Genomic DNA, 72089 nt, shown 5'->3' with positions numbered 1-72089 from the left:
TTGATGGGACCCGGGGGAGGAGGGGGGGGCGGTTGATGGGAGGAGGGGGGCTGTTGATGGGACCCGGGGGAGGAGGGGGGGGCGGTTGATGGGAGGAGGGGGGCTGTTGATGGGACCCGGGGGAGGAGGGGGGGGCGGTTGATGGGAGGAGGGGGGCGGTTGATGGGACCCCGGGGAGGAGGGGGGGGGGCGGTTGATGGGAGGAGGGGGGCGGTTGATGGGACCCGGGGGAGGAGGGGGGGCGGTTGATGGGAGGAGGGGGGCGGTTGATGGGACCCGGGGGAGGAGGGGAGGGGCGGTTGATGGGAGGAGGGGGCGGTTGATGGGACCCGGGGGAGGAGGGGGGGGCGGTTGATGGGAGTAGAGGGGCTGTTGATGGGACCCGGGGGAGGAGGGGGGGGCGGTTGATGGGACCCGGGGGAGGAGGGGGGGCGGTTGATGGGAGGAGGGGGGGCTGTTGATGGGACCCGGGGGGAGGAGGGGGGGGCGGTTGATGGGAGGAGGGGGGGCTGTTGATGGGACCCGGGGGGAGGAGGGGGGGGCGGTTGATGGGAGGAGGGGGGGCTGTTGATGGGACCCGGGGGGAGGAGGGGGGGGCGGTTGATGGGAGGAGGGGGGCTGTTGATGGGACCCGGGGGAGGAGGGGGGGGGCGGTTGATGGGAGGAGGGGGGCTGTTGATGGGACCCGGGGGAGGAGGGGGGGGCGGTTGATGGGAGGAGGGGGGCTGTTGATGGGACCCGGGGGAGGAGGGGGGGCGGTTGATGGGAGGAGGGGGGCTGTTGATGGGACCCGGGGGAGGAGGGGGGGGCGGTTGATGGGAGGAGGGGGGCTGTTGATGGGACCCGGGGGAGGAGGGGGGGGGCGGTTGATGGTAGGAGGGGGGGGGGCGGTTGATGGGAGGAGGGGGGCTGTTGATGGGACCCGGGGGAGGAGGGGGGGGGCGGTTGATGGGACCCGGGGGAGGAGGGGGGGGCGGTTGATGGGAGGAGGGGGGCTGTTGATGGGACCCGGGGGAGGAGGGGGGCTGTTGATGGGACCCGGGGGAGGAGGGGGGGGGCGGTTGATGGGACCCGGGGGAGGAGGGGGGTGGTTGATGGGAGGAGGGGGGCTGTTGATGGGACCCGGGGGAGGAGGGGGCTGGTTGATGGGAGGAGGGGGGCTGTTGATGGGACCCGGGGGAGGAGGGGGGGGGCGGTTGATGGGAGGAGGGGGGCTGTTGATGTGACCCGGGGGAGGAGGGGGGAGCGGTTGATGGGAGGAGGGGGGCTGTTGATGGGACCCGGGGGAGGAGGGGGGGGGCTGTTGATGGGAGGAGGGGCGGTTGATGAGTAGATGATGAGAATTCTCCTGTTTCCCGGCAGAGACATCACTCCGGTGATGAAGAATCCCTCCGCTCTGCGAGCCGCCACCGATCTGTTTGAGAGATTCATCCGGGAGAACTTCTCTGATGTGGATGTGATTGCCGGTAAGAGAACCTTGTGGGAGGAGCTCAGATCCCACCCACTCTATCCTTCCTATTGGTTAGATTCCTTGGTGGCCCTCGGGCCCCTAAAGATATCGATCTGTGTTTCCCTAATGCCCTGTTATAGCAGAGATTTCTAACAGTCACCGTTACTACTTCTGCAGTCTCTGATCACCTCCTGTGTCATGTCTGCAGTCTCATCATCGTGAGGACCGCTCATCGTTTTTCTATTCCAGGATTGGACGCTCGCGGTTTCCTGTTTGGTCCGGTTTTGGCGCAGAGATTGGAGATCGGCTTCGTATTGATTCGGAAAAAAGGAAAACTCCCGGGACCCACCGAGTGCATGTCCTATGCCCTGGAGTATGGAAAGGTGAGCTTGGAATGGAGCGCCCCCTAGAGGACAGGACAGCCATGTCTGATTACACAGAGTGACCATTTATCACTTCCCCCTCCCCCAATGAGTAAGGGATTGAAGTCAATAATCTATTCCAATTAAAGGCCAGATAAAAAGTTTTCACCGACCAACGCATTTCAGGGGCCAGGAATTGTTAGATCAGAACTCTAGAGATGCAAGAAACCTGAATATAATAGATGAGAATTGAATGAAATAATCCATTTTCTGGAGGTGTGGAAAACCTGTAACCCCCTCCCCCCACAGCTCAGCATGGTGGGGACAGAGCCCTGAGTGATCGAAGGCGTTTGATCGCTCAATTTTGATTGTTCGAGCCGGCAGGGGACAGATGCACCCACCCAGGTAAATATTCTAAAAAATTGAATAAATCTTACACTTGTCCTATAAAGGATAAGTTCACCTTCCAGCCCCTCCCCCATGTGACAGAGGGTGGGGGAATCCTCTACCTGCACCCGCTATCACAATTCAAAAATAATATGGTTGTGCGGGACTCCGCCCACATGGCTGCGCCATTCATTCAGTTTCCATAAACTACTGACAGCTTGTAATTGTGGATGAAATGCAGGGGGCGTGGCTGAGCACTCTGGTGGACCAATCACAAGCCTTGCAGCTTTCAACTGTCAGCCTGTATGGAGGTACGGACAGTAATGGTGCAGGGCTTGTCTGCAGGAGCCTAAGGTTGGCCATGCTTTTTGGGTTCCTGCAGGGGACAATAATACATTTTTCTCTTTTGTTATTTCTTCCCCTTTCATTGGAATAAGTTTTTATATGTGAAAGATTAACTCTTTTAGTGATACTTCAATTCCCGATTCATTCAATTACAAAGGAAAGTTGGGAGGCGGCTGCCCAGAATCCCGCCACATCCCCTCTATCAGGAGGAGATGCTCGCCCCCCCCCCCATATACAGTCCATGTTTATAGCACTGAGCTGGAGGTAAATATGAAATTTCCTTTGATTTCTCCCTCCGACTTGTATAGCTTGGTGTGTATTCTGAGCTCTTGCTTTTTAGTTCCTGTTCTATGTATAGCTATTCTGTCCACATCATAAATGTGCCTTTTATTTGGCGCTCCCCGTCCCCCGAGTAGGAGTGATCGGAAATATTGTTTTCTTCTATTTAATACCTACCCGGCAACATTCTCTCCTCCCTCCGCCTCCCACAATCAATCCTTCAATCTTTCTTTAGGCGGAGATAGAGATCCAGTCTGATGCTGTGGATCCAGGACAGAAAGTTGTGATCATCGATGATCTGCTGGCTACAGGAGGTACAGAACGTCCTACGAGATCCACTGATGAGGCGGGCGAAGGTGGTGAATGAGGGGTGTGCAGGGGGAGCGGGGGCGAAGGTGGTGAATGAGGGGTGTGCAGGGGGAGCGGGGGCGAAGGTGGTGAATGAGGGGTGTGCAGGGGGAGCAGGCGAAGGTGGTGAATGAGGGGTGTGCAGGGGGAGCGGGCGAAGGTGGTGAATGAGCGGTAGAGAATGAGGGGCTCACTTAGTGGAGGGTGACATGGAATGGGGGGGGCATGGCAGGCAGTGAGTGAAGGGCGCACTCAGGGGAGGGGGGTGGGGAATGAGGGGCTCACTCAGGATAGCGGCGGGGGGCACGGCAGGCAGGGAGTGTCAGAATGAGGGGCTCACTCGGGAGGGTGGCATGGAATGAGGTGGGGGTGCTCACTCAAGGGAGGGGGGGAATGAGGGGTGCCTGGTGGAAGGATGAATGTGCGGCAGATGGTGGAGGATAGGAGGCTCAGGACTAAATTTAATAAAAAGCCCCCTCCCCCTCAGGCTGCTTCGTTCTCCCATCATGCACTTGGATAACAACGAATGATGGCAATGGTTTCCTTCTTTGCAGGGACCATGAAGGCTGCATGCGATCTCCTGCAGAAGAAGGGCGCAGAGATCCTGAGCTGTCTGGTTCTGATTGAGCTGAAATCATTAAAAGGGGCAGAGAAGCTCCGCCCCCACCGTGTCCACTCCCTGCTTCAGTATGACTGAGAGGGGCTGCACCGGGGTCCCGGAACTACAAGGCCCCGATGACGGCTTCATCCACATCTCGGAAACTTCTATTTTATGCATGAAAATCATCTAAAGGGCGAATCTCATTGGACTCGCTCTGCATGTACACCAATGTCCATGCAGACCAATCAAAGCGGTCCTTTGGTTGAGGATGATCTATTACAGCTGAAGCAATCGGGTGCTATGTGAGCGCGTCCGTTATTGCTCTCCAATGGCGGAGAGTGTAAGTGGAGCGCCTCCTGGAGGCCGTTCTGGTCTCAGCCTTACAAATTACACTGTGCCTGCACACATTTCAGCTTTCTTCAATATTCTTTTTTTAAATTGTATCCGATGATTACATATATTCTAAAACAAAATACATTTTTCTATAATCCTTCGTCTTCATGTTTCTTAAAGTGGATCTGTCATTCATGCACCCCACCATCCATCCCCCCCGATGGAACAAATCGAGAGAGATGTTTCAGCTGCCAAAATTTCGGTGCCTCTCTATAATATTGTGACTGTTCTATTTCCAGTACATCCATATACAGCAGTACCTTGAATTATGAGCATAATCCGTTCCAGAAGACAGTTTGTAATCCAAAGCGAGTTTCCCCATAAGAAATAAAGGAACCTCAGATAATTTGTTCCACAGTGACGATTGGTGTATGCAGTACTGCATGTGGCCAGAGGTGCTGGGGGGCGCTGGACGCACTCAGAGAGACTTGGGAGCAGATTGTTTCTGAGCAGCTCTGGCGCCCCCGCACCTCTGGCCAAATGCAGTATTGCACACCCCAGCAGCTTGAATCCTGCGACACAAGGCTCGCAAATCGAGTCTGCATTTTTTTTTTTTTTTTTATTGCTTTTCTTTAAAAACATTTGTGAACTGAGGTTTTTCTGTACTGACTATTGTGTGTATATTCCACCTGACCCCCCCTGAAGAAGAGTGTCTACAATTGAAATGTCTCAGGAAGAATCAGTGGCAACCTACAATATTATTACATGTATGGTGTATATTGTCGTCACTCCCAGTTGGGAGACCAATCTGTATGTTTTCAAGACCAGAAGTTTTTTTTGTATGTAATTGGCAAAGGACTTTAAACCTTTTGTAGAAATATTTATTTTTTATTTATTTTTTTAGTCTATGTAATCAAATCAATATCTTTGGCTGCTATAAAGTCCCACAGGAGATGCACCTGAGCGGCTTCAACTCCCGATCAACTCCCCTCATCCTACCTAATAATAGAGATTCCTCTACCAGTCATTCAGACCTTTCCACTACATTACTAATTCACATTTCTGCCCAAATCACCCAACACTGCGTTTGTTTTCACTGACTTCTTATGTCCATTCCTGGTTTCCCTGAAGGCACCCAAGGCGACGGAGCACCCCCGCCCCTGGCTGCACTCAGGGCGACGGAGCCAGATATTCTACAGGAATCTTTGCAGAACAGAAGTCAGTAGACTTCAATCTACTACATTAGAATCAGAAGAGACAGTTCTGCAAACGCAGTAAATGTGAATGGTGATATACTGCAAACTTTGGGGAACAGAAATGTGATGTGTGCAAGACAAAGCTGCCAGCAGTTCTGAAGGTAAACAGTAAAAGGTGGTGCTGTAAAGCCAATGACAGGCAAACCATAAAGTCCAACACAAATCTATACATTTCGGAGGGTGTAGGTGTATTTTAGGTGTTCAGAAACTGGCCATGGAACACAAACTTGGGTAAAGTCATTACAAAAACACACCTTGGGCTTAATTTGGTTTTCATCGGTTTGTACAACAGTCGTAATAGCACAGGGTGGAAATAACCACTATGATGTCATATTTATTAGTATGCAGGCTCAAAAAAGTGCTTATAGTTTTATACGAACAAGGAGAAAAACACTATGCAGATAAAATCCCCGGCCGCACCCAAGGCGATGGAGCCCCCTCCCCCGACCGCACCAAAGATGATGGAGCCTCGACAGCACCGATGCCCTCTGGGAAGTCATGGCCATCAGGGAGATCTCCTAATGAATGTACTTAATCTGGCAGTAGTGTAATATTGCTACGCATGTGTGAGATTCACCACGCATGTCATGGCACATTAATAATGCCGCTTTGTAAAAGTGACGATATGAAGAACTACCTGAATCTGCCGAGCGTGTTGGAAAAGCAACTGACGTGGGCAGCAGAGATTTTTGCCCCAATAGAGTTAACCATTTATATATAATATTTGCCATGTGCAGTCAACAGCAGGCACACTTGTGGCCACTGACCCTAAGAGTCCAACTAGTGTATGTCACTTAATCTCCTATGAAGGTTACAGACTGCTGAATAAATCGCCCTTCTCGCTGTCTGCTGATATTCAAATAAACCGAAGGAATGGAGAGGACGGTGCTGGGCTTCCCTATAGAATTATTCTCTGATATAAAAGATCAGTAAATATAAGAAAACCATCGTATTTTCCCTTCAACAATAAATCAGAACCAACAGAGCCGCTCGGGGAAGCCAGGCGTAGCCGCCACCTCATTGGTGGAGATTCACTAAAACTGAACAGCTGTGCACAGTAACCAATCAGATTCTGTGGTTTGTACAGCTCCCCCAATGGCTTCTTACATGGAGGCTGAATGTTGCCGGTGTCTTGTAAAATAGTGTCCTCCATCAGATGGTGTCCCCTGCGTACTGCGCATGCGCAGTACACAGGAACACAGATTCCGAAAATTGCCGAGGACTCACGGCGCAGGCGCCGTGAGTCCAGGTTCTATCCCCACTATCCAAGTGGACATAGAGTTAGAATAAAAAAGAGCCGAGCCCGAAGCGTGGCGAGCGAAGCTCGCCCGCGAGGGGCCCTCTAAAATTTTCAACCCTATGTCCGCTTGGATAGTGGGGCTACCTCCTCCACTCACGGCGCAGGCGCCGTTCAGCTTCGGAGTTTTTCCGAAGCTTCCTCTGCTCCGTACTGCGCATGCGCAGTACGGAGCGGACAGCATTTGATAGGCGGACTCTATTAGGCAGAACACCGGCTGCTGCGGACCCCACAGACCCCTTTACATGGCGTCTTGTCTATTCCTAATTCGGAGATAAATGGAAACCAGAAAACTGCTTTGTGTGAAAGAATCTGACATTTAATTGGTGCCGGTTCAAAGAAAATGTTCCATAGATCAGCCGCAGCTCCCTGTAGGTGCAGTACTTCTCCTCACCACTAGGAGACGCCCTGAGTTTGCCATGCTGGGATTGCACGGTCGTCATTGTGGAGGCCACTCCCATCAGTCATTGACCTCCATCCAGCACATATTCACAAAGGTTCGGGGGTCCATTTTATCGATGTAGAGGACGCCATCTAAATGGTCCATCTCATGCTGAACAATGCGGGCCGTCCAGCCCCGGGTCCTCCAACTCGTCTCCTCCCCTTTCTCATTCAGCCCTGGAAAGACATCAGAATAGGACATCATATAGGAAATATCTGACATGGTAAAGGGCGATCAGCCCCCCAGATCCTCTCTGCACCCCCCTATTAAAGTAGAAAAAAGGTCAAACTCAACACTGGGTGTGAAAGACAGAATTCAGAGAGTCGTGGTTAATGGTTCTTACTCTGAATGGTGTAAGGTTATGAGTGGTGTACCCCGAGGTTCAGTGCTGGGACCCTTACTTTTTAATATCTTTATAAATGATATTGGGTCTGGGATCAAAAGTAACATTTCCGTGTTTGCAGATGACACCAAGATATGCAGTGCAATAACGTCCTTACAGGATGTCTCCAATTTACAAGCCAACCTCAATGCTCTGTCTAATTGGGCGACTATGTGGCAGATGAGGTTTAATGTTGAGAAATGTAAAGTTATGCACTTGGGGGCTAAGAATATGCATCATACATACTAGGGAGAGTACAACTGGGGGAATCCACGGTGGAGAAGGATCTGGGGGGATCCATAGTGGAGAAGGATCTGGGGGGATCCATAGTGGAGAAGGATCTGGGGGATCCATAGTGGATAAGGATCTGGGGAGATCCATAGTGGAGAAGGATCTGGGGTGATCCATAGTGGAGAAGGATCTGGGGGGATCCATAGTGGAGAAGGATCTGGGGGGATCCATAGTGGAGAAGGATCTGGGGGGATCCATAGTGGAGAAGGATCTGGGGTGATCCATAGTGGAGAAGGATCTGGGGGGATCCATAGTGGAGAAGGATCTGGGGGGATCCATAGTGGAGAAGGATCTGGGGGGATCCATAGTGGAGAAGGATCTGGGGGGATCCATAGTGGAGAAGGATCTGGGGGGATCCATAGTGGAGAAGGATCTGGGGGGATCCATAGTGGAGAAGGATCTGGGGGATCCATAGTGGAGAAGGATCTGGGGGATCCATAGTGGAGAAGGATGTGGGGGAGTCCATAGTAGAGAAGGATGTGGGGGGATCCATAGTAGAGAAGGATCTGGGGGGATCCATAGTGGAGAAGGATCTGGGGGGATCCATAGTGGAGAAGGATCTGGGGGATCCATAGTGGAGAAGGATCTGGGGGATCCATAGTGGAGAAGGATCTGGGGGAGTCCATAGTAGAGAAGGATGTGGGGGGATCCATAGTAGAGAAGGATCTGGGGGGATCCATAGTGGAGAAGGATCTGGGGGGATCCATAGTGGAGAAGGATCTGGGGGGATCCATAATGGAGAAGGATCGGGGGGATCCGTAGTGGAGAAGGATCTGGGGGAGTCCATAGTAGAGAAGGATGTGGGGGGATCCATAGTAGAGAAGGATGTGGGGGGATCCATAGTGGAGAAGGATCTGGGGGGATCCATAGTGGAGAAGGATCTGGGGGGATCCGTAGTGGAGAAGGATCTGGGGGATCCATAGTGGAGAAGGATCTGGGGGATCCATAGTGGAGAAGGATCTGGGGGATCCATAGTGGAGAAGGATCTGGGGGATCCATAGTGGAGAAGGATCTGGGGGGATCCATAGTGGAGAAGGATCTGGGGGATCCATAGTGGAGAAGGATCTGGGGGGATCCATAGTGGAGAAGGATCTGGGGGGATCCATAGTGGAGAAGGATCTGGGGGGATCCGTAGTGGAGAAGGATCTGGGGGGATCCGTAGTGGAGAAGGATCTGGGGGATCCATAGTGGAGAAGGATCTGGGGGATCCATAGTGGAGAAGGATCTGGGGGTTTTGGTAGATCATAAGCTCAATAATAACATACAATGCCAAGCTGCGGTTTGCAAAGCGAGGAAAGTCCTTTCCTGTATAGGAGAGGTATGGACTCCAGAGAGGGAGATATCATCTGTACAAATCATTAGTAAGTCCTCATCTGGAATATGCCGTTCAGTTTTGGGCTCCAGTTCTCAGAAAGGATATCGGGGAACTGGAGAAAGTGCAGAGAAGAGCAACCAAACTGATAAGAAGCATGGAGGAGCTCAGCTATGAGGAAAGATTAGAGGAACTGAATTTATTCTCTCTTGAGAAGAGGAGATTAAGGGGGGATATTATCACCATGTATAATATATAAGGGGTCCATATAGGGAACTTGGTGTCGAGTTCTTCACTTTACAGTCAACAAAGAGGACAAGGGGGACTCTTTACTTCTAGAGGAAAAGAGATTTAATCTCCAAATACGGAAAGGTTTCTTCACAGTAAGAGCTGTGAAAATGTGGAATAGACTCCCTGCAGAGGTGGATCTGGTCGGCTCAGTGGATTGCTATAAGAAAGGTCGGGATTATTTCCTAAGTGTACAGAATATAACGGCGTGACATTTATAGGTAAAGTTGATCCGGGGAAAATCCGATCGCCTCTCGGGGGATCAGGAAGGAATTTTTTCCCCTGCTTTAGCAAATTGGATCATGGCTCTGCTGTTTTTTTTTTTGCCTTCCTCTGGATCAACTGTGGGTATAGAATTGGGTATATGGGCTGGTATGATATTTATTATATATATATATATATATATATATATATTTTTTTTTTTTGTGGTTAAACTGGATGGACTTGTGTCTTTTTTCAACCTGACTAACTAAGTAACTATGAAAGGACTGCACTGGGTGGCTATTCTACAATCCCACCAAGAGCCAGACCTCTGTGTATAGTATGTCTTCTATGAATGGAGGAGGGGCCGAGGAATGGATATCTGCCTCCTCTGTGTATAGTACATCTTCTATGAACGGAGGAGGGGCAGAGGAATGGACGTCTGCCTCCTCTGTGTAAAGTACGTCTTCTATGAACGGAGGAGGGGCAGAGGAATGGACGTCTGCCTCCTCTGTGTATAGTACATTTTCTATGAACGGAGGAGGGGCAGAGGAATGGACGTCTGCCTCCTCCGTGTATAGTACGTCTTCTATGAACGGAGGAGGGGCAGAGGAATGGACGTCTGCCTCCTCTGTGTATAGTACGTCTTCTATGAACGGAGGAGGGGCAGAGGAATGGACGTCTGCCTCCTCCGTGTATAGTACGTCTTCTATGAACGGAGGAGGGGCCGAGGAATGGACGTCTGCCTTCTCTGTGTATAGTATGGCTTCTATGAACGGAGGAGGGGCCGAGGAATGGATATCTGCCTCCTCCGTGTATAGTACGTTTTCTATGAATGGACGAGGGGCAGAGGAATGGACATCTGCCTCCTCTGTGTATAGTACGTTTTCTATGAATGGAGGAGGGGCCGAGGAATGGAGATCTGCCTCCTCCGTGTATAGTATGTCTTCTATGAAAGGAGGAGGGGCAGAGGAATGGACATCTGCCTCCTCTGTGTATAGTAAGTTTTCTATGAATGGAGGAGTGGCCGAGGAATGGACGTCTGCCTCCTCCGTGTATAGTACGTTTTCTATGAACGGAGGAGGGGCAGAGGAATGGACGTCTGCCTCCTCTGTATATAGTACGTCTTCTATGAACGGAGGAGGGGCAGAGGAATGGACGTCTGCCTCCTCCGTGTATAGCAGGTTTTCTATGAACGGAGGAGGGGCAGAGGAATGGACGTCTGCCTCATCTGTGTATAGTACGTTTTCTATGAACAGAGGAAGGGCAGAGGAATGGACATCTGCCTCCTCCGTGTATAGTAGGTTTTCTATGAACGGAGGAGGGGCAGAGGAATGGATGTCTGCCTCCTCTGTGTATAGTACGTCTTCTATGAACGGAGGAGGGGCCGAGGAATGGACGTCTGCCTCCTCTGTGTATAGTACGTCTTCTATGAACGGAGGAGGGGCCGAGGAATGGACGTCTGCCTCCTCCGTGTATAGTACGTCTTCTATGAACGGAGGAGGGGCAGAGGAATGGACGTCTGCCTCCTCCGTGTATAGTACGTCTTCTATGAACGGAGGAGGGGCCGAGGAATGGACGTCTGCCTCCTCTGTGTATAGTACGTCTTCTATGAACGGAGGAGGGGCCGAGGAATGGACGTCTGCCTCCTCTGTGTATAGTACGTTTTCTATGAACGGAGGAGGGGCAGAGGAATGGACGTCTGCCTCCTCCGTGTATAGTACGTCTTCTATGAACGGAGGAGGGGCAGAGGAATGGACGTCTGCCTCCTCCGTGTATAGTACGTCTTCTATGAACGGAGGAGGGGCAGAGGAATGGACGTCTGCCTCCTCCGTGTATAGTACGTCTTCTATGAACGGAGGAGGGGCAGAGGAATGGACGTCTGCCTCCTCCGTGTATAGTACGTCTTCTATGAATGGAGGAGACTGAACGGTCCCAAAATAGCGACAAAAGTGTCCGATGTGTCTGCCATAATGTCGCAGTCAAAATAAAAATCGCAGATCACCGCCATTACTAATAAATAAATATGAATAGTAAAAATGCCATAAAACTATCCCCCATTTTGTAGACGATATAACTTTTGCGCAAACCAAGCGCTTATTGTGATTTTTTTTTTACCAATAATATGTAGAAGAATGCGTATCGGCCTAAACTGAGGGGAAAAAATGTGTTTTTATATATTTTTTGGGGACATTTACTATAACAAAATGTAAAAAATAATGCGTTTTTTTCAAAATTGTCGCTCTATTTTTTGTTTATAGCGCAAAAAATAAAAACCAGAGAGGTGATCAAATACCACCGAATGAAAGCTCTATTTGTGGGGAAAAAAAAGGACATCAATGATATTTGGGAGCCACGTCGCACGACTGCGCAATTGTCAGTTAAATCGACGCAGTGCAGAATTGCAAAAAAGTGCTCTGGTCTTTGGCCAGCCAAATGCTCTGGGGCTGAAATGGTTAAACATCTGATGGCGATTCAATCGATTTATGTCAGGTTTGGGCGGAGTGGAGCTTTAGTCCGGTGCTCTCAGTCAGTTTTGGGCGGAGTTGGGCTATATCCCGGTGTTTTAGGTCAGTTTTGAGCAGAGTTGGGCTTTAGTCCGGTGTTTTAGGCAAAGTTGGGCAGAGTTGGGCTTTAGTCCGGTGCCCTCAGTCAGTATTGGGCAGAGTTGGGCTTTAGTCCGGTGTTTTAGGCAAAGTTGGGCTTTAGTCCGGTGTTTTAGACAGAGTTGGGCTTTAGTCCGGTGTTTTAGGCAGAGTTGGGCTTTAGTCCGGTGTTTTAGGCAGAGTTGGGCTTTAGTCCGGTGTTTTAGGCAGAGTTGGGCTTTAGTCCGGTGTTTTAGGCAGAGTTGGGCTTTAGTCCGGTGTTTTGGGCAGGGTTGGGCTTTAGTCCGGTGTTTTAGGCAGAGTTGGGCTTTAGTCCGGTGCACTTGCTCAGTTTTGGGCAGAGTTGGGCTTTAGTCCGGTGTTTTAGGTCAGTTTTGGGCAGAATTGGGCTTTAGTCCGATGCCCTCGGTCAGTTTTGGGCAGAGTTGGGCTTTATTCCGGTGTTTTAGGTCAGTTTTGGTCGGAGTTGGGCTTTAGTCCGGTGTTTTAGGTCAGTTTTGGGCGGAGTTGGGCTTTAGTCCGGTGTTTTAGGTCAGTTTTGGGCAGAATTGGGCTTTAGTCCGATGCCCTCGGTCAGTTTTGGGCAGAGTTGGGCTTTATTCCGGTGTTTTAGGTCAGTTTTGGTCGGAGTTGGGCTTTAGTCCGGTGTTTTAGGTCAGTTTTGGTCGGAGTTGGGCTTTAGTTCGGTGTTTTAGGTCAGTTTTGGTCGGAGTTGGGCTTTAGTCCGGTGTTTTAGGTCAGTTTTGGTCGGAGTTGGGCTTTAGTTCGGTGTTTTAGGTCAGTTTTGGTCGGAGTTGGGCTTTAGTCCGGTGTTTTAGGTCAGTTTTGGACGGAGTTGGGCTTTAGTTCGGTGTTTTAGGTCAGTTTTGGTCGGAGTTGGGCTTTAGTCCGGTGTTTTAGGTCAGTTTTGGTCGGAGTTGGGCTTTAGTCCGGTGTTTTAGGTCAGTTTTGGTCGGAGTTGGGCTTTAGTTCAGTGTTTTAGGTCAGTTTTGGTCGGAGTTGGGCTTTAGTCCGGTGTTTTAGGTCAGTTTTGGTCGGAGTTGGGCTTTAGTTCAGTGTTTTAGGTCAGTTTTGGTCGGAGTTGGGCTTTAGTCCGGTGTTTTAGGTCAGTTTTGGGCAGAATTGGGCTTTAGTTCGATGCCCTCGGTCAGTTTTGGTCAGAGTTGGGCTTTAGTCCGGTGCACTTGCTCAGTTTTGGGCGGAGTTGGGCTTTAGTCCGGTGTTTTAGGTCAGTTTTGGGCAGAATTGGGCTTTAGTTCGATGCCCTCGGTCAGTTTTGGTCAGAGTTGGGCTTTAGTTCGGTGTTTTAGGTCAGTTTTGGTCGGAGTTGGGCTTTAGTCCGGTGTTTTAGGTCAGTTTTGGTCGGAGTTGGGCTTTAGTTCAGTGTTTTAGGTCAGTTTTGGTCGGAGTTGGGCTTTAGTCCGGTGTTTTAGGTCAGTTTTGGTCGGAGTTGGGCTTTAGTCCGGTGTTTTAGGTCAGTTTTGGTCGGAGTTGGGCTTTAGTCCGGTGTTTTAGGTCAGTTTTGGTCGGAGTTGGGCTTTAGTCCGGTGTTATAAAAGCGGGGTTTAATGACAGACAGGCTAAGCCCCTCCCAGGGGTGGACTCACCTGTCACCTGCACGGAGTAGTAGCGTGGCACCACGGCGGAGAAGCCCTGCACACTGCTGCACCCCTCCGGGAAGTGGAGTGTTCGGGATTCCAGGATCCTCATAGTCGGGTTTATGAAGATCTTCAGTGGGAAAGGTTCCATTTCTCGAGCCGCCTGCACATCGGGAGGAACCATCTGGTAGAGATGTTGGGGGAGTTCCAGCACCAAGACACGTAGAGGAACCCCCAGCTGGGGGGCGCTCAGTCCCACACAGCCGCACCCCCTCAGAACCTGAGTCATCCTCTGCAGTAAGGCCTGAGTCTCAGCGTGGGGGATGTGTTCTGGAGGAACGAGCTGAGCCTGACCACGTAAGATGGGATCTCCGGTCTGCGCCACTCGCTTGTACGGCGGGGGCGGGGTGCCCAGTACTGACCTCTTCAGGTACCTCCAGTAACTGCGCTTCTTATAGCCGACCCAGGAGGAGGAGCTCCGGCGAGACGCCTGCAGACCACCGAGGAGCAAAGTGTGAGACGATCGGGATAGGAGACGAGCAAACGCCCCGCAGGATCCGTTCATCAACATGACCTAAAAGCACAGGAGATCAATAAAGTTCATTCGATAATCCCTCCATATCCCCGGGGGGGTGACACAAATCTCCCTACATAAGTTGTACCTGTTTATCTGTCCTCTTCTCTTCCCTACATCCATTTAAAGTGACAAATTTATACAGCTTGTCTGAGCTTTCAGAAATCAGGGGGGGCAGGGAGCTGAAGCCACACTCTGAGAGCTGATTGAAGGGAAGGGCCACACCCCCTTCACACAGCAACAGAACAGAGGCTGTCAATCACAGGCTGTGTCCTGGAGCTCCCTCACCTGTCACCTTGTATCTCTTGGTGTCAGGAAAAGTATCAGAAGTGACTCATACAGATAGGAGGGGGAGGAGCACACTATAGAATCTAAGAGCCAACCATGTGACCTTCTCCTTTAACCCTTCCGCTGTCAGAGTTTTTGCACATTTAATGTGCTAGGGTGTAACTTTAACCCTTTCACACCTAAGCCTATTTCTGACATTTGTTGCTTACACGTTCAAATCCACATCTTTTACTAAGAACCCCCAAACATCATAGATATTTTTAGCAGAGACCCCAGAGAATAAAATGGCGATTGTTGCAATATTTTCTGTCACGTGCTATTTGTACAGCGATCTCTCAACCGCACTTTTTCAGAAAAAATTCACTTCAATGAATTAAAAAAAAATAAACAGTAAAGTTAGTTAATTTTTTACCCCGCCCCCCCTCATACCCCACCCCTCCTCCTCAAACTCCCTTCTCCTTTGCCCCCTCATACCCCACCCCCTCATGCCCCAACCACCTCAATCCTCACCCCCTTCTCCTCAGCCCCTCCTACCCCACCCCTCCTTCTCCTCTGCCCCTCATACCCTACCCCACCCCTCCTTCTCCTCTGTCCCCTCCTACCCCACCCCTCCTTCTCTTCCGCCCATCCTACCCTACCCCTCCTTCTCCGCCTCTGTCCCCTTATACCCCACCCCTCCTTCTCCGCCTCTGTCCCCTTATACCCCACCCCTCCTTCTCCTCTGTCCCCTCCTACTCCACCCCTCCTTCTCCTCTGTCCCCTCATACCCTACCCTCCTCCTCTGTCCCCTCCTACCCCACCCCTTCTTCTCCCCTGTCCCCCTCCTTCTCCTCCACCCCTCCTTCTCCTCCTCTGTCCCCTCATACCCCACCCCTCCTTCTCCTCCTCTGTCCCCTCATACCCCACCCCTCCTTCTCCTCCTCTGTCCCCTCATACCCCACCCCTCCTTCTCCTCTCGGAGGTCAGCCTTTTCTCAGATGTATCACATTGAAGAATATCTCATTTCCTAATAGATCTACAGAGGACCCCCCAATGGGGGAGGGAGGTGTCTGAGCTGTGAGGACCCCCAATGGAGGAGGGGGTGCCTGAGCTGTGAGGACCCCCAATGGGGGAGGGGGTGCCTGAGCTGTGAGGACCCCCAATGGGGGAGGGGGGTGTCTGAGCTGTGAGGACCCCCAATGGGGGAGGGGGGTGTCTGAGCTGTGAGGACCCCCAATGGGGGAGGGGGTGTCGGAGCTGTGAGGACCCCAATGGGGGAGGGGGGTGTATGAGCTGTGAGGACCCCCAATGGAGGAGGGCACACCCCTTGCCACGCCCCCTTAAAAAGGAGAATTGTACAACAAAACAAGATGTTAAAGCCACAAGAGCTTTTTTTTTTTACCACTGCTCTGCCTTTATATTGACTTTTGAAATCTACAAATGTAGCAATTTAGAGATCAGATGAAGGTTTATCGCTGGGAAAGACTTTTTGATAGATAAAAAGTGCATTTTATATACAACTATAGAGATCTGAGCAACATGAGGGACAATCCCTCCAAATTAGAGTCAGCTGGGTGCTATGGGGGAGGGGTGTCTGAACTGTAAGAACCCCCTAATGGGGGAAGGGGGTGAATAAGTTGTGGGGACCCCCTGACTCCCCTCTGCTCTCTTCCTTCCATGTGTCCTTCCCTCCCCCACATAACACTCACCTCTCTAGCGCGGACATTACACGTCATAAAAACGCAGAGGATGCTGGGAGTTGTAGTTTCTTGTCACATGGTCAGTATAGCTCCTCCCAGAGGCTCTGTCAGGGTCACATGTCCCTCCACATCCATCGGAGGAGACCGACAGTATACAATCCGTCCAATCAACGCCAGGAAACCCACCCCAATCATACAATGTGATCACTGCCAGGAAACCCACCCCCCATCATACAATGTGATCACCGCCAGGACCTCACATCATACAATGTGATCACTGCCAGGACCTCACACATCATACAATGTGATCACCGCCAGGACCTCACACATCATACAATGTGATCACCGCCAGGACCTCACACATCATACAATGTGATCACTGCCAGGAAACCCACCCCCCATCATACAATGTGATCACTGCCAGGATACCCACCCCAATCATACAATGTGATCACTGCCAGGAAACCCACCCCCCATCATACAATGTGATCAACACCAGGACCTCACAAATCATACAATGTGATCACCGCCAGGACCCCACACATCATACAATGTGATCACCGCCAGGACCTCACACATCATACAATGTGATCACTGCCAGGACCTCACACATCATACAATGTGATCACTGCCAGGACCTCACATCATACAATGTGATCACCGCCAGGACCTCACATCATACAATGTGATCACCGCCAGGACCTCACACATCATACAATGTGATCACTGCCAGGACCTCACACATCATACAATGTGATCACCGCCAGGACCTCACACATCATACAATGTGATCACCGCCAGGACCTCACACATCATACAATGTGATCACCGCCAGGACCTCACACATCATACAATGTGATCACTGCCAGGACCTCACACATCATACAATGTGATCACCGCCAGGACCTCACACATCATACAATGTGATCAACACCAGGAAACCCACCCCCCATCATACAATGTGATCACCGCCAGGAAACCCACCCCCCATCATACAATGTGATCACCGCCAGGACCTCACATCATACAATGTGATCACCGCCAGGACCCCACACATCATACAATGTGATCACCGCCAGGACCTCACACATCATACAATGTGATCACCGCCAGGAAACCCACCCCCCATCATACAATGTGATCACCGCCAGGACCTCACATCATACAATGTGATCACCGCCAGGACCCCACACATCATACAATGTGATCACCGCCAGGACCTCACATCATACAATGTGATCACCGCCAGGACCCCACACATCATACAATGTGATCACCGCCAGGACCTCATACATCATACAATGTGATCACTGCCAGGAAACCCACCCCCCATCATACAATGTGATCACTGCCAGGATACCCACCCCAATCATACAATGTGATCACTGCCAGGAAACCCACCCCCCATCATACAATGTGATCAACACCAGGACCCCACAAATCATACAATGTGATCACCGCCAGGACCCCACAAATCATACAATGTGATCACCGCCAGGACCTCACACATCATACAATGTGATCACTGCCAGGACCTCACACATCATACAATGTGATCACTGCCAGGACCTCACATCATACAATGTGATCACCGCCAGGACCTCACATCATACAATGTGATCACCGCCAGGACCTCACACATCATACAATGTGATCACCGCCAGGACCTCACACATCATACAATGTGATCACCGCCAGGACCTCACACATCATACAATGTGATCACCGCCAGGACCTCACACATCATACAATGTGATCACCGCCAGGACCTCACACATCATACAATGTGATCACTGCCAGGACCTCACACATCATACAATGTGATCACCGCCAGGACCTCACACATCATACAATGTGATCACCGCCAGGACCCCACACATCATACAATGTGATCAACACCAGGAAACCCACCCCCCATCATACAATGTGATCACCGCCAGGAAACCCACCCCCCATCATACAATGTGATCACCGCCAGGACCTCACATCATACAATGTGATCACCGCCAGGACCTCACACATCATACAATGTGATCACCGCCAGGACCTCACACATCATACAATGTGATCACCGCCAGGAAACCCACCCCCCATCATACAATGTGATCACCGCCAGGACCTCACATCATACAATGTGATCACCGCCAGGACCCCACACATCATACAATGTGATCACCGCCAGGACCTCACATCATACAATGTGATCACCGCCAGGACCCCACACATCATACAATGTGATCACCGCCAGGACCTCACATCATACAATGTGATCACCGCCAGGACCTCACATCATACAATGTGATCACCGCCAGGACCTCACACATCATACAATGTGATCACTGCCAGGACCTTACACATCATACAATGTGATCACCGCCAGGACCTCACATCATACAATGTGATCACCGCCAGGACCTCACACCATACAATGTGATCACCGCCAGGACCTCACACCATACAATGTGATCACTGTCAGGACCTCACACATCATACAATGTAATCACCGCCAGGACCTCACATCATACAATGTGATCACCGGCAGGAACTCACACATCATACAATGTGATCACTGCCAGGACCTCACATCATACAATGTGATCACCGCCAGGACCTCACACATCATACAATGTGATCACCGCCAGGACCTCACACATCATACAATGTGATCACCGCCAGGACCTCACACATCATACAATGTGATCACTGCCAGGAAACCCACCCCCTATCATACAATGTGATCACCGCCAGGACCTCACATCATACAATGTGATCACCGCCAGGACCTCACACATCATACAATGTGATCACTGCCAGGACCCCACACATCATACAATGTGATCAGAATGTGATATGATGTTTCTGCTGCTGTTTATCATCTTTATGTTTTCAGGAAGAAATACACTGCAGTTAATTGAATTCACATAAAACACAATAAAATATTCATATTTTTGGTAAAACAGAAAATATGAGATTTTGTTGAGTAATTCGATTCCAAACATCAAAATTGTGTATAAAGTGCAGGACCCAAAACTGCCCATAGGTGGCGCTTTAGAGCCTTCCACAGCTCACCAGTTGGGGGCTATCTGTGAACGAAGGATGATTTCCTCCTGACACCCGCCATGATGGGCGGGCAGGCAGTGTGGGTGCCAGTGCCCCCGAATCACTACAAAGCCAATTCTCATAAAGGGGAAATATTCCTACAGCATTAAAGAGGCTCTCCGCACCTTTATAATCCTTTTAGAATAAAAGGCAGATCTCAGATGTCAGTTGTGCTAGGGGGGGAGGGGCAGTATATAATGTGCAATAATATCTCGGATTCGGATGATCTCAGTATAGAAGGTGTGATAATATCTCGCATTCGGATGATCTCAGTATAGTACATGTGATAATATCTCAGATTCGGATGATTTCAGTATAGCACGTGTGATAATATCTCAGATTCGGATGATTTCAGTATAGAAGGTGTGATAATATCTCGGATTCGGATGATCTCAGTATAGAGTGTGTGATAATATCTCGGAGTCGGATGATCTCAGTATAGAGCTGTGTGATAATATCTCGGATTCGGATGATTTCAGTATAGAACGTGTGATAATATCTTGGATTCAGATGATTTCAGTATAGAAGGTGTGATAATATCTCGCATTTGGATGATTTCAGTATAGTAGTGTGATATCTCGGATTCGGATGATTTCAGTATAGAAGGTGTGATAATATCTCGGATTCGGATGATTTCAGTATAGAAGGTGTGATAATATCTCGGATTCGGATGATTTCAGTATAGAAGGTGTGATAATATCGCGGATTCGGATGATTTCAGTATAGTACGTGTGATAATATCTCAGAATTTGGATGATTTCAGTATAGAAGGTGTGATAATATCTTGGATTCGGATGATTTCAGTATAGAAGGTGTGATAATATCTCGCATTCGGATGATTTCAGTATAGCACGTGTGATAATATCTCAGATTCGGATGATTTCAGTATAGAAGGTGTGATAATATCGCGGATTCGGATGATTTCAGTATAGTACGTGTGATAATATCTCAGAATTTGGATGATTTCAGTATAGAAGGTGTGATAATATCTTGGATTCGGATGATTTCAGTATAGAAGGTGTGATAATATCTCGCATTCGGATGATTTTAGTATAGCACGTGTGATAATATCTCAGATTCGGATGATTTCAGTATAGAAGGTGTGATAATATCTCGGATTCAGATGATCTCAGTATAGAACGTGTGATAATATCTTGGATTCAGATGATTTCAGTATAGAAGGTGTGATAATATCTCGCATTTGGATGATTTCAGTATAGTAGTGTGATATCTCGGATTCGGATGATTTCAGTATAGAAGGTGTGATAATATCTCGGATTCGGATGATTTCAGTATAGAAGGTGTGATAATATCTCGGATTCGGATGATTTCAGTATAGAAGGTGTGATAATACCTCGCATTCACATGATTTCAGTATAGAAGGTGTGATAATATCTCGCATTCGGATGATTTCAGTATAGAAGGTGTGATAATATCTCACAATCGGATGATTTCAGTATAGAAGGTGTGATAATATCTTGCATTCGGATGATTTCAGTATAGAAGGTGTGATAATATCTCGCATTCACATGATTTCAGTATAGAAGGTGTGATAATATCTTGCATTCGGATGATTTCAGTATAGAAGGTGTGATAATATCTCGCATTCGGATGATCTCAGTATAGTACGTGTGATAATATCTCAGATTCGGATGATTTCAGTAATAGAAGGTGTGATAATATCTCGCATTCGGATGATCTCAGTATAGAAGGTGTGATAATATCTCGCATTCGGATGATCTCAGTATAGTACGTGTGATAATATCTCAGATTCGGATGATTTCAGTATAGCACGTGTGATAATATCTCAGATTCGGATGATTTCAGTATAGGTGTGATAATATCTCGGATTCGGATGATCTCAGTATAGAGCGTGTGATAATATCTCGGAGTCGGATGATCTCAGTATAGAGCTGTGTGATAATATCTCGGATTCGGATGATTTCAGTATAGAACGTGTGATAATATCTTGGATTCAGATGATTTCAGTATAGAAGGTGTGATAATATCTCGCATTTGGATGATTTCAGTATAGTAGTGTGATATCTCGGATTCGGATGATTTCAGTATAGAAGGTGTGATAATATCTCGGATTCGGATGATTTCAGTATAGAAGGTGTGATAATACCTCACATTCACATGATTTCAGTATAGAAGGTGTGATAATATCTCGCATTCGGATGATTTCAGTATAGAAGGTGTGATAATATCTCGCATTCGGATGATCTCAGTATAGTACGTGTGATAATATCTCAGATTCGGATGATTTCAGTAATAGAAGGTGTGATAATATCTCGCATTCGGATGATCTCAGTATAGAAGGTGTGATAATATCTCGCATTCGGATGATCTCAGTATAGTACGTGTGATAATATCTCAGATTCGGATGATTTCAGTATAGCACGTGTGATAATATCTCAGATTCGGATGATTTCAGTATAGGTGTGATAATATCTCGGATTCGGATGATCTCAGTATAGAGCGTGTGATAATATCTCGGAGTCGGATGATCTCAGTATAGAGCTGTGTGATAATATCTCGGATTCGGATGATTTCAGTATAGAACGTGTGATAATATCTTGGATTCAGATGATTTCAGTATAGAAGGTGTGATAATATCTCGCATTTGGATGATTTCAGTATAGTAGTGTGATATCTCGGATTCGGATGATTTCAGTATAGAAGGTGTGATAATATCTCGGATTCGGATGATTTCAGTATAGAAGGTGTGATAATACCTCACATTCACATGATTTCAGTATAGAAGGTGTGATAATATCTCGCATTCGGATGATTTCAGTATAGAAGGTGTGATAATATCTCACAATTGGATGATTTCAGTATAGAAGGTGTGATAATATCTCGCATTCGGATGATTTCAGTATAGAAGGTGTGATAATACCTCACATTCACATGATTTCAGTATAGAAGGTGTGATAATATCTCGCATTCGGATGATCTCAGTATAGTACGTGTGATAATATCTCAGATTCGGATGATTTCAGTATAGCACGTGTGATAATATCTCAGATTCAGATGATTTCAGTATAGAAGGTGTGATAATACCTCGGATTCGGATGATGTCAGTATAGAGCGTGTGATAATATCTCGGAGTCGGATGATCTCAGTATAGAGCTGTGTGATAATATCTCGGATTCGGATGATTTCAGTATAGAACGTGTGATAATATCTTGGATTCAGATGATTTCAGTATAGAAGGTGTGATAATATCTCGCATTTGGATGATTTCAGTATAGTAGTGTGATATCTCGGATTCGGATGATTTCAGTATAGAAGGTGTGATAATATCTCGCATTCGGATGATTTCAGTATAGCACATGTGATAATATCTCAGATTCGGATGATTTCAGTATAGAAGGTGTGATAATATCTCGGATTCGGATGATCTCAGTATAGAGCGTGTGATAATATCTCAGAGTCGGATGATCTCAGTATAGAGCGTGTGATAATATCTCGGAGTCGGATGATCTCTGTATAGAGCCGTGTGATAATATCTCGGATTCGGATGATTTCAGTATAGAACGTGTGATAATATCTTGGATTCAGATGATTTCAGTATAGAAGGTGTGATAATATCTCGCATTTGGATGATTTCAGTATAGTACGTGTGATATCTCGGATTCGGATGATTTCAGTATAGAAGGTGTGATAATATCTTGGATTCGGATGATTTCAGTATAGAAGGTGTGATAATATCTCGCATTCGGATGATTTCAGTATAGAAGGTGTGATAATACCTCGCATTCACATGATTTCAGTATAGAAGGTGTGATAATATCTTGCATTCGGATGATTTCAGTATAGAAGGTGTGATGATATCTCCCATTCACATGATTTCAGTATAGAAGGTGTGATGATATCTCCCATTCACATGATTTCAGTATAGAAGGTGTGATAATACCTCGCATTCACATGATTTCAGTATAGAAGGTGTGATAATATCTTGCATTCGGATGATTTCAGTATAGAAGGTGTGATGATATCTCCCATTCACATGATTTCAGTATAGAAGGTGTGATGATATCTCCCATTCACATGATTTCAGTATAGAAGGTGTGATAATACCTCGCATTCACATGATTTCAGTATAGAAGGTGTGATAATATCTTGCATTCACATGATTTCAGTATAGAAGGTGTGATAATATCTTGCATTCGGATGATTTCAGTATAGAAGGTGTGATAATATCTCACATTCGGATGATTTCAGTATAGAAGGTGTGATAATATCTCGCATTCGGATGATTTCAGTATAGAAGGTGTGATGATATCTCCCATTCACATGATTTCAGTATAGAAGGTGTGATAATATCTTGCATTCGGATGATTTCAGTATAGAAGGTGTGATAATATCTCGCATTCGGATGATTTCAGTATAGAAGGTGTGATAATATCTCGCATTTGGATGATTTCAGTATAGAAGGTGTGATAATATCTCGCATTCGGATGATTTCAGTATAGAAGGTGTGATAATACCTCGCATTCACATGATTTCAGTATAGAAGGTGTGATAATATCTCGCATTCGGATGATTTCAGTATAGAAGGTGTGATAATACCTCGCATTCACATGATTTCAGTATAGAAGGTGTGATAATATCTTGCATTCGGATGATTTCAGTATAGAAGGTGTGATAATTAGTGATGGACGAACTTCCGACGGGACGTTTCGCGAACGCGAAACGCGAACGGACACAAACGTTCGCGAAAACGACCGTTCGCCGCGGGCTCCATTGACTTCAATGGGAGGCGAATTTCGCAAACCTTTAGGTCGAATTTGCGGCCACGGGGTAATTATTAGGGGGTAGCACGTAGTCCCACCACCTGGACAATAGCATAATACATGTATGAGGTGAATTTGGGATCGATAACTACAAGCATTTTTTTTTTATTTGGGAAATTGTTCTGACAATTCAGGACTATGGAGCTAATGAAGGCAATGGAGGAGAGGGAAGGTCAGGGACCAGGGTAGGCAAACAAGAGGGTGCAGGAGATACAGAGCACTGACAGCAGCACCGTAATACAGAGCACTGACATCAGCACCGTGACATACAGCGCTGACAGCAGCTCCGTGACATACAGCGCTGACAGCAGCTCCGTGACATACAGCGCTGACAGCAGCTCCGTGACATACAGCGCTGACAGCAGCTCCGTGACATACAGCGCTGACAGCAGCTCCGTGACATACAGCGCTGACAGCAGCACCGTGACATACAGCGCTGACAGCAGCTCCGTGACATACAGCGCTGACAGCAGCTCCGTGACATACAGCGCTGACAGCAGCTCCGTGACATACAGCACTGACAGCAGCTCCGTGACATACAGCGCTGACAGCAGCTCCGTGACATACAGCGCTGACAGCAGCACCGTGACATACAGCGCTGACAGCAGCTCCGTGACATACAGCGCTGACAGCAGCTCCGTGACATACAGCGCTGACAGCAGCTCCGTGACATACAGCGCTGACAGCAGCTCCGTGACATACAGCGCTGACAGCAGCTCCGTGACATACAGCGCTGACAGCAGCTCCGTGACATACAGCGCTGACAGCAGCTCCGTGACATACAGCGCTGACAGCAGCTCCGTGACATACAGCGCTGACAGCAGCTCCGTGACATACAGCGCTGACAGCAGCTCCGTGACATACAGCGCTGACAGCAGCACCGTAAGCAGCCCCAGGAGGAAGTCAGCACAGCACAGGGATGGTGTGATCCCCTCATAATAAGAACCCCCAGGAGGAAGTCAGCACAGCACAGGGATGGTGGGAGCCCCTCATAATAAGAACACCCAGGAGGAAGTCAGCACAGCACAGGGATGGTGGGAACCCCTCATAATAAGCAGCCCCAGTAGAAATATGACACCGCTCAACCTCTTCAAAGAGGAGGGTAGGGGCATATAGTACGGTGTGCTTTTTTGGGTCAGGGAAGTGAGCCAAATGAATTAAGAAGGTCTGTGTGCTTGATTCCAAAAATTGTTTATAGACATATACATGGTCTACTGATCACATGTGTTGAATTCCTCCGAGATCCATGCCTCATTCATTTTTAGAAATGTGAGGTAGTTAACACTGTGGTGAGCTAGGCGAGTACGCTTATCGGTCACAATCCCCCCTGCTGCGCTGAACGTCCTTTCGGACAGGACACTGGATGAGGGGCAAGCCAACAGTTCGATTGCAAATTGGGCAAGCTCTGGCCAGAGGTCAAGCCTGCCCACCCAGTAGTCTAGGGGTTCATCACTCCTCAGAGCGTCCACATCGGCCGTTAACCCAATGTAGTCGGACACCTGACGGTCTAGGCGTTCCCTGATGCTGGATCCGGATGACACCTGTCGATGGGTCGGCTGAAAGAATGACCTCATATCCGAAGTCACCAACACATCTTCAAACCGGCCTCTTCTTGCAGGCGCTGTTGGATTGGTACCCGCAAATCCTTCTCTGGGAGTGGGAATTGCTCCTCTGCCAGCGCACGCAAAAGCAGAATGCAGCATTTCTCGAAGCAAGGCCTGGAAGTGCTGCATTCTGACAGCCCTCTGCGACGGCGGTAACATTTCCGCCATTTTGTGTTTGTACCGGGGGTCTAAGTACGTTGCCACCCAGTACTGGTCCTTGACCCTCATGCTTTTTATACGGGGGTCCCTATTAAAACACTGGAGCATGAAGGCCCCCATTTGCACTAAAGTGGAAGCGGTGTGGTGGCCTGGCTCCTGCTCATCATCCAGGATAATGTCGTCCTCTTCATTCTCCTCTCCCCATCCTCGCACAACAGGGATCCCAGAAAGGTTTAAAGCATGCTCTTCTTGCTCCTGCTCATCCGCCCCGGCACCATCCTCCTCTGACTCCTCATCAGACTCCTGTTGTTGACTTGTCTCAGATAGAGTAGCCCCCCCTGGGAATTCATCCAGCATTGCGACTTCCTCATCTTCCCGCTCCTGCTCCTCCACAGCCTGATCAATGACACGACGCAATGCACGCTCCAGAAAGAAGGCATAAGGTACCATGTCACTGATGGCGCCATGGCTGCGACTGACCAGTTTGGTGATCTCCTCAAATGGCCGCAGAAGTCTGCATGTGTCGCGCATGAGCAGCCACTGGCGCGGTGAAAAAAAACCCAGCTCCCCAGAACCGTTTCTTTCGCAGAGTTCATACAGGTAGACGTTAACTGCACGTTTCTGCTGGAGCAGCCTATCAAGCATATAGAAGGTTGAGTTCCATCGCGTCGGGCAATCGCAAATAAGACGTCTGACCGGCAGATGGTGTCGCCGCTGAATGTCAGCAAGGCGAGCCATGGCCGTGTAAGATCTTCTGAAATGGGCCGAGATTTTCCTTGCCTGCCGCAAGATGTCCTGGACCCCAGGGTATTTGACAAGGAATCGCTGCACGACCAAGTTTAAGACGTGTGCCATGCACGGCACGTGCGTGATTTTGCCCTGTTTCAATGCGCTAAGCAGATTGGCACCGTTGTCACACACCACTTTACCAACTGTCAAATTGAGCGGTGTTAGCCACTCATCTGCCTGTGAACGCAAAGCTGAAAGGAGTGCCGGGCCAGTGTGGCTCTTTGCTTCCAGGCACAACAGACGCAGCACGGCATGGCAACGTCTCACCTGGCATGTGGAATAGGTTCTGGGGAGCTTGGGCGGTGCAGTGGAAGAGACGCTAGCAGCGGAAAAGGAGGAGGCAGCTGAGGAGGAGAGGGAGGAGGATGGAGTAGGAGGAGGAGAAGAAGAGTCAGGCCTGCATGCAATCCGTGGCGGTAAAACCAAATCTACACGGGTGCCACGGGTTACATGCTTGACGGCCGTCAGAAGGTTCACCCAGTGGGCAGTAAAACTGATATACCTTCCCTGCCCGTGTTTGCTAGACCACGTGTCTGTGGTCAGATGTATCTTGGCACCGACACTGTGTGCCAGAGATACATTCACTTGCCGCTGAACATGGCCATATAGCTCTGGGATGCCCTTCTCTGAGAAATACTTCCTTCCTGGGACCTTCCATTGTGGTGTTCCAATGGCCACAAATTTGCGAAAGGCCTCCGAGTCCACCAGTTTATATGGCAGTAGTTGGCGGGCTATGAGTTCTGACAAGCCAGCCGCCAACCGTTGGGCAAGAGGGTTATCCGGCGTCATCATTTTTTTACGCTCAAACATTAGGCCCACGGAAGCCTGCCTTTTTGCAGAAAAATGTGAGCTTGGCGTGATGGAAGGTGGAGTGGAGGACAATTGTGAGGAGAGAGGAGAAGGAGAAGTAGAAGACGAGGCTGGACGGTGAGAGCCTGCAGTGTGGCTTTGTGTGTTCCGTTGCTCCCACTGGGCTCGGTGATGGCTGCTCATGTGCCTTCTTAAGGCGGTCGTCCCTAGGTGAGTATTGGGCTTACCGCGACTAACGCGTTGACTGCAAAGATTGCAGATGGCAACGCTATTGTCAGCAGCGGACACGTTAAAAAAAGCCCACACTGCGGAGCCATGTGCCGGTGTCCTGGGAGCGCCAGATGTGACCGTACATGGTCGATGACTCGCTCCTGATACATTTGCAGTCTGCTTTGTCCCTGCTGTGCAATGTAAGTCATTGCTGCTTCTCCTCCCTATCTGCTGGTCCATATCTCCCTCTGAACTCCCCTCCTCTTCCTCTCTTGTGGGCACCCACGTGACATCACTAGACACGTCATCATCAACGTCACCTTCCCCACCGCTATAAGTAGAGTAGGCAGCAACACCGGGGACCAACCTCCTCCTTGGGCTGATCTGGGTACTGGCGTCAGACTGCTGAGTAGCGCTTGTTGCTACCTCCTCTTCCTGATCCAATACCAAGAGTGGCTGCGCATCAGAAATGTCCTCTTGATATGGATCGGAAAATAATTCCAGTGACTCAAGCGGAAGGTATGTGGTGGTGGTGGTGGTGGTCGTGTTGTTGGTGGTAGTGTCTTTGGGGGTGCACATAGCAGAGAGTGAAGAAGAGGGTGCAGATCGAGAGGATGAGGAGGGTGCAGAAGAGTAAGGCTGAGCGAGCCACTCAACCAAGTCTGGTGCATCCTTTAAAGTAATTGAACGCACCTTCTGCAACTTCCCACTTTGGCTCAAGCCTGTTGCTCCTGCCCTACCCCTACCACCCCTGCGGAAGGGCCTGCCTCTTCCTCTGCATGTCATTTTTTAAATGACCCTGTGACAAAACTCTTAGTCCCTATACCGCTGAAGGACTGCTGCAGTATAGGTGAGCGGTCAGCAGTGGTGCACGTCAACCCTATCTATTGTGGACCTATAGCGGTCCTTACAGAACAGCAGACTGTACCGCACTCAAGCCTATGTACCGTAGCACCCTATACCAAGTTACCAGTCCTTATAAGAACTTTTGTGGACCAAGCAGGTTGTGTATTAGTGTTTAGCAGACTGTACGTCAGTCCCTATACCGCTGAAGGACTGCTGCAGTATAGGGCAGCGGTCAGCAGTGGTGCACGTCAACCCTATCTATTGTGGACCGATAGCGGTCCTTACAGAACAGCAGACTGTACCGCACTCAAGCCTATGTACCGTAGCACCCTATACCAAGTTACCAGTCCTTATAAGAACTTTTGTGGACCAAGCAGGTTGTGTGTTAGTGTTTAGCAGACTGTGCGTCAGTCCCTATACCGCTGAAGGACTGCTGCAGTATAGGGCAGCGGTCAGCAGTAGTGCACGGCAACCCTATGTATTGTGGACCGATAGCGGTCCTTACAGAACAGCAGACTGTAACGCACTCAGGCCTATGTACCGTAGCACCCTATACCAAGTTACCAGTCCTTATAAGAACTTTTGTGGACCAAGCAGGTTGTGTGTTAGTGATTAGCAGACTGTACGTCAGTCCCTATACCAATGAAGGACTGCTGCAGTATAGGGCAGCGGTCAGCAGTAGTGCACGGCAACCCTATGTATTGTGGACCGATAGCGGTCCTTACAGAACAGCAGACTGTAACGCACTCAGGCCTATGTACCGTAGCACCCTATACCAAGTTACCAGTCCTTATAAAAACTTTTGTGGACCAAGCAGGTTGTGTGTTAGTGTTTAGCAGACTGTGCGTCAGTCCCTATACCGCTGAAGGACTGCTGCAGTATAGGGCAGCGGTCAGCAGTGGTGCACGTCAACCCTATCTATTGTGGACCGATAGCGGTCCTTACAGAACAGCAGACTGTACCGCACTCAAGCCTATGTACCGTAGCACCCTATACCAAGTTACCAGTCCTTATAAGAACTTTTGTGGAACAAGCAGGTTGTGTGTTAGTGATTAGCAGACTGTACGTCAGTCCCTATACCAATGAAGGACTGCTGCAGTATAGGGCAGCGGTCAGCAGTAGTGCACGGCAACCCTATGTATTGTGGACCGATAGCGGTCCTTACAGAACAGCAGACTGTACTGCACTCAGGCCTATGTACCGTAGCACCCTATACCAAGTTACCAGTCCTTATAAAAACTTTTGTGGACCAAGCAGGTTGTGTGTTAGTGTTTAGCAGACTGTGCGTCAGTCCCTATACCGCTGAAGGACTGCTGCAGTATAGGGCAGCGGTCAGCAGTAGTGCACGGCAACCCTATGTATTGTGGACCGATAGCGGTCCTTACAGAACAGCAGACTGTACTGCACTCAGGCCTATGTACCGTAGCACCCTATACCAAGTTACCAGTCCTTATAAGAACTTTTGTGGACCAAGCAGGTTGTGTGTTAGTGATTAGCAGACTGTACGTCAGTCCCTATACCAATGAAGGACTGCTGCAGTATAGGGCAGCGGTCAGCAGTAGTGCACGGCAACCCTATGTATTGTGGACCGATAGCGGTCCTTACAGAACAGCAGACTGTAACGCACTCAGGCCTATGTACCGTAGCACCCTATACCAAGTTACCAGTCCTTATAAAAACTTTTGTGGACCAAGCAGGTTGTGTGTTAGTGTTTAGCAGACTGTGCGTCAGTCCCTATACCGCTGAAGGACTGCTGCAGTATAGGGCAGCGGTCAGCAGTAGTGCACGGCAACCCTATGTATTGTGGACCGATAGCGGTCCTTACAGAACAGCAGACTGTAACGCACTCAGGCCTATGTACCGTAGCACCCTATACCAAGTTACCAGTCCTTATAAGAACTTTTGTGGACCAAGCAGGTTGTGTGTTAGTGATTAGCAGACTGTACGTCAGTCCCTATACCAATGAAGGACTGCTGCAGTATAGGGCAGCGGTCAGCAGTAGTGCACGGCAACCCTATGTATTGTGGACCGATAGCGGTCCTTACAGAACAGCAGACTGTAACGCACTCAGGCCTATGTACCGTAGCACCCTATACCAAGTTACCAGTCCTTATAAGAACTTTTGTGGAACAAGCAGGTTGTGTGTTAGTGATTAGCAGACTGTACGTCAGTCCCTATACCAATGAAGGACTGCTGCAGTATAGGGCAGCGGTCAGCAGTAGTGCACGGCAACCCTATGTATTGTGGACCGATAGCGGTCCTTACAGAACAGCAGACTGTAACGCACTCAGGCCTATGTACCGTAGCACCCTATACCAAGTTACCAGTCCTTATAAGAACTTTTGTGGACCAAGCAGGTTGTGTGTTAGTGATTAGCAGACTGTACGTCAGTCCCTATACCAATGAAGGACTGCTGCAGTATAGGGCAGCGGTCAGCAGTAGTGCACGGCAACCCTATGTATTGTGGACCGATAGCGGTCCTTACAGAACAGCAGACTGTACTGCACTCAGGCCTATGTACCGTAGCACCCTATACCAAGTTACCAGTCCTTATAAAAACTTTTGTGGACCAAGCAGGTTGTGTGTTAGTGTTTAGCAGACTGTGCGTCAGTCCCTATACCGCTGAAGGACTGCTGCAGTATAGGGCAGCGGTCAGCAGTAGTGCACGGCAACCCTATGTATTGTGGACCGATAGCGGTCCTTACAGAACAGCAGACTGTAACGCACTCAGGCCTATGTACCGTAGCACCCTATACCAAGTTACCAGTCCTTATAAGAACTTTTGTGGACCAAGCAGGTTGTGTGTTAGTGATTAGCAGACTGTACGTCAGTCCCTATACCAATGAAGGACTGCTGCAGTATAGGGCAGCGGTCAGCAGTAGTGCACGGCAACCCTATGTATTGTGGACCGATAGCGGTCCTTACAGAACAGCAGACTGTACCGCACCCAAGCCTATGTACCGTAGCACCCTAGACAGACCAAGTTACCAGTCCTGATAAAGAGCTTTGTGGAACAAGTGAGTTGTGAATGATTAGCAGACTGCAGCAGAAGGGCAGCAGTCAAGTATAATATTCTTTCTATATTTGGAAGAAAGAATATTATACGTGTACAAGCCTATTACCGTACCACTGATACCAGTCCTGAAAAGAACCTTTGTGGAACTAATAGTAACAGCAAGTCTTTAAAATTATCCTCACTGCCTGACACACTGCTTCCTGCCTGTCCCTATACAAATTGGCAAAAAAGAGTAGGCTGGAACGATTAGCTGGAACAGCTCTTTTGTGGACCTGATAGTAACAGCTAATGATGATGATGATGATGATGATGAAGAAAGACTAATCTGGCTGAGCTGTCCCTAAAATAGCAGCATACAGCGCTCTGTCCCTTTATCTAAACTGACAAAAGAAACTCAGGCTGCTGACCTAACACCTATACCAGTCCTGAAAAGAACTTTTGTGTACCAAATAGCTAGCGTTTTCTCTGTCCCTACTCCACACAGGATCCTTTCCCTACAGTGACAGAAGAAAGAATGTAAAATGGCCACCGGATCGGGTGTATTTATAGGTTAGGGGGAATGTCCAAGTGTCCATGAGCTGTCATGTCTCAATTGGTTGTCCTGTAACACATGATAAACGTGTCACGAAAGGTTAAAGTTCTTGTATACATTAAACACGTAAGTCCGCCGGGGCGAACGACGGAAAAAGGCGTTCGAACCCGCGGACGGCGAAAGTCGGAAATTCGCCGCGAAACGACCGCCGGGCGAACCGTTCGGCCATCACTAGTGATAATATCTCCCATTCGGATGATTTCAGTATAGAAGGTGTGATAATACCTCGCATTCGGATGATTTCAGTATAGAAGGTGTGATAATATCTCGCATTCGGATGATTTCAGTATAGAAGGTGTGATAATACCTCGCATTCGGATGATTTCAGTATAGAAGGTGTGATAATACCTCGCATTCGGATGATTTCAGTATAGAAGGTGTGATAATACCTCGCATTCAGATGATTTCAGTATAGAAGGTGTGATAATACCTCGCATTCGGATGATTTCAGTATAGAAGGTGTGATAATACCTCGCATTCGGGTGATTTCAGTATAGAAGGTGTGATAATTAGGGATGAGCTTTATGTTCGGGTTGAACATTGGCTGTTCACCCGTTCATCAAAAAACGAAAATTATGAGACGTTTGCAGCAAATTTGAGCGCCGCGTAATGCCCCATAATGCACTGCGGGATCACAGTGCATTGCTGTATGATGATTGGTCAAAGCATGCACTATGACCAGCATGCTTTGGCCAATCCCAGCGCTCAGATAAGAGAGTAACCAACAGTACTTAAAAGACCCACACCAAAGAACAATGCGGACCTCTCCTTGCTCCTTATCAGCTGGGATCTCCAGCCCCACTAGACCTCCAGTGCTCTCAGAAATCTGCACCGAGAGGAATGAAGGTGTACCAAGCATTTGCAGCCAATCTGCTAGCGGTACATGAACATCGGATTTTAGCAGGCAAATTTCCCTACCCCAGTTGCTAAACCGGAAAAAGAAATTCGGCCCCAGCCATCCACATGCTCAGCGTCTGAATGCTAGCTTGGCCAAATTGCTAGTACTGAAACTGCCGCTGTTTCAGCTGGTAGACTCTGCCCCCTTTCGTGAATTTGTGGAATGTGCGGTACCTCAGTGGCAGGTTCCCAAACGCCATTTCTTTTCACGGAAGGCCATTCCCGGCTCTTTACCAGCATGTGGAAGGCAAGGTCTTGGCCTTGTTGGACAGGGGGGGTCAGCAGTAAGGTGCAAATTACCGCTGACTCATGGTCCAGCAGGCATGGACAGGGACGTTACCTTTCTTTCACAGCGCACAGGGTAACTGCTGGCAGCTGGGAAGGATGTAGGACAGGGTTCAGTATTGTTGGAGCTTGTTTCACCACCATGCCTCCAAAATGCTAGTGGTGGTTCTGCCAAAGCTCTCTCCTCCACCCCCTCCTCTTCTTCTTCTTCCTCCTCCTCTATGGCCTCTTCTGCAGATTTGTCCTCTGTAAGCCCTTGTACACACGGTCGGAGATTCCAATGGAATGTGTCCGATCGGACCGTTTTGTCGGATATTCAGACTGTGTGTGGTCTACATCGGATTGTTTCCGTCGCAGTATCCGACGAACCAAGTTTTCCAACTTGTTGGTAAAATTTTCCAACAAAATGCTCCGATCGGACATACTCCGATCATGTGTAGAGAATTCCGATCGGACAAAGTGCCACGCATGCTCAGATCAAATTCCTACACGAAAGCTATTGGCTACTAGCGTGAACGTAGTCCAGTCATAACGAAATAACGTAATCATGTCGGATTTTCCGACAACTTTGTCCGACCGTGTGTATGCAACAGTTTCGGACAAAATCTGATGGATTTGGTTGTCGGAATCTCCGACCCTGTGTACAAGGGCTTAGTGTTCAAGGGGCTACATAAGCACTCAGGCAAAAAGATGCCATGCAGTGCTCGAGTTGGTCTGCTTAGGGGACAGGAGCCACGCTGGGGCAGAGATTCTGTCAGCTTTGCAGGGGAAGACTCAGAGGTGGTTGACGCCACACCAGCTGCAGCCAGGAATAGTTGTATGGGACAATGGCACCAACCTCCTCTCCACCCTCCGACAGGAACACTTAACCCATGTTCCCTGTTTGGCTCACGTCCTGAATTTGGTGGTTCAGCGGTTCTTGAGCAGGTACCCGGGCTTACGGGATCTCCTGAGGCAGGACAGAAAAGTCTGTGGTAATTTCCGCCGGTCATATACAGTGCCTTGCGAAAGTATTCGGCCCCCTTGAACTTTTCAACCTTTTGCCACATTTCAGGCTTCAAAGATATAAAATTTAAATTTTTTGTGAAGAATCACCAACAAGTGGGACACAATTGTGAAGTGGAACGAAATCTATTGGATATTTTAAACTTTTTTAGCAAATAAAAAACTGAAAAGTGGTGCATGCAAAATTATTCGGCCCCTTTACTTTCAGTGCAGCAAACTCACTCCAGAAGCTCAGCGAGGATCTCTGAATGATCCAATTTTGTCCTAAATGACTGATGGTGATAAATAGAATCCACCTGTGCGTAATCAAGTCTCTGTATAAATGCACCTGCTCTGTGATAGTCTCAGGGGTCTGTTGAAAGGGCAGAGAGCATCACGAAGACCAAGGAACACACCAGGCAGGTCCGTAATACTGTTGGGGAGAAGTTTAAAGCCGGATTTGGATACAAAAAGATTTCCCAAGCTTTAAACATCCCAAGGAGCACTGTGCAAGCGATCATTTTGAAATGGAAGGAGTATCAGACCACTGCAAATCTACCAAGACCTGGCTGTCCCTCTAAACTTTCAGCTCAGACAAGGAGAAGACTGATCAGAGATGCAGCCAAGAGGCCCATGATCACTCTGGATGAACTGCAGAGAACTACAGCGGAGGTGGGAGAGTCTGTCCATAGGACAACAATCAGTCGTACACTGTACAAATCTGGCCTTTATGGAAGAGTGGCAAGAAGAAAGCCATTTCTCAAAGATATCCATAAAAAGTCTCCTCTAAAGTTTGCCACAAGCCACCTGGGAGACGCACCAAACATGTGGAAGAAGGTGCTCTGGTCAGATGAAACCAAAATCCAACTTTTTGCCCACAATGCAAAACGATATGTTTGGCGTAAAAGCAACACAGCTCATCACCCTCAACACACCATCCCCACTGTCACACATGGTGGTGGCAGCATCATGGTTTGGGCCTGCTTTTCTTCAGCAGGGACAGGGGAGATGGTTAAAATTGAGGGGAAGATGGATGCAGCCAAATACAGGACCATTCTGGATGAAAACCTGTTGGAGTCTGCAAAAGACCTGAAACTGGGATGGAGATTTATCTTCCAACATGACAATGATCCCAAACATACAGCAAAATCTACAAAGGAATGGTTCACAAATAAACGTATCCAGGTGTTAGAATGGCCAAGTCAAAGTCCAGAGCTGAATCCAATCGAGAATCTGTGGAAAGAGCTGAAAACTGCTGTTCACAAACGCCCAAGCAACTTGCAGCTGTAATCGCAGCAAAAGGTGGCTCTACAAAGTATTAACGCAAGGGGGCCGAATAATTTTGCATGCCCCACTTTTCATTTTTTTTATTAGTTTAAAAAAGTTTCAAAAATCCAATAGATTTCGTTCCACTTCACAATTGTGTCCCACTTGTTGGTGATTCTTCACAAAAAATAAAAATTTTATATCTTTATGTTTGAAGCATGAAATGTGGCAAAAGGTTGAAAAGTTCAAGGGGGCCGAATACTTTCGCAAGGCACTGTAATGCCAGTGCTTGGCTGGCTGACATTGAAAGAGAATGCAACCTGCCCAAGAACAGCCTCATTTGTGACATGCCCACCAAGTGGAACTCAAGGTTGACAATGCTGCAGCAGCTGCACATGCAGCAGAGGGACATCACTGAATACCTGTGTGAGTATGGCACCAGTACAGGGTCAGGGGAGCTTAGCTTCTTTTTGTCATGCCAGTGGCTACTGATCAAGGATGCATGCAAGGTCCTGTCAACATTTGAGGAGATCACGAGGATGGTGAGCAGTGACAGTGCATGCATCAGTGATACTGTCCCTCTTGTCTTCCTGTTGGAGCACACGCTTCATGGAATAATGGACAGGGCACTTGAGGCCGAACAGTGGGAGGAAGAGGAGGACTTCCTTACCTCTCAAGGTCCCATTTACCCAGATACTAATATTTCTGCAGGACCGCTGATCATACAGGATGAAGAGGAGGAGGATTGTGTTAGCATGGAGGATAACACTCCATGCATCAGAAGTGCTCAGAAACACATGGAGTTGTACGTGGCTGGGAGGAGGTGGTTGAGGATCATGTGATCCTTAGTGACCCAGAGCACTCAGGATAGAATGCCTCAGCAAACCTTCACTGCATGGCTTCCCTGAGCCTGCAAAGCCTGTGAAAGGACCCTCGGCTTCATGGTATCAAGGAGAGGGATCACTACTGGCTGGCGACCCTTCTCGATCCACGTTACAAGAGTAAGGTTGCAGAACTTATCCAGGCTTCGCAGAAAATGAAACATTTTTGGGAGACCTTGCAGAAAGGTTTGTGCAATGCACAGCCAGACCCTAGGAGGTTAGTTTCCTGGAGCTGGACAACGTGTTGCTGAGGCTTTGTTCAGTCACAGAAAGAGCGGTGGAGAAGGTGGCCAGCTGACCGATGCCTTCAGACAATTCTTCAGTCCTCAGCGCCCAGGTTTGATTGGTTCAAGCAACCATCGCCAGTATCTGAATTACATGGTGCAGGAATATCTAGGGGCAAGATCGGACTTGGAGACCTTTCCAACAGAACATCCACTGGGTTACTGGGCTTAAGGATGTGTTAACTGGCCAGAGCTTGCTCAATATGTAATTGAGCTACTGGCTTGCCCTGTATCTAGCGTTCTTTCTGAACGCACATTCGGTGCTGCTGGTGGCATGTTAACCAATCACAGAGTGTGCCTGTCCACAGACTCTGTTGTTCGGCTAACATTCATAAAAATAAATCAGTCTTGGATCACCAGCTACCAAGCAGCTGATACTGATGTAACCGATTGACTATCCTATTATGCTGAGTGACTAGACTATTCCTCCTTAATCTTCATGATGATAGCTTCTAAGAATATTTTTGGTTCAGGGCACCACCACCACCTAAGGCTCAATTTTTCTGCCCCTGTTGAACAGGGGTGTGTAATTACAATTCTTAATATAATATTTCACTGCAGGGCACGTTTCTGTGCTCAATAAGAGTAACTATGAGGGCCTACACTGTTCTGCTACCACCACCACCAAAGGCCCAATTATCCACAGCGTGTATAGGGCAATTGTCATTGGGACAGAAAGTAATGTGAAATCATCTGAACAGGGGCACAGATAGCAAAATAAAGGTTACAGGGGTGATAACCCTTCCATATGTTATCCAGAAAGCTTAAAAATAGATTTTTTGTCTGGAGCTACACTTAAAAAATGTACCTGTTCCAAATTACAAACAGATTCAACTTAAGAACAAACCTACAAACCCGGGGACCGCCTGTATACTGCTGCTCAGAGTATATAGGGAGGCCCCATGCCTTTTTTTAAATTTGGGTGCGGGGTTCCCCTTAATATCCACACCAGACCCAAAGGGCCGGGTAATGGACTGGCGGGGGGGGGGCGGCAACATTACATTCCAGCGGCGAGCAGTTTTAAATGACCTTTTTCCTTTAAAAAATGTAATTTTGCACTCGGACTGTTCTAAACATGGGAAACATGCGTCACTTTACAGGCATACTATAGACACAACCCCCCCCACCCCTGGTACGACATTTAAAGGAATATTTCACTTTTATTGTTTTACTTTAAGCATCATTAAAATCTCTGCTCCTTTAAAAACAATCATTTAAAAAAAAAAAACATTTTATTTTATTTTTTTTGCATTGATACATGTCCCCTGGGGCAGGATCTGGGTCCCCAAACACTCCCCTGGGGCAGGACCTAGGCCCCCAAACTCTTTATAACAATAACTTGCATATTAGCCTTTGAAATGAACATTTGATTTTTCACATTCGTGTCCCATAGACTTCAACGGGGTTCACGTGTTCACACAAACTTTTTGTCAGTTCGCATGTTCTGCCACAAACCGAACCGGGGGGTGTTTGGCTCATCCCTAGTGATAATATCTCAGATTTGAATGATCTCAGTATAGAACGTGTGAGAATATGTTGGACTCGGATGATCTCAGTATAGAACGTGTGAGAATCTCGGATTCGGATGATTTCAGTATAGAACACGTGTGAGAATATCTCGGATTCGGATGATCTCGGTATATGATGTGTGATATCTCAGATTCGGATGATCTCAGTATAGAACGTGTAATATGTTGGATTCGGATGATTTCAGTATAGAATGTATTGTGTGTAAAACTTCACTGAAGAATGAGAAGACAGAAGATGAACTGAAAGAAGATATATTTACACAGCGGAACACTCATCTCCAGCAGGTACCGGCAGGGAGTGGGGGGGACACGGGTAGGTAGGGAGACACCGCAGCCACCCAATCGATGCTCCCAGAGGACATGGAGGGGCATTACAGTCAATTAGAAGTCAGTTGTAATTGTAAGTCAGGCGGGAAAGGAGAATAGGGCTCCCCCTGTAGGTTGTTAGGGAGAAGGGAAGGCAGTCATATGATTTGGTAATTGATGGCAAATGAATGTAAACCTCAGAGACAGAATCTTGTTGAAGGTAAGTGGAGCCTCCCAGGCAGTGCAGGGCCACAGGGAAAACAAGGAGTCCTAGATAAGGGGGAGGGTGGCCGGTAGTTTTCTGCCATGTTACCGGTGGGGGCACTTAGAGACAAGCAAGCAAACATGATGCCCCCTCCCCCTCATGGTGCCTAATGGGGTTCATCCTTCCTGCCCAAAGTCTTCTGTAAATTTCTTCACTTTTAGAAGATCCTCAGAATTCACTGTGGGCCGAGTGGTAGCCAGCGATCGCAGCATATCGGACTGAGGGACAGAAAAACACCAGAAATGGGTTAGATCGTCCATACAGCAATCCTGATCCTTCTATCTGGCCTACTCTGGGCTTAAAGAGGATGTGACAATAAAAAGCCTTCTGGGTGCCACTCGCCTGAGCCCCCATCAAACCCCCCCACCCCCAATACTCAACTAAGCCCCCCACTCAATCCCCCCCTAATATTCACCTGAGCCCCCTCACTCAATGCCCCCTAATATTCACCTGAGCCCCCTCACTCAATCCCCCCTAATATTCACCTGAGCCCCCTCACTCAATCCCCCCTAATATTCACCTGAGCCCCCTCACTCAATGCCCCCTAATATTCACCTGAGCCCCCTCACTCAATGCCCCCTAATATTCACCTGAGCCCCCTCACTCAATCCCCCCTAATAGTCACCTGAGCCCCCTCACTCAATCCCCCCTAATAGTCACCTGAGCCACCTCAATCCCCCCTAATAGTCACCTGAGCCCCTTCACTCAATCCCCCCTAATAGTCACCTGAGCCCCTTCACTCAATCCCCCCTAATAGTCACCTGAGCCCCTTCACTCAATCCCCCCTAATACTCACCTGAGCCCCCTCACTCAATCCCCCCTAATACTCACCTGAGCCCCCTCACTCAATCCCCCCTAATACTCACCTGAGCCACCTCAATCCACCCTAATACTCACCTGAGCCCCCTTAACCCCACCAATTCTCACCTGGGCTTCCTCACTCAATCCCCCCTAATTCTCACCGGAGCCCCCGCAACCTCCCTAATATTCACCTGAGCCCCCTCACTCAATCCCCCAAATTCTCACCTGAGCCCCCTCACTCAACCCCCCTAATATTCACCTGAGCCACCTCACTCAATCCCCCAAATTCTCACCTGAGCCCCCTCACTCAACCCCCCTAATATTCACCTGAGCCACCTCACTCAATCCCCCCAAATTCTCACCTGAGCCCCCTCACTCAACCCCCCTAATATTCACCTGAGCCACCTCACTCAATCCCCCCAAATTCTCACCTGAGCCCCCTCACTCAACCCCCCTAATATTCACCTGAGCCACCTCACTCAATCCCCCCCAAATTCTTACCTGAGCCACCTCACTCAATCCCCCTAATATTCACCTGAGCCACCCCAAACCCCCTAATATTCACCTGAGCCACCTCAACCCCCTTAATATTCACCTGAGCCCCCTCAACCCCCTTAATATTCACCTGAGCCCCCTCAATATTCACCTGAGCCCCCTCAACCCCCCTAAAACTCACCTGAGCCACCTCAACCCCCCTAAAACTCACCTGAACACCCCCCCCAATACTCACCTGAGCCACCTCAACCCCCCTAATATTGACCTGAGCCACCTCAACCCCCTTAATATTCACCTGAGCCCCCATCAAACCCCCCCACCCCCAATACTCAACCGAGCCCCCCTCAACCTCCCCCAATACTCACCCTAGCCCCCCTCAATACTCAACTGAGCCCCCTCACTCAATCCCCCCTAATAGTCGCCTAAGACCCCTCACTCAATCCACCCAATTCTCACTTGAGCCCCCTCAAGCACCCCAATACTCACCTGAGCCCCCTCACTCAATCCCCCCTAATATTATTCACCTGAGCCCCCTCACTAAATCCCCCCCTAATATTCACCTGAGCCCCCTCACTCAATCCCCCCTAATACTCACCTGAGCCACCTCAATCCACCCTAATACTCACCTGAGCCCCCTCAACCCCACCAATTCTCACCTGGGCTCCCTCACTCAATCCCCCCTAATTCTCACCTGAGCACCATCAACCACCCTAACTCACCTAAGCCCCCTCACTCAATTCCCTCTAATTCTCACCTGAGCCCCCTCACTCAATCCCCCCTAATATTCACCTGAGCCCCCTCACTCAATTCCCCCCTAATATTCACCTGAGCCCCCTCACTCAACCCCCCCCTAATATTCACCTGAGCCCCCTCACTCAATCCCCCCCTAATATTCACCTGAGCCCCCTCACTCAATCACCCCTAATACTCACCTGAGCCACCTCAATCCACCCTAATACTCACCTGAGCCACCTCAATCCCCCCCTCCCCAATTCTCACCTGAGCTCCCTCACTCAATCCCCCCTAATTCTCACCTGAGCACCATCAACCACCCTAACTCACTTAAGCCCCCTCACTCAATTCCCTCTAATTCTCACCTGAGCCCCCTCACTTAATCCCCCCTAATATTCACCTGAGCCACCTCAACCCTCCTAATACTCACCTGAGCACCATCAACCACCCTAACTCACTTAAGCCCCCTCACTCAATTCCCTCTAATTCTCACCTGAGCCCCCTCACTTAATCCCCCCTAATATTCACCTGAGCCCCCTCAACCCCCCCTAATACTCACCTGAGCACCATCAACCACCCTAACTCACTTAAGCCCCCTCACTCAATTCCCTCTAATTCTCACCTGAGCCCCCTCACTTAATCCCCCCTAATATTCACCTGAGCCACCTCAACCCTCCTAATACTCACCTGAGCCCCCTCACTCAATCCCCCTCTAATATTAACCTGAGCCCCCTCACTCAACTCCCCTAATGCTCACCTGAGCCACCTCAACCCCCTTAATATTCACCTGAGCCACCTCAACCCCCTTAATATTCACCTGAGCCACCTTTAACCCTCTTAATATTCACCTGAGCCCCCTCAACCCCCCTAATATTCACCTGAGCCCCCTCAAACCCCCTAATATTCACCTGAGCCCCCTTAACCCCCTAATATTCACCTGAGCCCCCTTAACCCCCTAATATTCACCTGAGCCCCCTTAACCCCCTAATATTCACCTGAGCCCCCTTAACCCCCTTAATATTCACCTGAGCCCCCTCAACCCCCCTAATATTCACCTGAGCCCCCTCAACCCCCCTAATATTCACCTGAACCCCCTCAACCCCCCTAATATTCACCTGAACCCCTCAACCCCCCCAATACTCACCTGAGCCACCTCAACACCCCTAATATTCACCTGAGCCACCTCAACCCCCTTAATTTTCACCTGAGCCCCCATTAAACCCCCCATCCCCAATACTCAACCGTGCCCCCCTCAACCTCCCCCCAATACTCACCCTAGCCCCCCTCAATACTCAACTGAGCCCCCTCACTCAATCCGCCCTAATAGTCGCCTAAGCCCCCTCACTCAATCCACCCAATTCTCACTTGAGCCCCCTCAATCACCCCAATACTCACCTGAGCCCCCCTCACTCAATCCCCCCCTAATATTCACCTGAGCCCCCTCACTCAATCCCCCCCCTAATATTCACCTGAGCCCCCTCACTCAACCCCCCCCTAATATTCACCTGAGCCCCCTCACTCAACCCCCCCCTAATATTCACCTGAGCCCCCTCACTCAACCCCCCCCTAATATTCACCTGAGCCCCCTCACTCAACCCCCCTCTAATATTCATCTGAGCCCCCTCACTCAACCTCCCCTAATATTCACCTGAGCCCCCTCACTCAATCCGCCCTAATAGTCGCCTAAGCCCCCTCACTCAATCCACCCAATTCTCACTTGAGCCCCCTCAATCACCCCAATACTCACCTGAGCCCCCCTCACTCAATCCCCCCCTAATATTCACCTGAGCCCCCTCACTCAATCCCCCCCTAATATTCACCTGAGCCCCCTCACTCAATCCCCCCCCTAATATTCACCTGAGCCCCCTCACTCAACCCCCCCCTAATATTCACCTGAGCCCCCTCACTCAACCCCCCCCTAATATTCACCTGAGCCCCCTCACTCAATCCCCCCTAATACTCACCTGAGCCCCCTAATACTCACCTGAGCCCCCTCACTCAATCCCCCTAATACTCACCTGAGCCCCCTCAATTCACCCTAATACTCACCTGAGCCACCTCAATCCCCCCCCTCAATTCTCACCTGAGCTCCCTCACTCAATCCCCCCTAATTCTCACCTGAGCCCCCTCAACCCCCCTAATACTCACCTGAGCACCAGCAACCACCCTAACTCACCTAAGCCCCCTCACTCAATTCCCTCTAATTCTCACCTGAGCCCCCTCACTTAATCCCCCCTAATATTCACCTGAGCCACCTCAACCCCCTTAATATTCACCTGAGCCACCTCAACACCCTTAATATTCAACTGAGCCACCTCAACCCCCTCACTCAATCCCCCCCCCCTAATATTAACCTGAGCCCCCTCACTCAACTCCCCTAATGCTCACCTGAGCCACCTCAACCCCCTTAATATTCACCTGAGCCACCTCAACCCCCCCTAATATTCAACTGAGCCACCTCAACCCCCCCTAATATTCACCTGAGCCACCTCAACCCCCCTAATATTCACCTGAGCCTCCTCAACCCCCCTAATATTCATCCGAGCCTCCTCAACCCCCTTAATATTCACCTGAGCCTCCTCAACCCCCTTAATATTCACCTGAGCCACCTCAACCCCCTTAATATTCACCTGAGCCACCTCAACCCCCCTAATATTCATCCGAGCCTCCTCAACCCCCTTAATATTCACCTGAGCCTCCTCAACCCCCTTAATATTCACCTGAGCCACCTCAACCCCCTTAATATTCACCTGAGCCACCTCAACCCCCTTAATATTCACCTGAGCCTCCTCAACCCCCCTAATATTCACCTGAGCCACCTCAACCCCCCTAATATTCACCTGAGCCACCTCAACCCCCCTAATACTCACCTGAGCCTCCTCAACCCCCCTAATATTCAACTGAGCCACATCAACCCCCCTAATATTCAACTGAGCCAGCGATCGCAGCATATCGGACTGAGGGACAGAAAAACACCAGAAATGGGTTAGATCGTCCATACAGCAATCCTGATCCTTCTATCTGGCCTACTCTGGGCTTAAAGGGGATGTGACGATAAAAAGCCTTCTGGGTGCCACTCGCCTGAGCCCCCATCAAACCCCCCCCACCCCCAATACTCAACGGAGCCCCCCTCAACCCCTCCAATACTCAAATGAGCCCCTCACTCAATCCCCCCCAATAGTGACCTGAGCCCCCTCACTCAATCCCCCCAAATAGTCACCTGAGCCCCCTCAATCCCCCCAAATAGTCACCTGAGCCCCCTCACGCACCCCAATACTAACCTGAGCCCCCTCACGCACCCCAATACTAACCTGAGCCCCCTCACGCACCCCAATACTCACCTGAGCCCCCTCACTCAATCCCCCCTAATATTCACCTGAGCCCCCTCACTTAATCCCCCCTAATATTCACCTGAGCCCCCTCACTTAATCCCCCCTAATACTCACCTGAGCCACCTCACTCAATCCACCCTAATACTCACCTGAGCCACCTCAATCCACCCTACCAAATTATCACCTGAGCTCCCTCACTCAATCCCCCCTAATTCTCACCTGAGCCCCATCAACCACCCTAACTCACCTAAGCCCCCTCACTCAATTCCCTCTAATTCTCACCTGAGCCCCCTCACTTAATCCCCCCTAATATTCACCTGAGCCACCTCAACCCTCCTAATACTCACCTGAGCCCCCTCACTCAATCCCCCCTAATATTCACCTGAGCCCCCTCACTCAATCCCCTCAAATTCTCACCTGAGCCCCCTCACTCAACTCCCCTAAGTCTCACCTGAGCCACCCCAACCCCCTTAATATTCAACTGAGCCACCTCAACCCCCCTAATATTCACCTGAGCCCCCTCACCCCCCCCCCCTAAAATTCAACTGAGCCACCTCAACCCCCCCTAATATTCAACTGAGCCACCTCAACCCCCCCTAATATTCAACTGAGCCACCTCAACCCCCCCTAATATTCAACTGAGCCACCTCAACCCCCCCTAATATTCAACTGAGCCACCTCAACCCCCCCTAATATTCAACTGAGCCACCTCAACCCCCCCTAATATTCAACTGAGCCACCTCAACCCCCCCTAATATTCAACTGAGCCACCTCAACCCCCCCTAATATTCAACTGAGCCACCTCAACCCCCCCTAATATTCAACTGAGCCACCTCAACCCCCCTAATATTCACCCGAGCCACCTCAACCCCCCCCCAATATTTACCCGAGCCACCTCAACCCCCCCTAATATTCACCCGAGCCACCTCAACCCCCCCTAATATTCACCTGAGCCACCTCAACCCCCTTAATATTCACCTGAGCCACCTCAACCCCCCTAATATTCACCCGAGCCACCTCAACCCCCCTAATATTCACCCGAGCCACCTCAACCCCCCTAATATTCACCCAAACCACCTCAACCCCCCTAATATTCACCCAAACCACCTCAACCCCCCTAATATTCACCTGAGCCCCCTCAAACCCCCTAATATTCACCTGAGCCCCCTCAAACCCCCTAATATTCAACTGAGCCACCTCAACCCCCTTAATATTCAACTGAGCCACCTCAACCCCCCTAATATTCACTTGAGCCACCTCAACCCCCCTAATATTCAACTGAGCCAGCGATCGCAGCATATCGGACTGAGGGACAGAAACACCAGAAATGGGTTAGATCGTCCCATACAGCAATCCTGATCCTTCTATCTGGCCTACTCTGGGCTTAAAGGGGATGTGACGATAAAAGCCTTCTGGGTGCCACTCGCCTGAGCCCCCATCAAACCCCCCCCACCCCCAATACTCAACGGAGCCCCCCTCAACCCCTCCAATACTCAAAATGAGCCCCCTCACTCAATCCCCCCCAATAGTGACCTGAGCCCCCTCACTCAATCCCCCCCAATAGTCACCTGAGCCCCCTCACGCACCCCAATAGTCACCTGAGCCCCCTCACTCAATCACCCCTAATACTCACCTGAGCCACCTCAATCCACCCTAATACTCACCTGAGCCACCTCAATCCCCCCCTCCCCAATTCTCACCTGAGCTCCCTCACTCAATCCCCCCTAATTCTCACCTGAGCCCCCTCAACCCCCCCTAATACTCACCTGAGCACCATCAACCACCCTAACTCACCTAAGCCCCCTCACTCAATTCCCTCTAATTCTCACCTGAGCCCCCTCACTTAATCCCCCCTAATATTCACCTGAGCCACCTCAACCCTCCTAATACTCACCTGAGCCCCCTCACTCAATCCCCCTCTAATATTAACCTGAGCCCCCTCACTCAACTCCCCTAATGCTCACCTGAGCCACCTCAACCCCCTTAATATTCACCTGAGCCACCTCAACCCCCTTAATATTCACCTGAGCCACCTTTAACCCTCTTAATATTCACCTGAGCCCCCTCAACCCCCCTAATATTCACCTGAGCCCCCTCAACCCCCTTAATATTCACCTGAGCCACCTTTAACCCCCTAATATTCACCTGAGCCCCCTCAACCCCCCTAATATTCACCTGAGCCCCCTCAACCCCCCTAATATTCACCTGAGCCCCCTTAACCCCCTAATATTCACCTGAGCCCCCTCAACCCCCCTAATATTCACCTGAACCCCTCAACCCCCCAATACTCACCTGAGCCACCTCAACACCCCTAATATTCACCTGAGCCCCCATCAAACCCCCCATCCCCAATACTCAACCGTGCCCCCCTCAACCTCCCCCCAATACTCACCCTAGCCCCCCTCAATACTCAACTGAGCCCCCTCACTCAATCCCCCCTAATAGTCGCCTAAGCCCCCTCACTCAATCCACCCAATTCTCACTTGAGCCCCCTCAATCACCCCAATACTCACCTGAGCCCCCCTCACTCAATCCCCCCCTAATATTCACCTGAGCCCCCTCACTCAACCCCCCCCTAATATTCACCTGAGCCCCCTCACTCAACCCCCCCCTAATATTCACCTGAGCCCCCTCACTCAACCCCCCTCTAATATTCACCTGAGCCCCCTCACTCAACCTCCCCTAATATTCACCTGAGCCCCCTCACTCAATCCCCCCTAATACTCACCTGAGCCCCCTCACTCAATCCCCCTAATACTCACCTGAGCCCCCTCAATTCACCCTAATACTCACCTGAGCCACCTCAATCCCCCCCCTCAATTCTCACCTGAGCTCCCTCACTCAATCCCCCCTAATTCTCACCTGAGCCCCCTCAACCCCCCTAATACTCACCTGAGCACCATCAACCACCCTAACTCACCTAAGCCCCCTCACTCAATTCCCTCTAATTCTCACCTGAGCCCCCTCACTTAATCCCCCCTAATATTCACCTGAGCCACCTCAACCCCCTTAATATTCACCTGAGCCACCTCAACCCCCTCACTCAATCCCCCTCCCTAATATTAACCTGAGCCCCCTCACTCAACCCCCCCCTAATATTCACCTGAGCCCCCTCACTCAACCCCCCTCTAATATTCACCTGAGCCCCCTCACTCAACCTCCCCTAATATTCACCTGAGCCCCCTCACTCAATCCCCCCTAATACTCACCTGAGCCCCCTCACTCAATCCCCCTAATACTCACCTGAGCCCCCTCAATTCACCCTAATACTCACCTGAGCCACCTCAATCCCCCCCCTCAATTCTCACCTGAGCTCCCTCACTCAATCCCCCCTAATTCTCACCTGAGCCCCCTCAACCCCCCTAATACTCACCTGAGCACCATCAACCACCCTAACTCACCTAAGCCCCCTCACTCAATTCCCTCTAATTCTCACCTGAGCCCCCTCACTTAATCCCCCCTAATATTCACCTGAGCCACCTCAACCCCCTTAATATTCACCTGAGCCACCTCAACCCCCTCACTCAATCCCCCTCCCTAATATTAACCTGAGCCCCCTCACTCCACTCCCCTAATGCTCACCTGAGCCACCTCAACCCCCTTAATATTCACCTGAGCCACCTTTAACACCCTTAATATTCACCTGAGCCACCTCAACCCTCTTAATATTCACCTGAGCCACCTCAACCCCCCCTAATATTCAACTGAGCCACCTCAACCCCCCCTAATATTCACCTGAGCCACCTCACTCAACCCCCCCCTAATATTCACCTGAGCCCCCTCACTCAACCCCCCCCTAATATTCACCTGAGCCCCCTCACTCAACCCCCCTCTAATATTCACCTGAGCCCCCTCACTCAACCTCCCCTAATATTCACCTGAGCCCCCTCACTCAATCCCCCCTAATACTCACCTGAGCCCCCTAATACTCACCTGAGCCCCCTCACTCAATCCCCCTAATACTCACCTGAGCCCCCTCAATTCACCCTAATACTCACCTGAGCCACCTCAATCCCCCCCTCAATTCTCACCTGAGCTCCCTCACTCAATCCCCCCTAATTCTCACCTGAGCCCCCTCAACCCCCCTAATACTCACATGAGCACCATCAACCACCCTAACTCACCTAAGCCCCCTCACTCAATTCCCTCTAATTCTCACCTGAGCCCCCTCACTTAATCCCCCCTAATATTCACCTGAGCCACCTCAACCCCCTTAATATTCACCTGAGCCACCTCAACCCCCTCACTCAATCCCCCCCCCTAATATTAACCTGAGCCCCCTCACTCAACTCCCCTAATGCTCACCTGAGCCACCTCAACCCCCTTAATATTCACCTGAGCCACCTTTAACACCCTTAATATTCACCTGAGCCACCTCAACCCCCTTAATATTCACCTGAGCCACCTCAACCCCCTTAATATTCACCTGAGCCACCTCAACCCCCCCTAATATTCAACTGAGCCACCTCAACCCCCCCTAATATTCACCTGAGCCACCTCAACCCCCCCTAATATTCACCTGAGCCACCTCAACCCCCCTAATATTCATCCGAGCCACCTCAACCCCCTTAATATTCACCTGAGCCACCTCAACCCCCTTAATATTCACCTGAGCCACCTCAACCCCCTTAATATTCACCTGAGCCTCCTCAACCCCCCTAATATTCACCTGAGCCACCTCAACCCCCCTAATACTCACCTGAGCCTCCTCAACCCCCCTAATATTCAATTGAGCCACATCAACCCCCCTAATATTCAACTGAGCCAGCGATCGCAGCATATCGGACTGAGGGACAGAAAAACACCAGAAATGGGTTAGATCGTCCATACAGCAATCCTGATCCTTCTATCTGGCCTACTCTGGGCTTAAAGGGGATGTGACGATAAAAAGCCTTCTGGGTGCCACTCGCCTGAGCCCCCATCAAACCCCCCCCCACCCCCAATACTCAACCGAGCCCCCCTCAACCCCTCCAATACTCAAATGAGCCCCCTCACTCAATCCCCCCCAATAGTGACCTGAGCCCCCTCACTCAATCCCCCCCAATAGTCACCTGAGCCCCCTCACGCACCCCAATAGTCACCTGAGCCCCCTCACGCACCCCAATACTAACCTGAGCCCCCTCACGCACCCCAATACTCACCTGAGCCCCCTCACTCAATCCCCCCTAATATTCACCTGAGCCCCCTCACTTAATCCCCCCTAATATTCACCTGAGCCCCCTCACTTAATCCCCCCTAATACTCACCTGAGCCACCTCACTCAATCCACCCTAATACTCACCTGAGCCACCTCAATCCACCCTACCAAATTATCACCTGAGCTCCCTCACTCAATCCCCCCTAATTCTCACCTGAGCCCCATCAACCACCCTAACTCACCTAAGCCCCCTCACTCAATTCCCTCTAATTCTCACCTGAGCCCCCTCACTTAATCCCCCCTAATATTCACCTGAGCCACCTCAACCCTCCTAATACTCACCTGAGCCCCCTCACTCAATCCCCCCTAATATTCACCTGAGCCCCCTCACTCAATCCCCTCAAATTCTCACCTGAGCCCCCTCACTCAACTCCCCTAATGCTCACCTGAGCCACCCCAACCCCCTTAATATTCAACTGAGCCACCTCAACCCCCCTAATATTCACCTGAGCCCCCTCACCCCCCCCCCCAATACTCACCTGAGCCACCTCAACACCCTTAATATTCAACTGAGCCACCTCAACCCCCCCTAAAATTCAACTGAGCCACCTCAACCCCCCCTAAAATTCAACTGAGCCACCTCAACCCCCCCTAATATTCAACTGAGCCACCTCAACCCCCCCTAAAATTCAACTGAGCCACCTCAACCCCCCCTAATATTCAACTGAGCCACCTCAACCCCCCCTAATATTCAACTGAGCCACCTCCACCCCCCTAATATTCAACTGAGCCACCTCAACCCCCCTAATACTCACCTGAGCCACCTCAACCCCCTTAATACTCACCTGAGCCACCTCAACTCCCTTAATACTCACCTGAGCCACCTCAACCCCCTTAATATTCACCTGAGCCTCCTCAACCCCCCTAATATTCACCCGAGCCACCTCAACCCCCCTAATATTCACCCAAACCACCTCAACCCCCCTAATATTCACCTGAGCCCCCTCAACCCCCCTAATATTCACCTGAGCCCCCTCAAACCCCCTAATATTCACCTGAGCCACCTCAACCCCCTTAATATTCAACTGAGCCACCTCAACCCCCTTAATATTCAACTGAGCCACCTCAACCCCCCTAATATTCACTTGAGCCACCTCAACCCCCCTAATATTCACTTGAGCCACCTCAACCCCCCTAATATTCAACTGAGCCAGCGATGGCAGCATATCGGACTGAGGGACAGAAACACCAGAAATGGGTTAGATCGTCCCATACAGCAATCCTGATCCTTCTATCTGGCCTACTCTGGGCTTAAAGGGGATGTGACGATAAAAAGCCTTCTGGGTGCCACTCGCCTGAGCCCCCATCAAACCCCCCCCACCCCCAATACTCAACGGAGCCCCCCTCAACCCCTCCAATACTCAAATGAGCCCCCTCACTCAATCCCCCCCCTAATAGTCACCTAAGCCCCCTCACTCAATCCCCCCCCAATAGTCACCTGAGCCCCCTCACGCACCCCAATACTCACCTGAGCCCCCTCAATCCCCCCTAATATTCACCTGAGCCCCCTCACTCAATCCCCCCTAATACTCACCTAAGCCCCCTCACTTAATCCCCCCTAATACTCACCTGAGCCCCCTCACTCAATCCACCCTAATGCTCACCTGAGCCACCTCAATCCACCCCAATACTCACCTGAGCCCAAATTCTCACCTGAGCTCCCTCACTCAATCCCCCCCAATTCTCACCTGAGCCCCCTTAACCCCCCTAATACTCATCTGAGCCCCCTCAATCCCCCTAATACTCACCTGAGCCACCCCAACCCCCTTAATATTCAACTGAGCCACCTCAACCCCCCTAATATTCACCCGAGCCCCCTCAACCCCCCTAATATTCACCCGAGCCACCTCAACCCCCCCCCAATATTTACCCGAGCCACCTCAACCCCCCCTAATATTCACCCGAGCCACCTCAACCCCCCCTAATATTCACCCGAGCCACCTCAACCCCCCCTAATATTCACCCGAGCCACCTCAACACCCCCTAATATTCACCCGAGCCACCTCAACCCCCCCCTAATATTCACCTGAGCCCCCTCAAACCCCCTAATATTCATCTGAGCCACCTCAACCCCCTTAATATTCAACTGAGCCACCTCAACCCCCCTAATATTCACCTGAGCCACCTCAACCCCCCCTAATATTCACCTGAGCCATCTAGATACAGCGATGTTGAGGAGTGACTCGCCTGCCCAAATGCGGATCATGTGACCACATGTATGGAAAACAGACCTGATTGGCCAGCCTTTGATACAATCGCTCCTCTAGACACCTACCATGCAGACTATGGGCTCCAGTAGTTTATCGCCTTGCACCTCCATCCAAGTCATCTCAATGGCTCCGGGGTCTCCAGGGGAACACGGCGTTAGCAGGTCGTCCACCGTGGCACCGGGGTTAGTACGAGACGGACCCCGAACCTGACACATACAGAAGAACAACCAATCAGAACATCCGTCACACGGATATCCTAAAACAGAGGAGATTTCTGGCACTTTACCTTCTTGAAGTGCGTGGCGGATTGCACTTTGCGCACCGGTTGCATTAATGCGTCCCGTACGATGACACTGATATCTGCCCCTGAGTAGCCATCGGTTTTCTGGGCCAACTCCCGAATATTCACCTCACTTAGGCTGTGGGGGGTGTTCCCGAGGTGCAGGCGGAACACCTGAGCTCTGGCCGCTTCCTCTGGTAGTGGGATGTATATTCTCTTCTCAAACCTGAGGAGAAGAACAGCAAATCGTCTACAGGAGAACGCAACGCATGCATGGCCTAGAAAGAGATGAAAAAGCTGCAATACGGAACAGCGCTGCACTTTATAAAGTGGAAGAAAAGGCCATCTATTCCTCCACCCCTCCCCCACCTATCCTGTATAGGAATAATCTGTGTACTTACCTAATCCACTCATTGGACTAGTATAACCGCACTGCGCTTTATAAAGTGGAAGAAAGGGCCAACTTTATATTTGCAGCAGATTTTTTTTGCTTTAGAAAAGCTTTCAGGATCAGAGACACATCTATAGAATTGGCAAAGTTCCTGCTCCCTACTAGAGATGAGCTCAGGAGTTCTATGTCAGTGCCCTCTATATGTAGCTATGCCTAAATTTACACTTTGTTTGCAAGTGCTGCGGGGGAGGAAGGACCCGACCCCTTTGTTTACAAGTGCTGCGGGGGTGGAAGGACCAATCCCCTTTGTTTACATGTGCTGCGGGGGAGGGAAGCCCCACCCCCTTTGTTTACATGTGCTGCGGGGAGGAAGGACCCGGTCCCTTTGTTTACAAGTGCTGCGGGGGAGGAAGGACCAATCCCCTTTGTTTACATGTGCTGCGGGGGAGGGAGGGGGAGACCCGACCCCTTCGTTTACATATGCTGCAGGGGAGGAAGCACCCGACCCCTTTGTTTACATGTGCTGCGGGGGAGGAAGGAATTGGGCCATTTGTTTTACGGGGGAGGAAGGACCTGGCCCATAGCTAACCAGAGTTAAAAAATAAATAAAAAAGTAAAAAGTAAAATAATCACAATAGATAGAAATGATTTCAGAGGACCCCCAAACTCATCTCTGACCGAGGTGGAATGTCGGACCTTTGCAGGGAGACCACTGCTTTTACAAGGGTCTTTATCTACAGCAAGCTGACAGGAAAAAACTGGACATCCTGAGTAGCTGTGGCTGCTTTCTAATGCAAGACTTTGGATCATCACTGAGTAAAGACTGCAGCAGCAGGACATGACCTGTCAGCAGCAGCAGTGAAGGATGTGTTGCCAGAAGCTCCGTTCAGTAGCGCCGGCCATCCAGGACCCTACAGACCCCCCCGCCCCCCACAGCAGCAGTGGCATTGAACCGGGACCCTTCTCCCTAGCGTCGAGGAACAAGAAAGGGATCCCCCCGGGCCCCACTCACCTAGCCCAGCCTAGCGCGCTTGATGCAGTCAGTCTTGTGGGGAGACTCACAAGACACCCCGCGGTTCGGGCCTAGCTCCGGCCAGTTGCCGGTCCGCAGCTTCACCCCCTTCACCAGCCTCCTTTGGAAGGCCGAGGCACCCACTCCGACCGGACCGTACCCTCCATCCACGAATGGGACCAGAGCAACACCGGGAACCTGGAGACCAAGACAGCCCGCGGCTCCTGACCCTAGCCCATCTGTTGGGCATCATGCACAGCCACCGTTGGTCGCCTTTGCTCTAGCTAGCTAGACAAGGAAGACTGCGGCTGAGCTCCAGCCCACGCTAGCCACCTCCCACACACCTCTATTCAGCAGGCCGGTGTGCCCTTCCCAGCTCAGAACACTGCTGCCTTAGCAACCAGACCGCACTGCAGAGGCACGGGGTGACACAGCAAGCCAGGTCTACCACACTCAGGCCTACGCCGACATCGTTCTTGCTCCACCCAGACACGGCCCCCAGCGCCTCTTCTTCTCTGGACTATCTCCGATCAGATAAGCTCCCGGTTGCCCCCCCCACCCCCCCAGCAGTTGATCCAGGGCCCGCCTCCGGGGGTCAGGAAGGAACTTTTTGCCCTACTGAAGCAATTGACCGGCACTGCTAGGGGTTTTTCGCCTTCCTCTGGATCAACGGGAGGGCCGTAGGTCAGCGCCCCCCCCCCCCCCAATCACGGTTACCGGAACCTGTCGCACCGTCATCATCACAGCTATCACCAGCAGTATTCTTCAGGTCCAGGATCTTCGCTACAAGCAGAGGTAGCTGGAACAATCAGTAATTCACGACTCGACTACATAAACTCCTTCCACATAGGATACCCCAAGATAATCTTGTGTGCTTACAAATGGCCAAAACACGGCAGCAAGACCGATAACAGGAAAAACCCACATCAGGATTATCATCTCAGTAATCCTAGTACCATCATCTTCATCCTCTCACCATGTGCTATTTTAAATACTCAGCAGAAGTTCTCCACAGGCTAAGAAATACCACTTCAACATGACCAGCCTCCATTCAAAAAATCCAGGAAAAGAATAACTACTAAAGACCGACCTACAATCAGCCACCAAACACAGGAAGATACCAACTCAACCACAACAATTAGCATGCGCCATGATCAACACCAGGTCTGCAGTCAAACACAGACTGGAAGTACAAGATTTCATCACCCAAAATAACATAGATTGCCTCTTCATCACGGAAAGCTGGCTAACACCCGACTGCAACACCATCCTAACCGAATTGGGGCCTGAGAACTACAGGATCCTAACTGAGCATAGGAAATGGAAAAAAGGAGGAGCCTAGCAATGATTTTTAAATCTCACCGTGTGCTCACCAAAGCAATTTTACAGAACTCAGTGCCTTTCATGGAGACACTGACTCTACATCTTCAATCAACACCCCAAATCAAAAACGTTCTGGTACTTGGGGACTTTAACCTCTGTGCAAACTCTATCCAAGACCCTATTGCGACCGCATGCATCAACCAACTGGAAGAACTGGGTCTCCAGCAACTGATAAAGACTCCAACACATGGTTCAGGACACACCCTGGACCTCATCTTCAAACAAAATATGGACATCAACATACTCGACAACATACCACTACCATTGCAACAACAACTCATCAGACCAGATCGCAGAGGAAACTACACTCTGAAATCTTCAAAACCACATTATCAAACAAAAAAACAACTGCTACTGTGCAAATTACGCAATTAAATAATTTGCTGTGAATGCAATAACGCTGAATTTAAGCCACTCAACGGAACACAACTCCTTAAACAAGGCATTACTACAAACAGCAGACTCAGTGCTCCAAAGCGCAGGACACTCTCCCGAAGAAGAAAACTCGCCATGGTTTAAAGGCACTCTCACTCTACTCAAGCAAGAACGCAGAAGAGCCGAAAGAGCATGGAGAAGAAATCCTACCAAGGAAAACCACACAAACTACAAAGGACTCACAGAGAAATATCACAAAGCAATGTTCAAAGCTAAAAAAATATTATTTCTCGAATACCATCTCATCGGCCTTAAACCACCCTCAGGAGCTTTTCAAAATAGTCGCTCAGTTGATGAACCCTACCTGCTTAGTGCCCCCAGCAAACAAAACCCAAGATTTCTGTAATGAGTTATCATATTTTTTTCATCGATAAAATCATCATCATCATCCGGAAAACAATTCACCAGAAAAACAAACAACCTCATTCAACCAAAGCAAAAAGAAGGCACGAACATCCCACAACCACTGAAGTTTTCTCTGACCCCAATAAAAAAATAATCAAAAACCTCAGAGACAGCACATCACCAATTCCGAGATCTTGGCTCGGACCATAACTCACCTCATAATAGGGGTGTTGAAATTAATCGCCGAATCGATGCATCGGCCTTCGACCGTCCACGATGCGGCATCGATGCTGTAGCTTTAAGTAATCGATTATTGAGGATGACGTCACCTCCGAGTGGAACCGAAAGCAGCCGAAGCTTTCACGCCGTTTTCTCATGCCTCCTGCTGACGTCATCCCCCTGTGTCTCGGCTCAGAGAGAGGAGAAGAAGACACCGGCCCTGCAGTCTGACCTCCTCCGAGTCCCAGTCCCCCCCAGAGCTTTCCACCCAGTGGGCTTCCTTCCTCCCCAGGCCAGCACAGAGCACAGACTGCCATTGTTACAGGGGGAGAGGGAGGCCGACAGACCGTCCGTCAGTGCCTCATCAGGCCCATCACCCGACTCAGGAGGACACAGTGACAGGAGTCAGGACTGGGAGAGAGACCCGAGCTAGGCCGCGCTGTCCTCACAAGCAGCAGGAGAGCAGAGGAGAGAGACCAGCTCCGTCCAGAGCACCTGGGTGCCACTGCCAGTCAGACACAGTGCCACACTGGCTGCCACTAAGCTCAGAGTCAGTACCATCATCAAATCAATCAGGTAGGTAACTGTGTCATTGTCATTTGTCATGTTAGTGTCACTAACCCACACACACACACACACACACACACACACACAGTGGAAGAACTAGTACAGTCACTAAACTGGTCATTCTTCTGTCCTGTCCTCTCAGATTCCAGTCCTCACTCATAGGCAGCAGCAGGAGAGGAGGAGAGAGAGACCTGCTCTAGCACCAGAACAGCACTGCACTCAGCTCACTCATGGTCATCACAGGTAGGGGTAACCAAACTCCCTGTCTGAGTGTCTCTGTCATACACACTAGTAGTACTAGACTAAAAAGAGGTGGTAGGGTATGGTAATACGGTACTACCAAACTAAGATAAATTAATATATAATATAATCTAAAATAATACAAATATCAAAATCTAATCTGTATCTGTAATACTGACAGAGTTTGTAGACAACATTGTCATCACCCCTGTCACAATTACATGGCATGATGCTAGACTAGTAAAAATGGCAGGAGACCAAAAAGAACGGGAAATAAAAAATGCACCTAGCTTTTTAAAAGCTAACATCTGGGCACATTTTGGCTTTATGAACATGAGCAAAGTGGGAAGCACGAATTGGACAAGTCATACGCTGTGTGTAAAGCCTGTCACACAAAAATTAAATATCTAGGGAATACTACTAATTTGAGAAACCATGCTAGCCGTTTTCACTCAGAGATGCTAAAACCTGCCACTACCACCACCAGTGCCAAGGAAAAAGAGCGAGCTCAGCCAAGAATTGATGCAGCAATAATCTCAACTTTGCCGCCCAACTCTGAAAAGGGGAAGAGAATAACAAAAGCTGTAGCAACTTTCATAGCTAAGGACCTGCGCCCTTACTCTGTTTTGGACAACACTGGGTTTCGCTACCTTTTGAAGACGATAGAGCCGCGTTACAAGATCCCGTCACAAAGTCACTTTACAGAAAACTTTATACCTGCACTCTACCACGCAAACCAAAGCTCAGATAATTGCGTCAATGAGCCAAGCAAGTCGAGCCGCAATAATGTGATTCATGGACTTCAGTCACGATGGAGTCTTATGTTACAATAACAGCACAGGACTGGCAGATCATGTCGCATGTGCTACAAACGAGAGCCATTTATGAATCTCACACGGGTGCTCATCTGGCAGAGTTACTGTCTGGAGTTGTGGAAGAATGGCAACTGTCCGATAAATCTGTAGTGCTTGTGACCGACAACGCGTCATACATGATAGTTGCAGCTCAAGTTGGGAAATTCCCCCATGTGAAATGCTTCACCCATACGCTAAACCTTGCATCCCAGCGAGCGCTGAAAGTGGCAACACTATCCAGGCTTCTTGGCAGAGTGCGACGGATATCCACATTCTTTCACCGCAGCACTAGAGCAAGCCACTGTCTAAAAGAGAAACAGAAATGTCTTGGCCTGAAGAATCATAAGCTGATAACTGATGTGCCAACAAGATGGAACAGTGCATACGATATGGTCGAGAGGTTCTTAGAACAACAACCTTGCTGTCTCCAGAAGTCAGAAAAGGAGAGTCCGATCTCTGCACTCTCAACGAAACAGATGCATCAAATGCAGAGGACGCTGTGAGTGCATTAAAGCCAATGAAGGATGCAACCATGCTGATGTCAGAAGAGCGCAATCCAACAGTTTCTCTCATTGCCCCTCTAAATGAACAACTCCTCCAGAGCATGACAGACACTATGGGAGACACACCCATGATCCATGAGATAAAGAATGCCATCAGAACAGATCTCCAGAAGAGGTACAACAGTGAGGCAGAGAAGATCCTTTTATCCTCACAGAGGAGGAGAGATTGGAGATATACAAAGGAGTGACTGAGGAGGCTGCATCCTTGGAGGTAATTAAACTTAATTTGAATTTCATCATGTTTCTTGAAACAAACTGGAACTGTGTGGTGTGGTGTGACTTGTAAGCCATGCTTCTGAATCTGATGTGGTGCGGGAACTGCACCGTCCGTTTCCTGTGCTTTTCCATCACCCCATCAGAATCATAGGCAATTGACAATGTGTTTTATTTATTTTTTTTCTATTATTTTTTGTTCAAACACAGATTACATCTAGGACACATGATGAGGATGAAGTTGGAGTGCCTAGAAGAAAAGAAACTCTGGAAGAAGAAGAAAGTTCAGCCATCGAGGACAACCATGCTCCATCTCCTCCCAAAAGAAAGATCGCTGCTCATGACTTTATTCGGACAGTCTTTCACTGACACTGAAGGTACAATAGAACCCAAGACCCCCTATGCCAAGGCTGAAGAGGAAATGGAAAAATATTGTAAAGCCCCACCTCTGCCTCTCATCGAGGACCCTTTGAACTGGTGGCGTGAGCATGAGGTCATGTTTCTCCTCCTTTCTCAGCTGTCAAAGCAATACTTGTGTATTCCAGGCACAAGCGTGTCTGCAGAGAGGGTTTTTTCCACTGTAGGAGATGTGGTAACTGCAAAAATAAGCACCCTCAAACCAGAGCATGTGGATCAGCTAGTGTTCTTACAGAAAAATCTACACATTCCCAAATGCTAAGCAGCATTGCTTGCGCCTTGCAGTGATCCATTTTTGTTTTTTCTGTCTTTTTTTTGTGATTTTAGTCACATCCAGGAAGTGATGCTGTACTGTCGTTACGTATCTGCCAGTGCCCCTGCCCTGCCCAGTGCCCACTTCCAGTCTGCCACACCAGCGGTGTTAATTGTATATATTTGTTTGTTTATAGCACTGTCTGCCATTGATATAATGATTTTTGTTTTTTGCAGATTTTAATTAAAAGGCCCTCTTTCCCCTTTCCCTTCCCCTATTCCCCTTTTCCCGTTCCCCTATCCCCCTCTCCCTTTCTCCCTCTTTCCCTTTTCCCTTTCCTCCCTTCCCTTTTCCTTCTCTCTCTCTCTCCCCCCCTCTCCCTTTCTCTCTTTCTCCCTCTTTCCCTTTTCCCTTTCCCCCCTTCCCTTTTCCCCTCTCCCTCCCGAGTCCCTAATCTATTCCCAATCCGTATGTTATTGTCAAGAAGACCTTATAAACGACAGTTATGCCACTCTAGTCTAGCGCGCTGTCAATGTCAACGCAGTCACACTGTTGTTGACTCAGGCTCACTGGTGGTGGCAGGCTGGCAGCAGACCTGCCGGCAAGGTGGCTGTGGCAGTGGCACTTGCAAACAAACAATGATGATCACGGTGAACCTCAACCTGGAGTATTATATGATATATATTATATTTGTTAGAACTTTTCTAGCACTGGAGGAGATGGAGAATGGTTTTCTAGTTCTACTGTTATTGTGTGTCCAACTGTCCATTTTGAATTTTTAGTTTTCACTGTGACAAACTAATGGCATGTTTGTCACAGTGTGTCTGTCATGCTCTTTGACTGTCTGTTTTAGGGGTTTAACCTTCAACCAATTCTATATTTAATTCCAGACAACTGACGCCCGCCAAGCCACCAGAGGAATGCAAATCCTTGAAAGAATAAATTGAATCTTAAAACCTGGAGTAAATCTCTATTGGATCACACCAAGTCACCAATACACAAAAGAAAAATCACACACCGTCTGACGTGTGTTTTTTTTCTTTGTGGTATTGTGTGCATTTCTGATCCTATAACGGTTTAAAGAGGAAGTAAACCCTAATGGGTTTACTTCCTCTTTTTTTCCCTGCAAAGGTAAAGCATAATGGACTACTATGCATCGCATCGCATAGTAGCTCATTATGTGTCACTTACCTGACACAGGAGCAGGCGAAGTCGCCGCTGTCCCCTGTAGTCCGCCGCATCCATCTTGCTGGTGGCGTCTCGCGGCTCCGACGAATGACAGCGGCGAAGCCGCGATGACGTCACTCCCGCGCATGTGCACGGGAGTCGCGTCTCGCAGCTCCGCCGCTGCCATTCGGCGAAGCCGCGATGACGTCACTCCCGCGCATGCGCACGGGAGTCGACAAATTAGGCAGATCCATTCTTGGACTTGCCGCATTTAGTGCGCCTGCGCGCCGCTGTCTACGGCGCATGCGCCGTAGACAGCGGTGCCCATTTTCGGGCAAATATCTCCTAAACCATATAGGTTTAGGAGATATTGCTTGGACCTACAGGTAAGCCTTAATCTAGGCTTACCTGTAGGTCAAAGTGGTTTGAAAGGGTTTACTTCCTCTTTAACTCAAGGTTTTAAGCTTCAATTGATAATTTATTCTGTCAAGCATTTTTGGGCTTCCTCTAATGGTGGCGTGGCTTGGCTTCAGTTACAGGTGTATCGTGGTAGAGTGCAGGTATTACTGAGTGACGACTTGTGTGTCAGTGAACAAGCTTTTCTAGCACTGGGGGGAGATGGAAAGAATGGTTTATTTTTGAAGATTGTGTCAGACACAATCTTCAAAAATGTGTCCATTAAATTTTCACACTTGATGTGTGTATAAACTGTATGATTGTCAAATGTCAATTTTGGGGGGGGGTCAACTTAACCCTCAGCTAAATAAATTCTAAAAATTATATTTAATTCCAGACAACTGACGCCTGCCAAGCCACCAGAGGAAGGCAAATCTTTGAGAGAATAAACTGAACCTTAAAACCTGGAGTAAATTTAATCTTTATTGGGTTATGGATTGTTTAATACTTTGATTAACCACTTGCCGCCTGCCCTATTACAAATAGACGGCGGCAAAGTGGTTTGATAATCCCGACCGGACGTCATATGACGCCCTCAGGATTATGAGCCGCTGCGCGCCCCCGGGGGCGCGCATCGCGGCGATCGTTGTTGCGGGGTGTCAGTCTGACACCCGGCAACTACGATCTCGGTAAAGAGTCTCCGACGGAGACTCTTTACCACGTGATCAGCCGTGTCCAATCACGGCTGATCACAGTGTAAATGGGAAGAGCCGGTGATCGGCTTTTCCTCACTCGCGTCTGTCAGACGTGAGTAGAGGAGAGCCGATCGCCTGCTCCTCTGACAGGGGGGGGTCTGTGCTGATCGATTATCAGCACAGCCCCCCTGAGGATGCCCACCAGGAACACCACCAGGGAAAAGGTAATCCTCCCTAGACCACCAGGGATGCCCATGGTCAGCACAATGGATGCCAATCAGTGCCCATAATGGATGCCAATCAGTGCCCACAATGGGCATCACTGATTGACATGCATTATTGTTTGGCACTGATTGGCATCCATTAGTACATTATAAAACCAATGCCGCCTATGAGTGCCCATCTGTTATGAGTGCCCACCTGTGCCGCCTATGAGTGCCCATCCGTGCCCATCTGTGCCGCCTATCCATGCCCATCTGTGCCGCCTATCCATGCCCATCTGTGCCGCCTATCCATGCCCATCCGTGCCAGCTATCAGTGCCAATTTGTGCCACCTATCAGTGTCCATCCGTGTCGCCCATCCGTGCCGCCTATCAGTGTCCATCAATGCCACCTCATCAGTGCCACTTCATTGGTGCCCATCAGTGCCGCCTTATCAGTGCCCATCAGTGTAGCCCCATCAGTGCCCATCAGTGAAGGAGAAAACGTACTTATTTACAAAGTTTTGAAACTGAAACAAAAAAAAAAACATTTTTTTTTTTCAAAATTTTCGGTATTTTTTTATTTGTAGCGCAAAAAAAAAAAAACGTAGAGGTGATCAAATACCATCAAAAGAAAGCTCTATTTGTGGGAAAAAAATGATAAAAATTTCATTTGGGTACAGTGTAGCATGACCGCGCAATTGTCATTCAAAGTGCGACAGCGCTGAAAGCTCAAAATTGGTCTGGGCAGGAAGGTGTTTAAGTGCCCAGTATTGAAGTGGTTAAATGACTATTTTCTATTATGTCAAAATATATGCTGAATCTCCTTACTCAAAATGCTTCACCTAGAGACCCCCTCCCATCGGAGTGAGTCCAGGAGTCCACAAGCCATCAGCAGAAAACCTGGATGAAACTGGCCAGGACCCCTTAGATAAGGGTCCTCCAATCTCTGCTTGACAGCACAGAATACACCTGAGATGATGCTTTGCAAACAATGAGTCATCTTCTACTATAAAGGGGGCTATATGCCCAGAGCAATAAAGGAAGTTTTTCACTGAACAGTGTGTGTCAGCGTACTCCTTCTAAACATGCATGCATGGACATTTGAATTAGACCAGGTGCAGATAACTCGGCCAGAGATTTGTCCGGGATCCAAAACAATTGGATCACAAACACACACACACACACACACGAGAAAAAACACACACTCACTGACCTGATGACAATGAGTGGCTGTGCCAATGCCCATTACCTACCTGACTGTGGCCCACCCTTTCACATGATTCTGATTCTGACGTGTGTATTTCTGATACCATAACAGTTTAGATCAAGGTTTTAAGCTTCAATTTATTATGTCAAGGATTTTCCAGCTTCCTCTAATGGTGGCTTGGGTTGGCTTCAGTTACAGCCAGGTATATACCGTGGTAGAGTGCTGGTAACGTTTTCTGTAAAGTGACTGGGTGACACAACTCTGAGAGCTTATAACGCTGATCTAGGTGATCTGTGCTGTTGACTCACTGGGCAGTAGTGGTGGCATTGGCAAACAATCATCACGGTGAATCAGGAAGTTCTGCAACACACTGTGTGACTGTGTTATAGGTTCATTGTGTTTGCCACTCAGTCAGGAAGTGGAAGTGCTCTGTTTTATAGATGTAGGTGGTAGTGTTACTGTTACAAGTAGTTTACTTCTGCATAACAAATATTAAAATGTAAACTACTTTACCTGGCCAGCACTGTACTACACAACAGGTTTTGATGTCACAGTACTCTTTTAAATAAATAAATACTGTTGTCTGCTGCACTGTTCATGTTGTTCATGGTCAGACTTTGCTATAAGCAGGGTGCTTGGTGTAATTTGTTTAAATAGCAGATACAAACAAATATATTTCTTCAATTTCTGACTGCTTGCATTAATGCATTTATTTTTTGATGAAAAGTTGAAAATCATGGGCACTTGGGTATTGATCGTGATGTATCATGATGCATCGCAGAATCGAATCGTGAGGTAAGTGAAGATGCGTACCCCTACCTCATAAATCAGTCATTTAAAGAAGGGATTGTTCTGGGCACCCTCAAACAAGGCATCGTCAAACCCCTGCTAAAGAAACCCAACCTCGACCCTCAGGACCCTAACCACCGCAGACCGATAACAAGCCTTAACACCATTTCCAAGATTATGGAGAAAGCGGTAGTACAACAGCTACAACGCCACCTGGACACACAAACTCCTGGATCCTCTGCAATTAGGCTTCCGCCCAGGCAAAGGAACAGAAACGGCACTCCTCAAGATATGAGACAACACCCTCGAAGCAGCAGATGAAGGATAATCATGTCCTGGTACTGTTGGACCTGTTCGATACAGTGGACCACAATACTCAACACCCAATCACAGCCTTCGATCATCTAACCAAAACCTTCTCCACATTACCAAATCCCATTACAAATCAAAGGGAGAAAGGAGATTCGCAGTCTAAGGACCACGGCTATGGACCACGGCTATGGAATGCTCTACCGACGTACATCCGCATGGAAGAAAACCATCAGGCCTTTAGGAAAAACTCAAGACCTACCTCTTCTAAAGAAGCTTGACAACACAGGACGAATCCAGCGCCTTGAGGCGATTCAGTTCACATTGTAGCACTTTACAAGTTATTCATTCATTAATTCATAAGACTTTACACGCCTTTTGTTTTGATGCACCTGGAATATATTTAGCAGATTTAAACTGAAGATTTCATTGTCTAAGGTTTGCACTGCGGTGACACCAGGACAGGAAATGAGGGGAATGGGGGTCACCAAGGGAGGAAGACAGACAGCTGCAGGGTCACTGGGGCAAGAAAATAAATACAGAGCAGAGGTTCTAATCCTTCCCCATAACTTCCTCTGATGGTGACACCTTGTTATTGGGACTCCCCAGTGGGGACACAGACAGCAATAAAAACCTTTGAGTAGTACTAACCCCTCCCCCTCTCTATCCTTAAATACAAACAAATCCACAATTGTTGGAGTTTGGCTTCCACACAGCACCAACACAGACAGCGGATGGCGCTCTTACCTTCTTCGGATGGCAGAGTCCAGCACCCAGGGTATGTTTGTAGCGCCCAGGACAAGGATTCCATCATTGTTATTGCCGACACCTAGGAGGAGAGAGTGGCATTGTGTTATGTGGGACCCAGGTCACATGCTGTACTGCCAGGGAACCGACAGAATGGAAACCCAATCTTTAACCTCTTCAATAACCCCTCTCACCTCCTTCCTGCCCCCCATCCCCCAATACCAGGCACTCACCCACTTCCTGCCCTCTACCCCCCAACCCAATACCAGGCACTCTCACCCGCTTCCTGCCCCCCCCAATACCAGGCACTCTCACCCACTTCCTGCCCCCCCCAATACCGGGCACTCTCACCCACTTCCTGCCCCCCCAATACCAGGCACTCACCCACTTCCTGCCCCCCCAATACCAGGCACTCACCCACTTCCTGCCCCCCCAATACCAGGCACTCTCACCCACTTCCTGCCCCCCCCCCAATACCGGGCACTCTCACCCCCTTCCTGCCCCCCCCAATACCGGGCACTCTCACCCCCTTACTGCCCCCCCCCCCCAATACCGGGCACTCTCACCCCCTTACTGCCCCCCCCCCCCAATACCGGGCACTCTCACCCCCTTTCTGCCCCCCAATACTAGGCAATCTCACCCCTTCCTGCCCCCCCAAATACCGGGCACTCTCACCCCCTTCCTGCCCCCCCCCCAAATACCGGGCACTCTCACCCCCTTCCTGTCCCCTATCCCCACTTCCTCAATACTGGGCACTCTCACCCCCTTCCTGTCCCCTACCCCCACTACTGGTCACTCTCACACCCTTCCTGCCCCACTCCCCCAATACCGGGCACACACAAATAGAGATTTCTTTAGGTGGTATTTAATCACCTCTGCCGGTTTTATTAAAACAAGAAAAAAAAAAAAAGACTGAAAATTTGGAAAAAAATAATAAAAAAATTTCTTTGTTTCTGTCAGAAAATTTTGTAAATAAGTATTTTTTTTCCCCCTACATGGATGGGTGCCCATGAGGCGGCAGTGATGGGTGCCCATGAGGCGGCAGTGACTGGCATCACTGATGGGCACTGTTGGGGCTGCACCTGATTACCTGTGCATGTCTCCCCTGTAAGGAAATGATGTCAGTGTGAGGGGAGGAGACATGATGACTTACATTTCCTTTGTTTACATTTGATCAGCTGTGATTGGACACAGCTCTTTACAGATCGGGATTGCGCCGTCTGCCAGTGGCACAGCATGCCCATGATCGCAGCGAGACTGGGGCGACGTCATAGGACGTTGTACCAGAACAGAGCACCCCGTCCACCATCATTTGTCTATATAGCAGGCGGGAAGTCGTTTTTCCCATATTCACACTTACCTAGGTGGATGAAACATCTGTCCCCCGGCGTCTCTGCACTGAGAACCGAGCGATCGATCACCACTGATGGCTCGGTTCTCTCAGCTCCCTGAGCAGAGAGCTGCAGACTGGCAATCAGCAGATCTTCACCCTGCCCCCACCCCCTTCCCGCGCACTCACTGAAGTGCTGAGCTGTAGAGGTGCGAGGCGCAGCTCGCTGAGAGGAACCTGGCAGATCCCGACTCCCATTGTCAGGATGACGCGGTGCTTGGACTGATGTCCGTGACGTCAGCAGAAAGCGAACTTCAGACCACTCTCTGCTGAAAACGGGTCACAGGAGTGCAAAACAAACTTTTATCCTGTCACCCGTAGGAGGAGCCCAGCCAAACGAGCTCAGCCTGGACTTCTCCTTTAATATGTTTATGCAAAATAATCTTTAATCTGTTTAAGGGCATTAAGGACACTTTCACACTGAGGCACGGGGCTTCAGCAGTAAAGCGCAGCTACATTTAGCGACGATTTACCGTTGTTTTAGAGGTGCTTTTCAGCTGCTAGCGCCCAAATAAAGGGTTAATGGCACCCACACAGCGCCGCTGCACTTTGCAGGTGCTTGAGCGCTGCTTGCAGGACTTTTAATGTCCAGCAATCACACCGCTCTAGTGTGAAAACTCTCGGGATCTCACACTGCAGTGACAGGAGAGGCGATTTGCAGGCCTGACTTTTAGCGCTATAGTGCCTGTAAAGCGCCTCAGTTGCAGTCATCAGAAAATCTGCCCAGAGCAATGGCCGTCGACCGCCACTCGAGCAAGCAAAGGTAGGCAAGAAATTACTGTAAGTGGTTGGAGGCGATCAGCAGCAATGAAATGTGAAAAAGGTATTTATTTGAAAAGAAAAACCTATGTCAGTTGTTTATAGTAGATGGCAATTTACAAACTAAAACAACATCCGGTTGGATTTCCATCTACTTTAAAATGGAAGTAAATCTATCGACTAAAACTAAAACGGTTACATTTCTGGCACGCGTCGGGAATGTAACTGTCACATTGGTTGTGCTCGGGCAAATCATCCAATGTTCGGCATCATAACCGATCACATTTGCAGCATCATGGCAGCTGAAGATTAAACAGAGGCCCAGATGGCAGCTTCCTTGGCTGAAATGATAGGAGGGTTTAGTTCCACTCTAAGGATGTAGCGGTGTGCCATCTATGAGGTCTGGCTGTAGAATGAAGGAAGTGTACCGTACCTTGCATCTGCACCAGGAACTCCGTCTTGATTCTGCGGGCAGCTTCACTTTCATTTTCATTCCGAGAGCCGCAGAGGGAGTCCACCTCATCGATGAAAATGATGGAAGGTTTATGTTGTCGTGCTAATTCAAACAGGTTCTTTACCAGCCTGTAATACACAGAGATGGGTTCTGTTTACCAGCCTGTAATATACAGAGACAGGTTCTCTTTACCAGCCCGTAATACACAGAGACGGGTTCTCTTTACCAGCCCGTAATACACAGACGGGTTCTCTTTACCAGCCCATAATACACAGAGATGGGTTCTCTTTACCAGCCCATATAACACAGAGACGGGTTCTCTTTACCAGCCCGTAATACACAGAGATGGGTTCTCTTTACCAGCCCATATAACACAGAGACGGGTTCTCTTTACCAGCCCGTATTACACAGAGACAGATTCTCTTTACCAGCCCGTAATACACAGAGACAGATTCTCTTTAGCAGCCCGTAATACACAGAGACGGATTCTCTTTAGCAGCCCGTAATACACAGAGACGGGTTCTCTTTAGCAGCCCGTAATACACAGAGACGGGTTCTCTTTAGCAGCCCGTAATACACAGAGACGGGTTCTCTTTACCAGCCCGTAATACACAGAGACGGGTTCTCTTTACCAGCCCGTAATACACAGAGACGGGTTCTCTTTACCAGCCCGTAATACACAGAGACAATAATACACAGAGACAGGTTCTTTTTACCAGCCCGTAATACACAGACGGGTTCTCTTTAGCAGCCTGTAATACACAGAGACAGGTTCTCTTTAGCAGCCCGTAATACACAGAGACGGGTTCTCTTTACCAGCCCGTAATACACAGAGACGGGTTCTCTTTACCAGCCCGTAATACACAGAGACGGGTTCTCTTTACCAGCCCGTAATACACAGAGACGGGTTCTCTTTACCAGCCCGTAATACACAGAGACGGGTTCTCTTTACCAGCCTGTAATATACAGAGACAGGTTCTCTTTACCAGCCCGTAATACACAGAGACAGGTTCTCTTTACCAGCCCGTAATACACAGAGACGGGTTCTCTTTACCAGCCCGTAATATACAGAGACAAGTTCTCTTTAGCAGCCTGTAATACACATTATTACTAATCTGAATGCGTGTATGGCCAGCAGAAAATGGTTACAGAATGTATTCAGATTTCTTCTGGTGTCCAATAATATCATTTGAAGAAGAACATTTTTTATTTTAACCCCTTAAAAACCCAGCCTTTTTCTGACACTTCTCACATACATGTAAAAATCTACTCAGAACTCCCAAACATTATATACATTTTTTAAAGCAGAGGCCCTAAAGAATAAAATGGTGGGTGTTGACATTTTTTATGTCACACAGTATTTGTTCGTTTTTTTTTTTTTCAAACACAATAAAAAAAATACACTTGGATGAATTTTATTGCACAAAAATGCAATACAATTCCCAATTGGTAAAATATAAAAGATGTTATGTCACGCTTTAAAATGGTGTACGCCTGTGGAATGGCGACAACCTACATACATTATCTAATCTATGAGCGACATTCCAATAGCAGAACCCCTCCTGCTGCTTGTAAAAGGAATCCGGATGCCATTTAGCTGCTAGGATTGCTTTTACAAGAAAGATCTCCCCCAGCTCTATAAAAAGATGCCGCCATCATTGCGGTATACTGGCTGGAAGTCAGGAGATGTACGGATACGTCGCCCCGTGGCAAATGGTTAAACACCAAACACTCATTAAATATATTGTATTATTTTCCACATTTTATAGACGTATTTTTGGCTCCTCTGTTGTAAAAAGTCTGTTTGCAGAAAAGTGAGCGAGTCAGAGCATGGACCCCCTGACCCCCTTCCCCACCTCTATGTACATTTTATATATATATATATATATATATATATATATATATATATATATATATATATATATATATATATATATATATATATATATATATATATATATATATATAAAATGTACATAGAGGTGGGGAAGGGGGTCAGGGGGTCCATGCTCTGACTCGCTCACTTTTCTGCAAACAGACTTTTTACAACAGAGGAGCCAAAAATATATATAAAGTAATACAAACAATTCATCAAGATATATCTGAGAACATCCGCATTAAAACAGCGCTTTATAGAAAGTCCTTTACAGAAGCAACAATGTACGAGAAATCACTAGAAAGTTCTTAGTGTGCAGATAAGGTGTCTATAGTGATCTAATCAGCGTTGCAAGGTGATCAAAGTGCTGTCAACCTTTCTTCCACCATAAACCGGGAGTGCTTCACCACATGCGATGCGTACCCCCTAGGGGGTTAAACTCACCAGACACTGCTGAAAAAACAAGCCTTAAGGAGTAGTCACTTCCTTGAGTGTAGTAATATATCACCTTAGCGTTGCAGTTCCAAGCAGTCCTCCAAGTTTATCATAAAAATAAAACAAAGTGTGCACATAGCATAATACTGTTTTATTTTTTAAAAGGTTCGCACAAAACAATAAAATCACCCATTTAAATATCTGCGTACATTGTCTAAAATATCGTCAGCATTTCAAAAATGTGTACTTCACCGATTATTCAGATCTCAGAGCCATCCACAAGTGTTCCACTGTGTACACTGTGCATCACTTCCTGGTCTGTGGTCAGCGGTGGAGCGCACACCTCACTTCCGGTAGCGTCGTGTAGGCCACGCCCTGACGCATTTCGTCACTTTATTATCACATACACACATTTCTGACCTAAAAGGAGATGATGTGCAGATTGTACAATCTAATGGTATAGTGTATGGCCAGATTTAGGCCATACCCCTCTTGCATGTTGGTCAGAGTTGTAGGTAGGCGACGAGTTGAGAACTAAAAAATCTTTAAAAGATTTTAATCAAAGGGAAGGGAGTTGGGTGGAGTTTTCCTTTAACCCACTTACTTCTCACTTTCTCCCAACCACTTGGACATCAGATCCGAGGACGACACAGAGAAGAAGGTGGAGTTATTGGCTTCGGTTGCTACAGCTTTGGCCAGGTAAGATTTTCCTGTTCCTGGGGGTCCGAACAGCAAGATACCACGCCAGGGGGTTCGCTTTCCTGGAGAGAGGAATGGGGGAGGGGGGAGGTCACATGATGATAATTCATGGAGGAAGTTGCCAATTTAAAGTCACCCACAATAAGGATACATGTGTCACCTAGGAGCAGACCCCACAAGGTGCTATTAACTTCTTACAAGGTGAAAACATACTACGCCTTTGTGGACAATTGATGTGACATTAAAGTAGAACTAGAGGCAAAACTTTTTTTTTTTTTTCATCTTGAATGGAGTAATGGGGTGATATAACCTCTGTCAGATTTTTGTTTTGCCCTATGTGTCCCATTGGGGAGATTTCCCTTCATTTCCTATCCCATAGCCAAACAGGAAGTGACAGGAATTCCTTGATGACCCCCCAGGTTGCCTTCAGTTCTACTTTAATCACATTCTGGTCCTGATCAGTTTCAGCAAGTTGTGAAGATTTGTTTGTTTATTCACAATGACAAAAAGGTAGGAAAGTGTGAGGAGTCCCAGAGGCTGGATTATGGGTATGAAGTGCCATCCTTCCTTTTAATAGGGACATCCTGGTCATATAGGATAACATATGTTGCCAGTACAGAGACACGCAAACCCTTTATTCTGGTACAATCACAGAGAAAGCCAACGTTTCGTGGACGGCACTACCAGTGGAGGGGGGGGGGGAGGAGTGGACGGCACTACCAGTGGAGGGGAGGGGGGGGGGAGGAGTGGACGGCACTACCAGTGGAGGGGAGGGGGGGGGAGGAGTGGACGGCACTACCAGTGGAGGGGAGGGGGGGGGGGGAGGAGTGGACGGCACTACCAGTGGAGGGGAGGGGGGGGGGAGGAGTGGACGGCACTACCAGTGGAGGGGAGGGGGGGGGAGGAGTGGACGGCACTACCAGTGGAGGGGAGGGGGGGGGAGGAGTGGACGGCACTACCAGTGGAGGGGAGGGGGGGGGGAGGAGTGGACGGCACTACCAGTGGAGGGGAGGGGGGGGGGGGAGGAGTGGACGGCACTACCAGTGGAGGGGGGGGGGGGGGAGGAGTGGACGGCACTACCAGTGGAGGGGGGGGGAGGAGTGGACGGCACTACCAGTGGAGGGGGGGGGGGGAGTGGACGGCACTACCAGTGGAGGGGGGGGGGGGGGAGTGGACGGCACTACCAGTGGAGGGGGGGGGAGGAGTGGACGGCACTACCAGGGGGAGGGGAGTGGGGGGTCATTGATTAGAATGTTTCTGACTGGATAGAGAGTCATTAGGACACAAATTGGGCAATGTAAAGCGTTAAAGGGACAGTGCTGCACTTTTTCCCTATACTGTGATCTAATTTAGGACCATAGTGCAGTGTGCAGCAGATTGATTTAAATAAAGTTGGACCATCAGTGCGGAGTGTTTAATATCGAACCCTTCCTCAGTCATCACATGCTGGGAGGGGTGGGGGCCTTCGTGGTCCTGGAACATTGCTATCCATGTGATCATAGAAGAATGAAGACCTCGGCACTCTGACACAAGATTGCTGGTCCCATACTTCATGGAGTCAGGAGTGGTGGCCGCACCCTTCTAATTCCATGGCTGGTTCCAGTATAGTGTGTGAGCAATACACCATAGGAGCATCTTTATAGGAAAATCAGAACGCTATGGAAGGTTCTCTGATAATTACAGAGACGCGTTCAGGAATCGGAGTATTATGGGAAAACACAGACCTGTGAATAGATGAGGGAATTTAATAGGCAATATCACAGCTTCTTTCAAAGCTTCCTTTGCCCCTTCCAATCCAGCCACATCGTTCCACCGGACATTTGGCTTCTCCATGACGATGGCACCTATAACAGGACAAAGATGGAGACAATGAAAAATGGAAGGTCCAAGTCACATGATCAGAACAGGAAACTCATATCTGCTCATCACACCTCTGACTACACGTTGTATGACTAGATGTACGAGACTGTCTGTCCTATTACCACCAGATGTAATTCTTTACTGTCCCAGATTCCTCCATCCACCCCCCCCTGATCTACTAACCTTCTATGAGGAGGCGAGTTGCCATCTAGATAAAGTAA

General features: G+C 49.1%; 3 protein-coding genes across 4 annotated transcripts in view; 1 reads left to right on the top strand and 2 right to left on the bottom strand.

The window, feature by feature from the left end:
* APRT (adenine phosphoribosyltransferase) overlaps positions 1-4262 on the top strand; it is a 4855-nt gene extending 593 nt beyond the window's left edge. The window contains exons 2-5 of the mRNA XM_077450351.1: positions 1363-1466; positions 1700-1833; positions 3059-3137; positions 3726-4262. Of these exons, the coding sequence (XP_077306477.1) occupies positions 1363-1466; positions 1700-1833; positions 3059-3137; positions 3726-3868 (460 nt within the window). The 3' untranslated portion in view covers positions 3869-4262. The remainder of the gene's footprint in view (positions 1-1362; positions 1467-1699; positions 1834-3058; positions 3138-3725) is intronic.
* A 2693-nt stretch (positions 4263-6955) lies between these two features.
* PDF (peptide deformylase, mitochondrial) lies at positions 6956-16481 on the bottom strand. Of its 2 annotated transcripts, none has more exons than XM_077450330.1 (3): positions 16329-16481; positions 13788-14352; positions 6956-7276 (listed from the first exon to the last, which is right to left on the bottom strand). In XM_077450330.1, exons 1-3 carry the CDS (start codon positions 16353-16355, stop codon positions 7119-7121), a joined length of 750 nt encoding a protein of 249 aa, XP_077306456.1. In that variant the 5' UTR covers positions 16356-16481; the 3' UTR covers positions 6956-7118. The 2 variants fall into 2 exon arrangements, with proteins under 2 accessions (XP_077306456.1, XP_077306465.1); XM_077450339.1 differs by lacking the exon at positions 16329-16481 and adding an exon at positions 14441-14594.
* Positions 16482-38608: 22127 nt separating this feature from the next.
* On the bottom strand, positions 38609-71852 carry LOC143926521 (vacuolar protein sorting-associated protein 4A; the record flags this gene model as incomplete). Its single annotated transcript, XM_077450316.1, is given in 7 exon segments — positions 38609-39161; positions 51776-51916; positions 51997-52216; positions 64396-64477; positions 66978-67126; positions 69914-70070; positions 71733-71852. Coding segments are annotated over 7 exon segments (971 nt in total), but the record flags the coding sequence as incomplete, so codon positions are not given.
* Between the last annotated feature and the right edge of the window lie 237 nt (positions 71853-72089).

The sequence above is a fragment of the Lithobates pipiens genome, unplaced genomic scaffold (assembly GCF_037356315.1).
Source record: "Lithobates pipiens isolate NorthernLeopardFrog02 unplaced genomic scaffold, aLitPip1_a1.2 Scaffold_10, whole genome shotgun sequence".
Lineage (NCBI taxonomy): Eukaryota > Metazoa > Chordata > Amphibia > Anura > Ranidae > Lithobates > Lithobates pipiens.
This window is presented reverse-complemented; position numbering and strand designations above follow the sequence as displayed.

Bases quoted from the DNA above. Each gene is read 5' to 3' on its own strand.
- PDF (XM_077450330.1), bottom strand. From the start codon at position 16,355: ATGACGTGTAATGTCCGCGCTAGAGAG. The intron at 14,353-16,328 runs GTGAGTGTTATG...CTGTGCTTTTAG, and splicing joins GTAATGTCCGCGCTAGAGAG to GTCATGTTGATGAACGGATC. The intron at 7,277-13,787 runs GTGAGTCCACCC...ATGTCTTTCCAG, and splicing joins CTACTCCGTGCAGGTGACAG to GGCTGAATGAGAAAGGGGAG.